Genomic DNA, 72,089 nt, shown 5'->3' with positions numbered 1-72,089 from the left:
AAGAGCACAACACACACACACGCCGACATTGTCTGATCAAGCTAGAGAGACAGGATCATGGGTTTTCATCTGGAGTATGCACATACTTGTCGTCAAAGCATTACAAATAGTCATTCTACTAGCTAGCGACGTCTCGCAAGCTGGATCGCGACGTTGTGAGATCACAAGGCCTACTCACGTAGCTAGAGAAAGCGTCAGAAGTAGGTAGATGACCTCGTTGTCCAGCTTCCAAACACTATCGCATCACCTTTGATCTCCATCGATGGGAGTGGTAGAGATGTTTGAGAGAGGGTTACACCGGGGAAGACTACAATAAAAACACTTGTTAGTATGCAAAAACAGAAAAATCTAATAAGATACGTTGGATCTTGGATGGATGTCTTAGATGAATCCCAAGGGGGGTGGTCGTGAAATGATCATGAAGGTCCACCTATTCCGTGAGATACATTATGAGAAATCCATCTAGGATCTGATGGCTCTCATGAGATTTTTGTTTTCCTATTTTTGCACACTAAGTGCTTTGATTGCAGTTTGGCCGTGTTACACCGCCATTGCAGCCACCTCACATCCGCCGACCACATCCTTGGGACGCCACCTAGTGTACACCACTCTATTGCCTTCGCAGACAACTGTCATGTCGCCCGTGGCCTGCACGGTCCACGTGTTGGATCCACGCTTGTAGACGGATGACAAACCGCGTATGTACCCTTGCCATTGCCGACGAAGACGACATTCGTGTTGTCGCAACCATCTATCTCCACGGTGCCCTCCTGGACGCGCTTTGGTTGTCGATGCAGTGTTCGACAGTCCACACCGTTGAAGTCAGCCAAGACAGAGGCCCCACCACCGATCCTCAACCCCCCCCCCCCCCCCCCCCCCCACATGATGGCCAGCGGGCTGATGGAAGCACTCGGCGTGGATTGACACATGGGCGAACCATTTTCTTCGGACCGGACGGTTCGCCCATCACCGGTCCGTCTTCATCCGAACACGTCCATGGTATCACAGCGGTCAAACAAACCGCAACAACCTCGAAGATTAATCGTCTCTCGACACGTCAAAAATAAGTTGCATCTCACACCGATGGTGTCGTCTCGACGCTCCGCGTGTCCTCCTGTCCTTTACGACAAGCTTAACGGCCAATGGAGTGGTCGGCCGAGCCAAGCGTGTGCGGGAGAAAAGCAGTGTCGTCGTGTGAGGTAGAAGAAAGACAGAAAAGGTGGCGCCCGCCAGGTCGATTGATCCATCGGTCGGGAGGGGCCGGGGAAGAAGGAAGGCTGCCTGCTTTGGGTGGGTGCCTTTTTCACGTTGCACGCTACCATTCCGCAACGTGACACGGACACAACCCCGCCCACCAACGAATAAAACTGACGCTCACTGCTCCCTCCCCACCTCCACCTCCACCCCGCCATTGCCCGCACCTCTGCCCTCCTCCTCCTCCTCCCAATGGCCCCCCGCCGCTCCCGTTAAGCCGTCTTACCTTAGCGCTGCAAGAGAAGCAGATCACTCGGAGCTCTTCTTCTTCTTCCTCCTGCTGCTGCTGTGGCGCGGCGATGAGGTGAGTGAGCAGAGCTTGCCCGGGAGGGGGATCGATGCCCACGCAGCAGCTCACGACATTCCAGCTGCTCCCGCCCGCCCACGCGCACGGCGACCGGCGACAGTACCAGTTCCAGGACCAGCAGCAGCTCGCCTGCGGCAGCGGAGGAGGAGGCCTGTGGGACCCCGCGTCGGTGCTCGACCGCCGGGCCAGCCCCGCCGCGCATCCCACGCTGTCTTCCCCCTCGCCCCTGCCCGCCGGCGTGGCGGCCCTCGCCAAGAACGTCTCCGCGGCCCCGCCGGCGCAGGCATGGCCGCCCCCGCCGGGCCCCGGGGCGAACGACGACGACGCCAAGGACGACTGGGTCCACCACCTGCCGCCCCTCGACATGGCCGGCTGGGGCGACCCGCACGCCGCCGCGATGCAGGAGCCGCACCCGCCGCCCTCCTCGCAGGACAGCACCTTCCTCCGCTGGATCATCGGCGGCGGGGACGACGACGACGACGACGACTCCGGGGCCGCCATGGACGGCGCTGACCCCCCGGATCTTGACCTCGACCGCATCACCATGCTCCCCCGCCACCCGCCTTCGCTCATGGGGGGCACGGGCCACGGCCTCCCGTTCACGCTCGCCGGCGAGGACACCAAGCAGCAGTTCCGCCCCTCGCCGGGCGCCGCCCTGCATCAGCAGCAGCACCACCTGCCGCACGCGTTCCACGGCGGCGCGTTCCCTTCCTTCGACCCGGCGAAGCGGCAGCAGCAGCAGCAGCACCCGATGGCCGGCGCGGCGCCGCCCAAGCTGCCCCCCTTCGCCGGCCACGGCGCTGCGGCCGCCCTGAAGCCCAAGGCGGAGGCGCCGGCCGACGACGGCGCGGCCGCGGCGGCGGTGGACCAGCTCACCGAGGCGGCCAGGCTCGTCGAGGCCGGCGACGCCTACGGCGCGCGCGAGATATTGGCACGGCTCAATCACCGGCTCCCCGCCGCCCCCGCGGCCGGGACGCCACTGCTCCGCTCCGCCTTCTACTTCAAGGAGGCTCTCAGCGTTGCCCTGGACACCACCGGCGCCCACGCCTCCTCGGCGGCCGTGGCGTCCACCCCCGTCGACGTCCTCCTCAAGCTCGGCGCCTACAAGGCCTTCTCCGAGCTCTCCCCAGTGCTCCAGTTCGCGCACTTCACCTGCGTCCAGGCCGTGCTCGACGAGCTCGGCGGCGCCGGCTGCATCCACGTGCTCGACTTCGACATCGGGGTCGGCGAGCAGTGGGCGTCGCTGATGCAGGAGCTGGCGCAGCGCCGCCCCGGCGCCGCGCTCAAGGTCACCGCATTGGTGCTGCCGTCGACGCACCACCCGCTCGAGCTGCAGCTCATCCACGAGAACCTCGCCAACTTCGCCGCCGAGCTCGGGGTCCCCTTCCAGTTCGTCGTGTTCAACCTCGACTCCGTCGACCCCACGGAGCTCCTCGCCATTGCCGGCGGCGACGCCATCGCCGTGCACCTTCCCGTCGGCTCAGTTCACGCCGCCGCGGTGCCATCGGTCCTTCACCTGGTCAGGCGGCTCGGCGCCAAGCTTGTCATCTCGGTCGACCGCAGTGGTGACCGCGGTGAGCTGCCGTTCGCGGCGCACTTGCTCCAGGCATTCCAGTCCTGCGCGTTCCTGCTCGAGTCCCTGGACGCCGTGGGCACCGAACCCGATGTCGCGAGCAAGATCGAGCGCTTCCTGATCCAGCCAAAGATCGAGAGCTGCGTGATCAGGAGGCACCAGGCCGCGGCCGCCGGCGACAAGCTGCTGCCATGGCGGACAATGTTCACCTCGGCCGGGTTCGTGCCGGTGCACATAAGCAACTTCGCCGAGGCGCAGGCCGATTCACTCCTGAAGAAGGTGCCGGTGAGGGGCTTCCACGTGGAGAAGCGCGCCGGATCGCTGGTCCTGCATTGGCAGCGCGCCGAGCTGGTGTCGGTGTCGGCATGGAGATGCTGAAGGAGCTGCCATGATGAACACAAGTCGGTAGGTTAGTTAGGACTAATGATCCTAACAAATATTTCTGCTGCGACGATCAAATTACTCGTTAAGCATTTCGCCGCCACCTTGATGGATGTTCTGCTGATCATGTCACTTGTTTTGAGTAGATTGTTTGGCAGACTGCAAGGTCTGGTACAGTATCAATGTATTTTAGTACTCATGTTACTATTTTCATGTGGAATCAATATGGTTATGGTGTTTCAAATGTTCCATCAAAGCCGCTATTCGGCCATTTATCTTGCTATTGGTTCTCTGTTAACTTTTTTTTTTTTTTTGCGAATATGGTTCTCTGTTAACTAGCCTACAAAAACGTCTTATATCTTGAGACGGAGGTAGAACTATATAATAAAGCTCCGAAAACATAACACTCATAACCTTGCATCCTTCAGTTCAAATAAGAAAAACTTGCCTGCTTTAGAGGATTATGGTGGCCATTATTGATTGTCCATAATCTTCATGTTCTCGAAATACTTGCATATACTTCTGTGAAAGGAGGCATTATAGAGTAAAATAAAATTTGCGAGGAAATAATAATATCAGCTCTGTTGGTGGTGGTCGACTGGGAAAACAATATGCATTTAGTCAAGAAGACCAAGGCATTCAAATCTTCCAGGATCCGCCAAATTGACATCTAATATGATCAAAAATTTCTTGAACTTGAATCAAAGAGTTCTTGAAAAGGTTACAAATAATTTAGAAGTTGTCTCTACATACGGGCGGATTATAAATGATTTGCGTATTGCACTACTTGTCCATTTTTTTTCACCTGGGACTATTTTTTTCATTGAATTACAAGCTAGCAGGCCACATATACTCTGTAATACCATATTTGCTCTGTTCGACTAAATGTAGCTCATCGTACTAGCAACGAAGGTATTTTCTATAAGTAAATTTATGCTAGGCATCATACATGGTCAGAAGCTTTGGCTTTGCAGTGTATCATTTTCTCTGAAAGTTCTGAAATTGTTAGGAACACTGGCTTTTAGACAAACTTTGGCTTTGGTCCAGATCAATGCAGATCTTTGATTTGACACTTTCGTACATTTCAGTTAAAAGAAATCGATAGTACATATGCGGTATAAATTTGGAAAGCTTTCTCGGAAAAATTGCTGCCGGACCGTTGTATCTCCAGTTATTAGTTAACTTTTTATCTAGTCCAACTTCCATAATATTAGCAAAAAGAAATTGTTATATTTATTCTTAAAACTAGACAAGAAGATGCTAATGCATGATTGGTGAGGTGAGGTACAGTGAAAACAAAATAGAATATCATAATTTTAGATCTCGGTAATCCGATGCCTTGAGAAAGCTCTCTCCTTCAGGAACCTCCGGACACCTGGAAAGTAGAATTGCATGAGAAATGCATGTTTAAGAACAATAATCGCCTTTTTGATATTGTACTTGGGAGAACATTTACAAGTTGACAATTGTGGAATGCAGCAACACTGAGAATAAAGCGGCCATGGATGTTAGTGGCACAACATAAAGCAGCAGACATATTTTTGTTTGTTTGTTTGTGAGATTTTGGTTTGCATTGTATCATCTCCAAAGTTAGCTGAGCGAAGGATCTTTCATGAGCGTTGATGGTTTCATCTACACAATTTGTTATGCATTGCTTGATTAGATTTGCGTGGTATACCTCGTATCCATATGCTGTCATTCTTATTCTGAAGTCTCAACTTAGCAATTGGGTATATGTTACTCATTTCATACTTGAAGTTGCAGGTTGCAGCATCTTGACATTGTTAACTCCGGTACCGCCGATTTCTCGGCTGCTTCCTTCTCTCAGGTGAAAATAAATAAAATAAAAATATGTCTACCCATTTAATACTTGCAGCATCTTAACATTGTTAACTGTTGACCCTAATGCCAGCAATTTCCTTGTTGCTTCCTTCTGTCAGATGAAAAGGGAAACAAATCATCAGTCTTGTAGGCATCTTGTTCAAATGTAATCACAAGAAGATTAGCAATGAGGATTGACCCCTACTTGTCAATGTATAGTTGATCATTATCCTGCTGCTTCACCTATTTTTCAGGTCTGAAGTCCTGGGTATGTACTTGGGCAGATATGAACCGCACATGTATCATCCATGCTCAAATAATGAATGCTTCATTACTCATCATATTTATCTATTTATTCCTCAGGATGGAGAAAAAACAAGTCTCGTCTGCGAATCTTCTTTGGAGCAGATAAGTGAGCCCCAACCGTTGTTTGCGCAACAGCCCGGGTGATCGACAGGCATTAGTTGCTTATCAAGATGGAATTTCTCGCTGCAACATGAACCGAATCGTGTGTTTTGTTCTGATGGCAATCGCAGCGTAAAGCTGGCGTGCTTTACCTCAATGGCACCAAGCATCTCCTGTCATCAGCACCTGTGCTGCTGATTGCAGTCCCAAATTCGTCCACGTTGGGACAATGTTGTGAGGGTACAGTTCAATATGCTTATGCTGCTGCCGCCCCCCTGATGCTATCTGCAGGATTGATTGAATACACAGATAAGGTTATAGCTGTCCCTAAGGTGCTGAGTTCTCTCATTCAGGCTTTGTCTTATTGTCAGATTCACGCAATTTCGCATCGTCTCAAGAAGAAGAACAGTCGACACGTTATCGGATATGAGGAGATGAAATGTGGAGTTGTTCTGTTCAAGATGTCACCCAAAATGAGGATGAAAAGATTATACATGGTCCATGGTTATGCTTGTGGAGGATTGATCCATGAGCATTATGGGAAATTTAACACTTCATGCGAAGCTGAAATATATGGCTTGAAGATTCAGATACTGTTTCTCAAGTTGAGGCCTCCACTCTGCACAGATGATGAATCTGCGGTAATTCCGACTGAATGCATCATTAGTTTTCATGATGAAAACTCATTCCTCAGGCACCCAACAAAATTGCAGTTCTGCAACCACTAATTAAACAGCCTAACCAGTAACCCCATGGTTAGGCTGTTCTAAACCAATCCATCAGTTGCAAAGACTACGACCTGCTTTATTTATTCCCCATGCAAATATGCAATGCACCCATCTCCTACCATTATTAAAAACCCATAGGCGCGAACTTTTGTTCGGCGCACGGGCGAAGCGATTAAAGCGCCATGAGTGAATGAATCGCTAAGATCACAAAGTAGAACTAACCCATTTTTATCAGCAACAGGACCTGAAAGCTCAAGACCCAGGGAATCGGATCCTGAAAGCCTCACCTACACAAGGAGTGAGCACTGAACAGAGCAGTAGCATCAAGCTTGTGGGCACCAACACAAGGAGTGCCGCCCCTGGAAAGAGCTAAAGACCAGCACCTTTCTGAGAGAGAGGCTAAACTAAAGGAAAAATCTAAAGAGGAGGCTGTGTCATGGTGAAGCCTCCTCGGAGAGTGGGATTCGGTTCAGACTGTGAGACTTTTCTTCCTCCCCCTTTCTCTAATATAGTGTTCTTTTATGTTCAAGAGTTATGAAGTTAATGGACACACACACTTGCATGTTACCTAACAAAAAGACACTTTCATCGCAATGTTCGCAACATAAGTTTCAAATTTTGCAGGATTTTTACAGGAAAGAGTTGAGTTCTCAACATGAAGGGGTCTCTGGTTTCGAAGAAGAGGAAGCGGAAGGGAGGGATGCCGGCGAGATATTTGAATGTGTGGAATGTATTTTTCTCCAGTCTTGAGATGGTAGTGGTAGCTAGAGAAGACTTTGCTAGGTCTTCATGTTCCAGCATTTGAATCCGAACAAGCGAAATGTTCGATGACCGAAAGTAGGAGAACCAAAAGACTCACCTACGCCTGGAGTCAACTGCAGATTCACATTTTCTAGGGTTAAGCTGCGCATGTGTGAGTATGCGCCGCAAGTCTAGCAAGAGTCATGCCTACTTGCTGCTTGACACATACATGTCCATTATTGATTCCATCGTAACCCTGAAGCTGCACAGTTACAAACACAGATAGACAGACAGACAGACAGACAGCACTCGTGTTAGTCTTTCAGTCTTATACACAAGAGCAGAAAAGTAGATGTGCATGCATGCATGTATTCTGCTGCTTGGTAGGAGACTTGTGGAAGACTCACTCACTTACCAGGACAAAGGAAGTTGTTCAGTTGGTCTGAATTGCCAGGCGGCACTTGAGATGGAATCTCGGCTCCTGCTGCTTACTCCGCTGACAAAAAAGAATAAATTGGATGCATTCATCATAGTACTTGAGAAGAAATAGAGTTTAATTAAGATGGGTTAATCAACGAAAATCAGCTAGAACCTTCCCTAACAGTCACTATTACTATTATATCTTGTGATCACTGATCAGATCATCGACTGCAATAAGGACCGTTATTAATTACCAGCATTCGACATGCAGCAGTTAGCATGGTAGAGCAAAATAACCAGAAAGTGCAGTGTACAAAGGAATAATCAGAGATATTGTCCTATTGGAGTGCGTGCTCAAGATGATTCTGTAAAAATATATCGTCAACAAACAAGAAACAAGAAACAACTATCGTCATATTTCTAAGCATGGCCATGCTTGCCGAAGGAAATTGACATGCTCGAGACAACTTAATTTGCCATCCTGGCCGTCAGATTTACCATGCTTAAAAGCCTGACGCCAGATTTATAGCGAATTCCTTTAGTTAAGGTGGGTTGATTTGGTTGAATATACCTGGAAAAGAAAGTTAGTTAAGCGACGTCGAAAACCAGAACCTCCCCTAACTTTCATGCCAGGAAACAAGAATAAAAGTATTATTTTGTGATAGCCGATCAGATCAACTCCAAAGGGCCATCATTACCCACATCGGAAATACACTGATTGCATGAAAAAACATATAGTTTTACTTTTTTAACTTTTTGCGGAGGTGAAAAAACATATAGCCAGCAAGTGCAGTGCAGCGCACAAGGGAATGAATAATCACAGATATTGTCCTCCTGGAGTGTGTAAGATGATTGTGTAAAACACCGCGCGACGCCGGTTAAACAAACTCTTTTTGGCACCGCAACTCAACTCAATCAATAAAGCAAAGCAAAGCAAGGCATGCGGGAAGGAATATATCCCTCTGAAGGAGAGGAGAGGAGGACGGCCGCTAATGCGTCTACACCAGTCTGTCTTCCGTGAGGCATCTAGCAAATAGAAAAGGGGCCGCCGGCGCAATGACAGGAAGAGGAGAGGAGAGGAGATGCCCCTCTAATAACTTCGAGGGCAAGGCTCCTCCTCCATGGTCTCTTAAGAGTTCACCATATATGTGTGTCATGTGTCATGTGTTGTGGCCATCGAATCTCAGGCTAAAAGACTTTACACAATGCGCAAAGTGAAGAGCACAGCAACATATAATGATGATATATAGTAAAAGTAGTGTAATAATGTGACTGGAATGTTTATCTTGCTGATTGATGATGGGCCGGATTTGCTGAGAGAGACAGGCCATAGCTGGACAATGGGGCGAATGCGCGTCAACGGATGGTCGCATTATGCTGAGGAAGATAACGGTTATCTGCCAGATGCAGCGACGGAGGAAATAAGAAGCAGTTGCATCCATGATTGGCAAGAAGCCAAGAAGAAGTTTTCAGGCTGCAGCCCAAGAGAGATCATGGACAGACCAACAAGAAGGTTTCACAAGATGTCTATGGGCCTGGATGCCTTTTTAGATGACTATGTATCCTCCTTTGTACTGAAAGTGGAATACCAGCTTACTTCCTCAAAATGTAAGACGTTTTTGTAGGCTAGTTTAGCCTAAAAAAACATCTCAAAATGTAAGACTTCTGTAGCCTAAAAACGTCTTATATTTTAGCCTAAAAACGTCTAGTATTTTGGGACAAAAGTAGTATAAGATTATGGAGCCTAGGCTAAATCTTTGGGTTTGCTAAATATCTTTGTAAGAAGCAGCTGCTTCTTCAATATCTTTGGGTTTGCTAAATGTGCGTGCCGCACATGCCACCGCCACAACACAAGCCTGGCCTGATCCGGCTCGTGCCTCGTCGGATGTGCCTCCATTTGGGCACAATATTTACAAACATTGCCCAACCCAATGTTTGCATTACTTTGATGTTCTACTCTCATCATAGGTGTTAGGTCCGAGCAGATACATCAGGTCTGCAGCCCTGCATTGCTTCACCCAACTGTTTCAACGAGATTTCATCAATTTCTGCAAAGCCCTGACTTCAGATTTCCAGCCAGGCCAATACTATCCAAGACACACACCCACAATATGAAACAAGCCACATATTATTGTATTTAGTTAATTTCTGATGAGGCAACCAAGCATAACGATCCACATACCAGAATAAGTTAACAGCAACCAGAAAAGTTTGCTAGGGACGACAGTTTCACACCAAACGAGAAAACAACGAGGTCACTGGGGATATTTGGAGATATAGCAGACTTTTGGTATGTGGCACATATCGGAGCTCGACATGTACTAGCACTACCATTTTACTTCAGGAGGGTCTTCACAATGGATTTCACGTTCAGCTTCTTCAGGTCAGTGTAGGACTGCCCGCATCCGACGAACATGACCGGAGATCCAGATATGTAAACCATGGACAGCGCAGCTCCGACCTGCATATATTTTTCATAAACTCGTCATCAGAATGCTGTAAAAGAGGGGTTGTTGGTTGTAGTGATTATTAATCAAGCATATGTTCGGCACAAGTTCCCCCTACCTTGTCGTCGATAGTGTCAAACTTGGTGAGCAGGATACCATCAATCAGCCTCGCTGTGGGAACAGTGGAAAGATCTGCCAATTTCTGTGCAAGAAAGAAAAGTTCAAAGCAGTCAGTAACGAAAGAAAATACAGCATGTGTTGGTTGCTTCAATCTGTTATTGCAAAACCAGTACCTGATTGAACTTGTTGAGTTGATCGACTGCATCATTTCCAACCAATGCTTCTCCCACAAACAAGACCAGATCTGGCTTGTTGAGATTGATGAGCTTGGAGAGTGCTCTCATCAGTGGCTCATTATCCTGGCAAAATCAATTCACCACACAGAATGTATCAGAATGGTGTGAGAGTGGGGTGGTTAAGAACGACACAGTTCAAGAAGAACAACAGAAAAAGATACGAGTACATTGCAGTTAAGCCACTAGACTAACCTGCATACGGCCAGCCGTATCAACAAGAACAACATCTGATTTGTTTCGAGTGGCTTCCTGGATAGCTTCTTTCGCCACAACTGCTGGATCCTTCTCATATCCCTTCTCAAATATAGGTATCTGTACACAATGTCATCATGTAAGGATCAAGTTACAAGTCGGTGGTTTCGTTCTAGAAGGTACAACAAGTTGTGCATTTAAGGTCCCAATGAAAAAAAATACAACATACTAAGCAAAACAGCAGGACACATATTTTGCCACCAGGAGAAGTTAAGAAAAAGATGTGTTATATACAGATGAGCCAATGAGGCCACATTTACAGACACTCATACTAATGACAAGGAAAGGCTAAGCCCACTGAAGAGGTTAGAGATTCAGCAAGTGCATTACACCTTATTCTTTTACCTATATTTATCATGAAGTCATGCAGTAGGATTCTTCCCAATTGGTTTTCCACAAATGTAAGTGCATTATATTGCTTGAGCAGAATAGATTCACAATACGCACACAAACTATGATTATAACATTACTCTTATATGATTAATTGATTACAAAACAAAACAGTGACCTACAAAGTTCAATGTGAGCTGTCGTATGTACCCAGTTTTGCAACAGCTCACATTGAACTAAGTGACATACAACTGTTGTGTTACTCAAGAGGAGATGGTCAGTACCTGAAGCCTGCGAGCATGAGTCCGCAGCTGCTCAACAGCACCAGATCTGAAGGTATCGCATGCTGCCATCATGACACTGAGGTTATGCTGAAGAAGCCAATAAGCGACCTGTAAAGATGCAAGACAGGATGACGTCAGCAAATTCTTCAAACGAAGTATGTTTTCTCATGGACAGCATTTGAAATATATTAAACCTTTGCAAGATTGGTAGATTTTCCAACTCCATTCACTCCAACAAAAACAACGACATATGGCTTGCCACGCTCCTTGGCAGCTTGTACATCCCTTAATATGTCAATGGATCGCCTTGGAGTTAAAATGCGAAGAAGAGCCTCCTCCATAGCTGTCTGAAGATGCGACAATCAAATGAAGTGTATGAGGAAGCTGTACAGAATGTCTGCTTGAATGTAAATGTGAAGTGATTCAGAGTGGTGTGTGCTGCAAACCTGAACAGTAGAAGAAATTCTTGTGAAGGAACCTAGCTTCTTGCCCTCAAGGCTAGCTGCTACTGATTCACAAAGCTTTTCTGCTATTTCTTCAGCCTGCGCAAACAAGGCCAATTTCATTACCCAGACAGATGAAGAACCAAACTACAAAGAGCTGGTTTAGTAAGGTCATTAAATATGAAGCAAGTCGCCTAGTAATATGAAGAAATGCATACCACATTCTTTGTCATCAGTCTATCTTTAAGAGCTTTGAGTGCAGGTTGCAGATCAGACTTCTCAAGTACATTGTTACCTGCAATGCTGAGCACAGAAAAAATACAAATGTTGCAATTAAGTGATATGTTCATAGATTGCAAAATTGTGAGAGAAAGCTAAACAGCTGGTAAACACTACTTGAATGCAGGATTTTAGAAGAAAACAAGAATTCTAGTTAATATATTACAGGCAGTGAAAGACTAACCACCACCTCAGATATGTACCCTGTCTCATGGTTAACATGCTTATATTCAAGGTTTCAAACTCAACTTGCTGTTCTATATCAGATTTTCTCGATGTTTTCTTTGGAATACAACTATACTATGTACTGTGCGCCACCATACCAGGTATGTGTGTATCAAGTGTGCAAACTGAGGTGGCAGGTGCAATGGCATTACTCCACCTATGCAGTTAGCTAATGGTTTAGCTAGCAAATTTGGGAATAAATCTTGTTTCACATATCTGCATCTCTTTCCTCAACGAAAATGTAACTTGTTATTTCAGATAATGACCAATGATTATAGAGACATCAAAGTCATATAGTGCTTCTGAAGACTAAACTATCTACTATCTTATTTCCATGCCACGGGTTTGAGCTATAGAATTAGTATGGCAAAACATTATGTAAACGCTCACATCACCTGAGTGCAAAATAGGTTAAATTGACACTACGCAACTTGTTAAGCCAATGCAACTAAAGAGAGATTATTAATTATAGGCTACTAATGATAAGAGCAAACAAATGCAGCAGAACACAATTCTTATATACCTCTTGAACATGGAGGAGAACCAGCCCTTCTTCTTCTGGCCAGCCCCAGCATTCTCCTCTTCCTCTTCCTCTTCGTCCTCACTATCGCTGCTCAGATCTTCATCCTTATCCATCATGCTGTCCCCCTGGTTGGTAAGCACCTTCTCAATCACCTCCTCCCCTCTCTCGTCAGCCGGGTCCGTGAAGTCCAGCTTCTCGTTCTTCGGCGGTTTGTCGTCCCAGACCCTCATCTGCTTGACAACCTTCTTGGGCTCGGTCTTGGCCGGCTTCTTCACATCGTTCTTCTTGCCGCCGCCGCCACCGCCGCCCTTCTTTCCTCCTGTCTTCCTACGCAAGGTATTTACATCGAAGGCCCCGTCGTTGGGGTCCCCGTTCTCCTTGCCGTCATTGTCAACAACAACAGCCCGGGCGGCGCGAGAAGTGTCCTTGACAGCACCATTCTCCTGCCCGCCCTTGGCGACGCTACCACCGTTAGCAGTGAAACCACCGTTCTGCTCCTTCCCCGAGTCGCCGCCGTCGGAGTCATCCTTCCCAGAGCCAGAGTTCTTCTTCCCACCAGCACCACCACCAGGGCGGCCATTGGGGCCGAGCTTCTTGCCGGCGGGACCACGGGCAGCACCGCCGGAGGAGGGGTTGGCGGGCTGCTGCCTGGACTTCTTCATGGCCTCGGCGCGCGCCTCGGCCTCGAGGTGCAGCTGCCGGAACGTCTCGGTGAACAAATCGTCATATGAAACCCTTTTGGGGTTGTAGATCTGGGAGAAGTCCCTGCGGACGGCGGCGAGCAGGTCGTCGACGTAGAGGAGGTGGAGCATGCGCTGGTAGACGGCGACGAAGACGAGGCCGAGGTCGTTGTTGAAGGTCCACTTGAGCGCGTAGGCGTCCTTGGTGAAGCCGGCGTCGCCGGACCGCTCCTCGAGCAGGCAGGAGCGGATGAGCGCGTCGATGGGGGAGCCCTTGAGGAGCGCGGCGCCGCCGGCCAGGGCCCGGCAGGACGACCACAGGATCAGGCCGCCCCGCGTGAAGATGAGCAGCTCCTCCAGCATCGTCGCCGGCGACCTGGATGGATCGAACGCTGATTAGCCGGGGGGAAATCGGCGGATCGGGATCCGGGGGCGGGCGGATCGGGCGATTTTGCCCCGATCCGGAGGCGAGATCGATCGATCGGGTGAGGGATTGGGGAATTCGTACCTTGGATGACGAGCGATGGATTTTGCTTCCTTCCTCGCGGAGGGGAAAAAAAGTGGGAATTAGTTTTTGTGGTGTGTCAGCGGGTGGGATATATGCGTTGGCTGGTGGGGCGGCGGTGGGCGTCCAACTCCGACCCGGCTCTGCCTGTGTGTTCAGCCCGGCGGTTGACTGCGTCCGTCTCGGCGTCCGCGACTCCGCGTTGGAGGGAACATTGTGCACGTGATGGCGCGGCACGCGATGGGATGAACGATTGCGAAGGTTTTTCAAACAAACTTTGGAGTCTCATGGCGCCCACTGCCCAGCCAGAACCAAGGAGAAACTTGGTGGACATGGAGGAACCCTAGGGCGCGTAAACCCGTTTGGTTGCCTGCATACAGCCCTACCAGGTTCGCGTGGGAAGAAAAAGACAGACGATTTGTTGGCTGACGAAGACTGTGAAACCAACCATAATCTTGGTTTCCTAAAAAAACATAGACCCGATATGGACTCAGTTGATGTTTATTTTATTTTCACAACAAAATTTACGGCGCCAGCCAAGATGCTCAGTTATCGGCTGACTCCATCTCGCCGGCTTACATGCAGGCCGAAGGGTGGCCTTCTTATTTCTTCCTCCCGGCCAAAGAGCCTAAAGGGAGGCAACTCATCTAGTTATCTTCTCCATGGCGTCTATGGCGTGGTACCATGAAAGCTTCTCCGTCTCGAGAGGCGCTACCTCTAACAACGTCGTGGCTACAATCAATATCAATGTAGTGTACCGTTGTTTCAATATCAATGCATGGCCAATTTGCTATTAGGGTTAGTTTTGGGTCTTTTTGCTTTCTGCAGTGTACCATTGTTTCAATATCAATGCAGTTTCGGGGTTCTTCTGGACCCCTCTCTCATTCAAACAAAAATCAACATGAAATATCCGATATGCTAAAAGAACTTGCCCACAAATATATGTTTGCTCCTCGAAAGATTTTTCCTTTTCCACATAGTAAGTTCTATTGCATCATATATTTGCCACATCCTCTTTTTTTAATATGAAGGCTCACTTTTTTAGCTCGAAGGTGTTGCGCTTTATTCTATCATCTTGGCGAGATCTGAGTTCAAAACCAAACAGAACCAATCCAACCAAATACAAAACCAAGTTTTATCAATAGCTTGCTATCTCGGGCTACAACATTTGGAGGGAATCATGCCGATAGCATCATGTACAATTTAGCGGCTTTAGCATGGTACTAGAGGCTCGTGTCGGTCTTCACTCGTGAAATTAACTTTTGTATATCTATAGATTATTCTAATCAGTTGTTTTGTTTTGATTTTATCTGTGTTGGCTTTGTATATTTATAGATTATTGTGATCAGTTGGTTTATCTCGGGCTACAACATTTGGAGGGGAATCACGCCAATAGCATCATGTGCAATTTAGCGGCTTTAGCATGCTATTGAGACCAGTGGCGGTGATTAGCGATGTGTTTCACCCTAAAGTTTATTGGCGTCATCGTCTTGCGCCTCCTTGCCTTCCCGACAGTGGCATTTCCTATTTTGGCGCACACACACACCCTCATGCTGAGTCGGCCCATTTGCGCCTTTTTTGCGTTAAACCGCAAAAAAGGATGCGTCCCCGTGAATCGAACTTGTGATCTACTCCGACAAGCATTTTCGGAAGGAGGGACTATTCAGTAAGTCCAACCCGCATTAACCACTAGGGACAACTAACATATCTGCCTTCATACTTCTTCATTTCTTTTTATTCCATCTTAGTTTGCGGAAAGCCCCCAGTTTTACCGGTTTTTCCGGTTCACTAGACATTTTTTCTAACTGTTTTTTCATTGTTATTTTCCTTCTGTATCTTGTTCCTTTTTCTTATTTCTTGTTCTTTTTCCTTTTCTTTTTGTCCTGTTTTGGTTTTCTTAAATGCTAAAAAAAAACATGAACTTTTTCAAAATTGATCAACTTTTTTCAAATTCATGAACTTTTTCTTCAAAATCGATGAACTTTTCTCTGGTTTTTGAAAAAAAATATCAATATTGATGAACGTTTTTTTTCAAAATCGATTAACTTTCTTTCAAATTCCTGAACTTTTTTTCAAATTGATGTTTTTTTTCAAATTAATGATTTTTTTTATAAAATTAATGAACTTTTTTTTTCAAATTTATGAACTTTTTCCAAAGTCGATGAACTTTTATCAAAACCATGAACATTTTTGAATCATGATTTTTTTGACTTTTTGTGAATTGTTTTAGGATTTTTTATTTTTTCCTAAAGTCAACCGTGATCAGTCAGCAGCGAACCCAGCGCCCAGTCAACAACGAACCAGCGAAGGAAGTGGCCAGCCAAAACAAGGTGCAGGACGAGCGAGCGAGCACGCTGGGCCGGCCCAAGTGTGTGGCTGCACGCTAGTTGCCCTCTATCGGATGCAGATAAGAGACGCCGCGCATCTCCGTTTCTCATTTCAACTTGGCACTTGAAGATGCTCCAATGGCCCCTGCTGATTGCCGTTGGTGGTTTACTTATACATGTATCACGATCTAGTGAGCTTATCACTGATCAATTTCCGAAGGCATGTACATTCCAGTAATGTTTTGTCAAATGTGGTGATACCTTAAAAATTAATAGTAGTTGCGTGTCATTGAATGAGAAATACAAATTTAATACATATTTTGTTTTTATACTAGCTATACTTTCTATGGAAAAGTGAAGATAAAGAATAGAATAAATTTAGAGAAGTGCTATTTTATACCTACGACAAAGCACATATAATTTTAGTACGACACTAGAGTTAGCGTCGTATCTGAAGCAATCATCATCAGTTCTCAACCAGCTCCGAGCATTTCTTGGAATAAAATCGCAATCTTGATTAATTCATCTCTTCTCAGCTCATACTTGTCTATTCTCATTCTAGAATCAAGATCATCACATCCCAAACATATAGAAACAATGCTGACTGAACCGGCTCAATCAGTGTAGCAACACAATCTAATCATCCAACAATATTACATTTGGGGCACATGTGTTCGTTTCAACCAAATATACTTTACTTTCATTCATCTTGGGTTTCAGCGAAAGACACACAGAGTACCTACTCTCACAAGTAACACTGTGTGGGAATAAAGATAAGGTTTTCCATTGCACATCTTAATTAACCCCACTTCCAAATTCTTTCTCCGAAAATTTAAAATTGCAGCCCAAAGATCCATGATCTTTTGCATCACAAAACCAGATTATACAGGTATCACCACCATGCATGTACATATAAGGAAAAAAAAGGGGATAAATCATACTGATTCACCGGGTTGATGAGTGTAGCGAAGCAATAGACGAGCTGGATTTCGGTGCCTTCAAGGACATGATCATCCTTAACCTTCTCATACACAACAAGATGGTCACTCCATCGAACATGTCCACATTCCTCACCTGCAACCAACCACACCAAGAGTCCTTATTTCCGGTGGCCACTCAGCCATGTTGACAGACAAACATTGAGCTTGTCCACGAAGCAGCATCTCCTGTAAAACTGGTGTTGCCACTGTCAGTGAGAATTGGTGTATTGATTTCTTTCACCTACATGCTGCTATTTGTACAAGAGTATGTACCTCAATCAGATATCTCTGGTGCATAACATTCTCTTGTTATCTGTCTGCTTCAGCTGCTTTGTCGGCCATCTTGAATGGAAAAGGGGACGTGCTTATTTCTGAGTTCCAGGCCATGTTCAAACTGAACCCAGCCGGGAGATGATAGCAGAATTCAAGAAAAAAAAAAGTTCACATACAGGAACAAATAGATCGTACAAGCTTTCACTTGGCAAGATTCTCCCCAAAAGTAAAAAATAAAATAAAACTGAGAACAGAGATCCACTTTCAGGCTTGAAGAATTGTATCAGTTCCCGTCCAATTCCAGTTTATGCACACAGGTTTAAAACGTTAGCTACGTAACCTACAAATTTTAATACCTACGGGTTTATAATGAGGTTAAGTAAGCAAGCAGGATACTCCCTCCATCCCAAAATAAGTGCATCTGATTTAGTACAAAGTTGTACTAAATCAAAGACACAGCCTGAATCTTAGCATTCCTTCCTGAACTTCCGGTCATGATCGAGATAATCAGAACCTGGCAAACACGACATTAATCATCAGGATTACAGCCATACCAGACAGGCAGTTTATAAGAAAATCTACACGCTCTTGATCCATACTAAACACCATTGGCTATAAAAAAACTTGTTTTGCACAGAGATCAGAAGCCTGCCATATCTGCACCTTCCCTTTCATATCGACCTACTAAGCAAGTTTATGAAACAAGAAACTCCCGACAGCAGCCAACTGACAACTCTAGTTTAGTTGAAAACAAACGATATTTTTCTGCCATACTACTATTTTCTCAAGGCAGCTGCGTGGTACCTGGAGTGTGCCATGTTCTTCCCAGGCACCTGAAAAGAGGTGCCCATCTGCCTTTTTTGTTGCCGCGTGCAAAAAGTTGACATATATATGACGAGCAGTTTTCCCAGCTTCCATTCTGTAGCTACCACTCTTGTTGAATCTTTGCTGCCATTTGATGTAGGGAAGGTCTCCGGAAAGACACCTTCTGTTCTTGGTTAATTAATTCACCGATGCTATCTGTAAAGAGAAGGATACGGGACTTCACTTTGGATCCAATCCAAGGAACTGAAGATATACAGGTAAACAAAAATCTCTAGTCCAAGATTATGTATGATCTATACAGGTAGAGATAAAACAAAAATCGCTAGACCAAGATTATGTATGATCTATACAGGTAGGGATAAAATAAAAATCACTAGACCAAGATTATGAATGATCTATACAGGTAGGGACAAAACAAAAATCACTAGACCAAGATTATGTATGATACTAGTTGGGATTCAAGCCGGCTCTTTATATGAATATAAAACTGTTACACGCGTGACACGTCTGACTCATTCCATGCCAATTTTAAAATAAATACATCATCAGTTCTGGAGCAGCTCGGAGGTTTTCTTGGAATAAAATGGATTCCAGAGTCCTAAAAAGAACATTCAAGAATCAGGAATCGCCACATCACAAACATACACAGAAACAACGCTGGTTGAGCCGACTCAAACAGGGTAGCAACACAGCCAAAGCAATCAACCACACCAAGAGATCTTATTTATGGTGGCCATCAGTCGTGTTCACAAACTAATATCGTGTATGAAGCTAAATCTATATAAAATTGTTGTTACCACCGTCAGTAAAACTCTGGTGTACTCATTTCTTTCACCTGCACGCTGCTATTTGTACAAGAGTACGCACTATAATTTGATTTCATTGACATAGATGCAATTTCTCTGTGATTAACAGATCCAAAGCTCCACTGAATTCATTAGCTACAGCGAACATACATAAAAAGAACTTGCTCAAAGGCAGTGTTTTATCAAAATACTGAATGAATAATGTCAACTAGACATTTGCACTAGTAACCACTCTGATTGACCCTTTCACTACACTACCAGGTTCAAAATCTGCAATAGGATTTAGGATAACCATAATAACTGATTGTTATGGAAAGGAAGAGCGATTAAAGTATAATTTAGCCACATGGAACTAATACATGTCCAGAACAACAACCTGTTAAACAAGAACAGGGGTAACAACCTGTGCTAGGTTTACCAGGCATTGCTCTGAACTGAAAATCAACCAAGCAGGAGTGTAAGCACCAGCAAATTGAGCGGCATGATTCAAGCAGATTCAGAGGTACACAAACAAGTACTTCAGCAGGCAGAAGAGCCAATTATTGGAGGAAGCACAAGCGTGGTTTGAAGGTAACACTACCGCCCATCTCCATCTGCTAATGACTCCGAGAACAGAGGAACATAAGGTAGAAATCGTTGAGTATTCTTCTCAAGATTAATGATACAACCAACTTTCTGATGTTGCATATCGTACGCTACCAAGGTATCACCTCCATGTGAAACCAGGAAAATGGTGTCGCAATCTGGATGAATCCCAACCACCCTGTACTTCTCCCCAGTCATGCTCATAAGCTCATCGATGCTGGCAGTATGCTTCAGAACCATTTCTTTACTGTCACAATCCTTGAGGCACCAGAGTTCTATCTCAGAAACTAGGATTTTATTGTTATCATCGACGGAAGATACAGCATAGAGTAAGCACCCCTGCGACGATCCAATCGTACCAAATCTTCGACCGTACGGCATAGGGATAGTCTTCCGCACTTTACCTTGCATGTCAATCCCCAAGAGCACATGCTCGTTGCTGATGCCCTTCGGGTTGCCAATCACGTACATCATACCGCCGAGAAAGACACCCTTACTATAGAAGAACAGCGCCACTTTCTCAACAATCCCACCATCTCTGCGACTCCAGGCCCCTGTTCGTGACGAGTAGATGTTCACTCCTGTCATGTACGTTTCCACGGTGGTCTCCTCGAAACAAAAAACGTGGAAATGGGATGAGACTGCCGGATCAAAAGCCAGGCCTGCCATACAGTTATATCTAAATCTGTCTGCCGGCGCCTGCGGTTGAGGGGGCAGCTCCACCCACCTCCCAGTGGCCGGATTGCACACAACAAAACGGAAATCATCCTCTTCCAAAGCCCAAGGGTTCACCATGTTCTTGCTGGAGCTTAGGTAGAGAAGGAGGCCATTGCAGGAGTCCACCTGAGCCATGTCCTTGTACTTGCTAGGCTGCAGGTAAGGGAGGGAAGGGTCGAACGGGGCTGCGCCGCAGGAGACGCTGGCGAAGTGGTGGCGATTCCGGCCGGCGGTGGTCGTGTAGAGGAAGCCGGCGAGGGTCTGGGGCAGCTTCTTGCGGTTGGCGGGGTCGGCGATGAGGTCGCGCCAGCGCACGGAGACGCACTTGAAGCGGTGGAGGGATCTGGCGGGGATGCGGGAGAGGATCTCCAGGATGAGGTCGTCGGTGAGCCGGCAGGCCGTGGCCGTCCCCGCCGGCGTCCCCGGATGGCTGTCCAGCCTCGACTTGTTGTTCCTCTCGAAGACCTCCCCTTTATCCGCCTCCTCCATGGATCGGAAGCGGGAGAGCCTAGGCAGGGGACAGGTAAGGTCTGGTGGATCTGCAATTGGAGAGAGGATATCATCGATCTGGCTTAGGAAAATCGACCCGGGTAGCAGCCGGCGGTGGTGACCTCGCCGTGGTGGTACCTTGGTTTAGGCGGCGACGGCCGACGGAGATGCAGCCGGCGGCGCCTAGCTTCTCGGAGGACAGCGGCTCAGGAAAATCAACTCTTGCGAATGTGAATGCTGAACTCTTTTTTTCCCCGAGGAAATTGAAGCTCTTTGTTTGTTGTAGAAGAGTTACCGAATTTTGAGAATTCATAACTTTTGGAGTTTATCATTTTTCAAACATGTGTTTTCAAAGTCAAAGAAGAAAATAACACCAACCGAAGATGACACAATTTGAGGCAACAATTCCCGATCAAATGGTACCTCGTATGATCTTATTCGCCGCTTATCTTCATGGCAAAGAAATGTTGAATCGATACTCCAAAAGACCCCACATATTTTCGCATGAAATTGAAATGATCACTTTACAAGGAAAATTGGTTGAAAATTAATACATATTCACACACATGCCAGCCCCGAAGCTGCCCCAAGTGAGCCGATGACTTTGTCATTCAAGTGGCCACAGATGACACCCTACTATAGGACACTGAGCCGCTGCTCCAACTTTACAAGCCACACCAACACACACACCGACCTTGTGGTCGAGTTTTCGAACAAGCCGACGACCCCTACCGCCCAACCAACCAAAGAGACACCCTACAACATGATCTGGTGGCATCGCTCGGGCTCACAAATCGCACCAATGCACACACCAAACCAGAGCCCACGTACCGGATGAGCTGAAGACCTTGTACCGAAGCAACCTTAGACGACATATCGCAAGGTGAACTAGGGAGCCGTCGCTCGAAACTTAGGATGTGAAGTATGCCCCCATGTGGACCCCATGGTTCTAAGGCCTAATCTGGTGCTCCACCATGTAGAAGTGCTAAAATCGGATCGACGGGAAGATGGAAAGGTGGGGAGATGAATGGGATTACCTGTTGGTCCAGATCGCCGACGTCGTCCTGCCCTCCTCTGCTCAACAACATGACAAACAGTGGAAGGCCTGATCCCCGTCATCGTGGTGGCGCACTACCTCGCAGGTGGCGGCATCATCCAGTTTCTCCGCGCCCACGATGGCCGTGATGCTCGTCGCCCCGTGCGGCACGTAAATGTTCGAGTGGGGATCAAGGGGGAGTTCGATCTGGCGACCACGGGAATTACGTCCACACTTGGCGTTGGCGGCGGCGCGTGTAGATTCCACGGCTGGCCTTGACGGCATTGCGTCAAAAGTTGGAGGACCGAGGTGACGATAATGCCTGGAGGGAGGTTGAGGATCAAGGGAGAGGGAGGCGCCATCGGTGGCGGCCATCTAGGGTTACACATGGCGGGAGGTCGGTTCGCTCGTGTGAGGGGAGAGGTGAGACAGAGGCTCCCGACTAAAGGATGTAAAAGAAACCGTGGGAGAGAGAAAATCAGTGGGACGAGAGGAAAATCGGTGGGGATCGATGATGAGGAAGGGGTCGATGACGGGGTACCGACGAACGACGTACGGACTCCCTCTTTAGATTTAGATAAATTCGAAGGCATGGAGCATCACCGGGCAGCTCATGCATGGCGTGTTAATTGGAGTATAAACGAGGCTAGACAGCGTGCAGTTGGCAGCAGCGCGTGCAGTGCATCCTCCTCGCAGTAATTACATATGGGGTTCAGATGTAATAGTGACTAATCCAAAATTAGTTTTGAGACACCTGTCAGTCCTTTTTTTCAAGTTCTTTTCTCGCTTTAGTGAATGTCCCTGTGCCGAACATTGATATCAGACAAATATAAATGAAATTGGAGCGGGTGTTCTATCTTTCTGAAGCTAGCATCCATCCAAATGGGGTTCAGATGTTTCAGGAACGCCAAAGGAAAAACCTACAATTGGTGTACCAACTTGAGATCATCGTCCCTCGCCGCGGGCGCTCAGCTGGGAGAACACCTCGCCGCGGGCGCTCAATTGGTGTACCAACTTCAAGGCCTTATAAAAATGAACAAAGGAAATAAAACAAAAAATCCCATCCGTCAATAACTGGTAGTACTAATTTTAACTGGACACACATCATTGGAGCCCAACTAAAAAACACATGTTCGATAATAGCACTGCAGATCTGTAAAATAGAACGTGATGTTTTTATTTGATGATTTTCCAAAGCATAAAATAAATGCTTCCTCCAATGTTTTGCATCATGGAAGAAAACTAAAAAATCATCACATTAAACTTACAAACTACAGCCCACAATGCAAAATTGAACCTACTTGATCGCTCAAGATAACTGTTCGTCTTTCCTGTGATGTGGTGCACACATACACCTCACAGCCATGAAAAAATAACCGGGTGCGGCTAAACCAAGTGACCGGTTCAAGCATGGGGAAAACGCCAAGAGGAATCTGATGGCAGAGATTTAGCTGGCAGATCGCTCTCAAAAGAATTACTGGGGTAAAAACTGGCAAAACTTTTGCTAAATGGGGTAATCTGGAGAAAATTTATTAAATGAGGTAATTAGTGTAAAAAATGTTAAAGTAAGGGGCAAAAACTGGAATTCACTCTTAAATAAAACATGTATGTAAGAATAGCATTGCTCTGAAGTTTTTTATATTGATTTCAGACAAATGAAATTTGGAGAGAGTGTTCTATATTTCTGAAGCTTACATCGTCCATCATATGGGGTTTCAGATGACTCACGGAACGCCAAAGGAGAAATGTACAATTGGTGCACCAACTTCAGATCATCGTCCCTCGCTGCGGGCGCTCAGCTGGGAGAACACCTTGCTGTCGCCAAGCTTTTTCCAACCGGGCTCACAACCCCTTTTCATTAATTTTGCAATCAACGGAAATACATCAGTCTGGTCTCAAGTTATGTATCAAGCATCCACTTGCTAAAGATAGCTAGACCGAAAGATAAGACTAACCGCAAGCAAAATGAGACTGAAAGGGGGGATCGGGAAACCCACCGCAGGACGACCCTGGAACGGACCATCCGCCATGGGGCGAAAACCTGATGACACTTACAAGTCACTGCCCAACAAAATAAAAGGTTCCCAGGATGAAACTGCCAACAAACCTCTACGACTAGGCGAACCACTACCAGGAAGCACAATTCCAGCGGGCATCAAACCATGGTGGACAACAGAACGCAAAAGGAAAGACCCAAGCGCAGATCTCATCTAACCAATCTAGATCCCATCTCTGTCTCCCAAGAGAGGTCTGCCACGAGGGAAGGACCTGTCCGCCAGTGCAGCAGCCGCGTGAGCTAACCTCTTCACTCCAGCATGGAACTTCACCTTTTCTTCCTGAAGCAAATATGCCCTAGAGGCAATAATAAAGTTATTATTTATTTCCTCATATCATGATAAATGTTTATTATTCATGCTAGAATTGTATTAACCGGAAACATAATACATGTGTGAATACATAGACAAACATAGTGTCACTAGTATGCCTCTACTTGACTAGCTCGTTGATCAAAGATGGTTGAGTTTCCTAGCCATAGACATGAGTTGTCATTTGATTAACGGGATCACATCATTAGGAGAATGATGTGATTGACATGACCCATTCCGTTAGCTTAGCACTTGATCGTTTAGTATATTGCTATTGCTTTCTTCATGACTTATACATGTTCCTATGACTATGAGATTATGCAACTCCCGTTTACCGCAGGGACACTTTGTGTGCTACCAAACGTCACAACGTAACTAGGTGATTATAAAGGTGCTCTACAGGTGTCTCCAAAGGTACTTGTTGAGTTGGCGTATTTCGAGATTAGGATTTGTCACTCCGATTGTCGGAGAGGTATCTCTGGGCCCTCTCGGTAATGCACATCACTATAAGCCTTGCAAGCAATGTGACTAATGAGTTAGTTGCGGGATGATGCATTACGTAACGAGTAAAGAGACTTGCCGGTAACAAGATTGAACTAGGTATTGAGATACCGACGATCGAATCTCGGGCAAGTAACATACCCATGACAAAGGGAACAACGTATGTTGTTATGCGGTTTGACCGATAAAGATCTTCGTAGAATATGTGGGAGCCAATATGAGCATCTAGGTTCCGCTATTGGTTATTGACCGGAGACGTGTCTCGGTCATGTCTACATAGTTCTCGAAACCGCAGGGTCCGCACGCTTAAAGTTCGGTGACGACCGGTATTATGAGTTTATGTGTTTTGATGTACCGAAGGTAGTTCGGAGTCCCAGATGAGCATGACGAGGAGTCTCGAAATGGTCGAGACGTAAAGATCGATATATTGGACGACTATATTCGGACATCGGAAAGGTTCCGAGTGATTCGGGTATTTTTCGGAGTAGCGGAGAGTTACGGGAATTCGCCGGGGAGTATATGGGCCTTATTGGGCTTTAGGGGAAAGAGAGAGGGGAGGCTGCGCGCCCCCCCAAGGCTTAGTCCTAATTGGACTAGGGGGAGGGGCGGCGCCCCCTCCTTCCTTCTCTTCTCTTTTCCCTTTCCTTCTCTCCTACTCCTACTACTTGGAAGGGCTCCTAGTTCTACTAGGAAAGGGGGAATCCTACTCCCGGTGGGAGTAGGACTCCCCTAGGGCGCGCCATAGAGAGGGCCGGCCCTCCCCCTCCTCCACTCCTTTATATACGGGGGAGGGGGCACCCCATAGACACAACAATTGATCATTGATCTCTTAGCCGTGTGCGGTGCCCCTCTCCACCATACTCCACCTCGATCATATCGTAGTGGTGCTTAGGCGAAGCTCTGCGTCGGTAGCAACATCATCACCGTCATCACGCCGTCGTGCTGACGGAACTCTCCCGTGAAGCTCTGCTGGATCGGAGTTCGCGGGACGTCATCGAGCTGAACGTGTGCTGAACTCGGAGGTGCCGTACGTTCGGTACTTGGATCCGTCGGATCGTGAAGACATACGACTACATCAACTGCGTTGTGCTAACGCTTCCGCTTCGGTCTACGAGGGTACGTGGACAACACTCTCCCCTCTCATTGCTATGCATCACCATGATCTTGCGTGTGCGTAGGAATTTTTTTGAAATTACTACGTTCTTCAATAATGGCATCCGAGCCTGGTTTTATGCGTAGATGTTATATGCACGAGTAGAACACAAGTGAGTTGTGGGCGATACAAGTCATACTGCTTACCATCATGTCACACTTTGGTTCGGCGGTATTGTTGGATGAAGCGGCCCGGACCGACATTACGCGTACGCTTACGCGAGACTGGTTCTACCGACGTGCTTTGCACACAGGTGGATGGCGGGTGTCGGTTTCTCCAACTTTAGTTGAACCGAGTGTGGCTACGCCCGGTCCTTGAGAAGGTTAAAACAACACTAACTTGACAAACTATCGTTGTGGTTTTGATGCATAGGTAAGAACGGTTCTTGCTCAGCCCATAGCAACCACGTAAAACTTGCAACAACAAAGTAGAGGACGTCTAACTTGTTTTTGCAGGGCATGTTGTGATGTGATATGGTCAAGGCATGATGCTATATTTTATTGTATGAGATGATCATGTTTTGTAACCGAGTTATCGGCAACTGGCAGGAGCCATATGGTTGTCGCTTTATTGTATGCAATGCAATCGCCCTGTAATTGCTTTACTTTATCACTAAGCGGTAGTGATCGTCGTAGAAGCAATAGTTGGCGAGACGACAACGATGCTATGATGGAGATCAAGGTGTCGCGCCGGTGACGATGGTGATCATGACGGTGCTTCGGAGATGGAGATCACAAGCACAAGATGATGATGGCCATATCATATCACTTATATTGATTGCATGTGATGTTTATCCTTTATGCATCTTATTTTGCTTTGATTGACGGTAGCATTATAAGATGATCTCTCACTAAATTTCAAGATAAAAGTGTTCTCCCTGAGTATGCACCGTTGCCAAAGTTCGTCGTGCCGAGACACCACGTGATGATCGGGTGTGATAAGCTCTACGTTCATCTACAACGGGTGCAAGCCAGTTTTGCACAAGCAGAATACTCGGGTTAAACTTGACGAGCCTAGCATATGCAGATATGGCCTCGGAACACTGAGACCGAAAGGTCGAGCGTGAATCATATAGTAGATATGATCAACATAGTGATGTTCACCATTGAAAACTACTCCATCTGACGTGATGGTCGGACATGGTTTAGTTGATTTGGATCACGTGATCACTTAGATGATTAGAGGGATGTCTATCTAAGTGGGAGTTCTTAAGTAATATGATTAATTGAACTTAAATTTATCATGAACTTAGTACCTGATAGTATTTTGCTTGTCTATGTTAATTGTAGATAGATGGCCCGTGCTGTTGTTCCGTTGAATTTTAATGCGTTCCTTGAGAAAGCAAAGTTGAAAGATGATGGTAGCAATTACACGGACTGCGTCCGTAACTTGAGGATTATCCTCATTGCTGCACAGAAGAATTACGTCATGGAAGCACCGCTGGGTGCCAGGCCTGCTGCTGATGCAACTAACGACGTTAAGAACGTTTGGCAGAGCAAAACTGATGACTACTCGTTAGTTCACTGCGCCATGCTTTACGGCTTAGAACCGGGACTTCAACGATGTTTTGAACGCCATGGAGCATATGAGATGTTCCAGGAGTTGAAGTTAATATTTCAAGCAAATGCCCGGATTGAGAGATATGAAGTCTCCAATAAGTTCTATAGCTGTAAGATGGAGGAGAATAGTTCTGTCAGTGAACATATACTCAAAAATGTCTGGGTATAACAATCACTTGATTCAACTGGGAGTTAATCTTCCGGATGATAGTGTCATTGACAGAATTCTTCAATCACTGCCACCAAGCTACAAGAGCTTCGTGATGAACTATAATATGCAAGGGATGGATAAGACAATAGAGTACTCAGTACTCACTCTCTACATGGTATCCCAGTCTTGGTACTCTTGTGGTTTCTTTTGTTTGCTCTGGCTAGCAGGTGTATCTGTGTTATCTAACCTTGTTTACTCAGGTTCATTTCTTCCTAAGCCAACTCAAGACCACAAGGTAAGTATATGCATCACAGTCATGTGTATGAGGATCTCTTGCTGTTGTACATACTGTTTGCAAGAAGGACTCATGAGCATGAAGGTACATTTCCTATATTCACATCATTTGCTCTCATGCATATAGCCAAGATACATGTAACACATGGCTTACTCTGTCATGCTTATGCATTCACATGCTCCTATCTTCCATATTTATATGATTGCATACATGTAGGGGGAGACTATGCATGTTATATGTCTTTCCAAAGCTTTACTTGTTATTCTCTATATCCTTATCTAAAGCTTTGATGTATGTTGTCATCAATTACCAAAAAGGGGGAGATTGAAAGCACAAGTGCTCCCTGGGTGATTTTGGTAATTAATGTCAACATATCTCTTGTTGGACTAATACTTCTACCTAGTATGTTTCAGATAAGTTCAACAATGGAGTGGCATGGACTAGAGGATGTGGAACCTCTTCAAGATGCTGAGGACAAAGGATTGGCTCAAGCTCAAAGCTCAGGACTCTACATTTTCTATTTTAGTGGTCCAAGATCACATTGAGTCCATAGGAAAGCCAATACTATTAAGAGGGGATGAGGTGTTGCTTAATGTCCTGCTTGCTCAAAGTGCTTAGTGATATGCTCCAAAGCCCTCAACCACTTTCTCACATCCACATATGTCCTAAACCAAAAGTCAAACTCGGACCCACCGAAACTTTCTATCCGGCGCCACCGAGTTCAATTGACATAGCCACTGCCAGAAACCCTAATCAATTCGGTCTCACCGATGGGATCTCGGTCTCACCGAGATGGGCTTGCAAACTCTCTATTGCCTATTGCAATAATTTCGGTCACACCGAGATATACAATAGGCCCCACCGAGTTTGCTTGGCCAACTCTCTGTTTCGCTTATTACCCAAATCGGTCCCACCGAGTTTGAGTAATCGGTCAAACCGAGATGAGGATTTACCCTAACCCTAGCACATCGGTCCCACCGAGTTGATCCATTCGGTCCCACCAAAATGCCTAACGGTCACATTATGAACCAAATCGGTCTGACCGAGTTCTCTGAATCGGTCCCACTGAGTTTGGTGATTTGTGTGTAACGGTTAGATTTTGTGTGGAGGCTATATATACCCCTCCACCCACTCTTCATTCGTGGAGAGAGCCATCAGAACATGCCTACACTTCCAACATACATTTTCTGAGAAAGAACTACCTACACTTGTGTTGAGGTCAAGATATCCCATTCCAACCACATAAATCTTGATCTCTAGCCTTCCCCAAGTTGCTTTCCACTCAAATCTTCTTTCCACCAAATCCAATCCTATGAGAGAGAGTTGAGTGTTGGGGAGACTATCATTTGAAGCACAAGAGCAAGGAGTTCATCATCAACACACCATTTGTTACTTCTTGGAGAGTGGTGTCTCCTAGATTAGCTAGGTGTTACTTGGGAGCCTCCGTCAAGACTATGGAGTTGAACCAAGGAGTTTGTAAGGGCAAGGAGATCGCCTACTTCGTGAAGATCTACCCGAGTGAGGCAAGTTCTTCGTGGGCGACGGCCATGGTGGGATAGACAAGGTTGCTTCTTCATGGACCCTTCGTGGGTGGATCCCTCCATGGACTCGCGCAACCGTTACCCTTCATGGGTTGAAGTCTCCATCAACGTGGATGTACGATAGCACCACCTATCAGAACCACGGATAAAAAATCTTCGTGTCTCCAAATTGCGTTTGCACACTCCAATCCCATCCCTTTACATTCTTGCAACTACCATGCTTTACTTTCTGCTGCTCATACACTCTTGTCATGCTTGCTTGATATGTATTGTGAATGTTTAAACTTGTGCCAAAACTCCACATCAACTTAAAGAGGAAATTAAAAACTGCAACTTTTCTTGGTTAGAGTCTATTCACCCCCCTCTAGACACCACTTCTCGATCCTTTCAACAGCATTAGTAGGTTAGAAATAAAAATAAAAGGAGTGCATGCAATGCAACAATCCGCTACAAACACTACCGACACTCAACTTTTACTCTAACTAACGTCAAGTTAACACGTCGGTAGTCTAGCGTGTCCTACAGTTAGCGCGGCTCTGATACCAATCGTTGTGGCACCCCGGCTCAGAGCAACCGATTTACCTTGCATTGCCAGCCAGAGATCATGTCTTCTGGCAACACACAACATCTTGGTACAGAAAACAACCCCTTTATTGAGACTAGCGGAACATAGTTCACATTACATCAGGTTGCGAGGCCAAGCAGCACACACAGGGCGGATGAACAATATGTACATTATTTAGTGAACATAAGGGGCCTCGATCACGACAACTACGCGGCAGCGGAACAACGACGAAGCGGGACTCCATAGCACAGGGACACCGATGTGGACACGATCTAGACTCGGACAGCACTCCGTTCCAACGAGACTTTCCTGAAATCTGGCATGACACGCCAGGTCAGTACATTGAATGTACTTGCAAGCTCACAACAAGCATAAACATAATGACAAACAATATCATGATATGAACCAAATTGTCATCAATGCAAAATCATACTAGGGATGCAGTGAACAAGATCTCGTGCCTCAAGTCCCTCGGACTTGCTTACCAAACGGGTTACCTCGTAACCAAACGGTGATCTTTCTCGGATCACAAACGGACCAACACTTTGGTCTCCAAACGGGTTACCTCGTAACCAAACAGTGATCTTTCTCGGATCACAAACGGAACAACACTTTGGTCTCCAAACGGGTTACCTCGTAACCAAACGGTGATCTTTCTCGGATCACAAATGGACCAACACTTTGGTCTCCATCATCAACATGGTTTGTCAACCATCATCTTTCCAACAGTGCCATGTTATTAACATTAGTGTGCATGATTATTTAAACGTTGACCCATGGTGTGACCTACTTCCGAGTTGTGTTTGTAACCATGGACACGGCTATCGATAGATTAAATACACTATGCAGAGGTAGCGCACTGTACCCACACCACAGAACCCATGGCCTCGCACTCCCATTCGGGTGGACCAACGGCATTCCGACGAACCCCCCCCCATTGCCATGACCCTCTTCCGGCCACTCCGACTTACTCCCCACTGGGCTAAGTCCTGGGTGGCCCCGTGCCTACCAAAGGCATCACGGCCACCGTCGTGGCAAAACGGCAACCATCGTGGCAAAACATAAACGGTCGCAAACGAGGACAAGGTACCATAACAACTAAGGGCACACAAGGTTATGCCTGCTTAACTGGCCAGGGTAACGCACGCCCATAACCTTCCCTCATTGGAGGCACCGACCAGAGGCATGACAACGCGCCGAATAAAGGCCTTCCCATAAAGACAAATGTGGTTGCACTGGAAAAAACTCGATTCAGTGGCACCATGACCCGATCAACGATATGTTCAAGTTGAGTTATTATCAGGTTTAACTCAAAGTAAAACTAACCGGTGTCATGATATGCCATGAAAATGCAACCTTACAATATGCATCACATATCATCGGAAATAAATGGGTCAACCACATCACGCACTAAACCTAATCATCAATAACTCATACCACTTCTCTGGTTATTATTATTCATCAAACTAAACCATGATGTTAGCTTAATATAATTCATTTTCTCACTTAAGAAAATATTAACCAAAATAATTCTTTTTCATAGTCATTTTATTTCTTCATAACCAAATATTACTTCTGCTGACTTAAACTAACTTAGTGAGTTTCAAACTACTGTAAACTAAACATACCAACCAAATCAAGCATTCAACAGAATTAAATATTTAATTGAGTGATTTAAATGCATGAACTAATTCATTTATTCAAGTGGAAAATCACAAATATTGCAATGGCACCATGAAAATGTTGTTGTGGCTTGCCTTAGTGCAGATGAGGTTCACACTCCTCCTAGTGATCCTCAAGACAAGCTTCACCTTCTGAAAATAACTAAAAACAGAGAAAGAAAATATCAAGAAACACTCTGAAAATCACTAGAAAATCTAGGCAGCAGATAAAAACCTCTTTTTTGGTGAGCTGCTAGATCTTTTCATTAAGAACACAATGCAAAAGGAATCACTTCATTTGGACTTATGGTTAAAGAGTTGTGGCTGTTTGAAGTTCTCTGGATAATTTGGATTAAATTTAAATAAAACAGAAACTAGGGAAGAGGTGACGTCGAAGACGTAAACCCGCGGGGCGCCACCACTCATACCGCTTTGGGCGCGGCCTGAGTGGCTGACAGCGGGCCCTAGTGGTCAGGTCGGAGGGGGGAGAGAGAAGCAGAGACGGGGTGGTGACGCGCCGACGTTTCTCCGGCGAGGAGAGGTCGGCGGCCAGATCCAGAAGGGTAGGAAACAAGAGGAGGTCGAGGCGCACCTGCTCGTACCCGTAGCGTGGCTAGGGGTGGTCGGATGGCGTCGGAACGAGCTTCTCCAGTGGCGGCAGGAAGCAGAGGTCGCCGGAGTTGGAGACGACGGCAAGGTGGGGCTGCGCCAGAGGCTCCAACCGGGTCGGACAACACCAGTGAAGAACTACGAAGGCTATGGAAGAGTGGCTCGAGCTCGGGAGGGGCTGGAACGGTGGGGGCGAACCGCGGGGATCGCCGGCGAGCTCGAGCTCGGGGACGACGGCCCGAGGCCTGCCCGGCTGGGCTGTGGCTGTCTACTGCGTTGTGGAGTGTGTGTGGTGAGTTGGTGATGCTCGAGAGGGCTGGGGGTGGCCGTATTTATAGGCGAGCGAGGTGAGGGGATCGGGCTCCGCCGAAGAGCTTCTGGACACGGCGCCCAACGACGAACGGCGTCAGTGACAGGGGGAGAAAGGCGACGTAGCTCACACGGGCACTATGGGAGAGCGGAAACGAGCACAGGAACGGGGGTGGCGACGAGCACAGTGGCGCGACGCACTGTTCGGTTGGCCGGGTTGTGCCCGTGCTCGCTGCGGTGAGCTCCGGCGCTCGACGGCATCTAGAGCGCGTCGACTAGCACGTTGGCATCGTGCACACGCGTGGTCACCGCGCGAACTCTGGCATAGAGCCACGACTTGCCATAAATTCGTGTCTGGCGTGTAGTCCTTAGTGGTTTGGGTCGTTCCAATGCTTTGAGTCGAGCCCAGGTGCTGTAAGTTAGTGTTTTACTTCCTGGTAAGTTTCTGGGCAATAACTTTGGGAGTTAACTATGGTCAAACCAGTAAGAGTTGAGGGCTGAGCTTTGGGGTTTAGCAATCACTTAGGAAGGTAGTGATGCTCAAGAAAATTCAGCAACATTGGATAAAGGAAAATGGTACTCGTTGTAGAAACTGCCTTTTCTGGCTAGAACAGAAAAGATTTTCTGCAGCAAAAATATTCCAAAAAGTGATGCAATATTTTTGCTCAGGGAAGTGCCCTAGGGTTCAAAGAATATTTGGGAATTTTCTTAAATTTTTGTGGGCAAATAAAATGGAGGTTGCTTTGGAGCACATGCTGCTGATTAGGGTTTTAGAGGAGGAAATGGATATTTTTCATTTAAGAAAAATATTCCTAAGATTATTTTGGGAATAACCAGAGAAGAAATGATGGCTTGGGGAGAGGTGTGCCACTTGGGGTGAAAATCAAGGTTATGCCCAAGTGTTTAAGTCCAACTGAAATGATTCAAAAACCCAAGTTCAAATAAAAGGCAAATAAAAATCAGAAAAAGAAGAGAGGGCAAAAACCAGGCTGTCACAAACCTCCCCCACTTAGGATGAATCTCGTCCTCGAGATTCGGTTGCTCAGGAAAACAATTCTAGATAGGTTGCCTTTAGAAATTCCTCTCGTTCCCAAGTTCCCTCTTCCTCTGTGTGATGCTCCCACTAAACCTTATAAAATTTCCTTGCTTTACTACGAGTGACTCTTTCCATCTCATCCAAGATTCTGAACGGTTTCTCCTCATATGTTAAATCCTTAGCCAGCTACAATTCCGACATATCAGTCTTTTTCTCGGGAGGCGATATACATCGTCTTAGCTGTGAGACATGGAACACATTGTGCACTTCTGACAATTCCGGGGGCAATTCCAATTGATATGCAACAGTACCCACTCTGGACATAACTGGGAACGGACCAATATACCTGGGTGCCAATTTTCCGTGAGTCTGAAATCTCTTGACTCCTTTCATAGGAGTGACTCGGAGGTATACATGCTCTCCGGGTTCAAAACTGATCTGTCATGGATGAAGGATGGCGTGGATGGCCATTCAGGCAGTGGAGTTGTGCTGGTGCTGTGAGCAAAGTGAGGATGCCGATGATCACTGGGATGAAGGTGCATGCACAAAAATTCGTTCCGGCGACCAGTTCACTTGGAAGGTGGACTTCTTTTTCTGGATAAGTTATTGAAGGTGGACTTGACTAAACTTGGAAGCTAGGGTTGCCCGTGCGTGCTGCTTGGGTGAGCATGGTGGACTAGCCAAAATGGTAAATCTAGGAAGAGTATATGCAAGGTTACCAACGTCCAAACTAATCTAAACAGGACCGGCTAGAGATCACAACTGGAGTATATAGCAAAAAACTACCACATTACAGGCTATTGCTACAAAAATCTACCACTTTTTTTAATTTTTTAAAAATCTGCCACAAAATTGGTTGGCTGTTCCAAAAAACACTAATGACTCGGTGATTAAAATTTGATCCGGATTATGACATGGTGGGCCCACATGTTTGTTTGACCGTTAAGTCTGACATTATGACAAGTGGGCCCACATGTCAGCTTCTTCCTTCCCCAGCTTCCCTAGCACAGGTGACCTTATTTTCTTCTGTCAATTGCCGTCGTCGAGGGGAGCCGCGTCTGAGGCCATCGGGAGGGGAGCCAGGGTGGGGGAGCAGGTGCACTTTAGGCCGTCGGGAGGGGAGGATGAGCTCGCCGGCTCGGACCTCGACCATATCAGGCTTCCCACGACCGCAATACGCATTCATGGCTGACCATGGCGAGGCTGCCAACGAAGCAGTGAGCCCGGAGCGGCGGCTGCGAAACCAGCGACGGCTAAGACAGGCAGCAACGGAGAGCAGCAGCGGCGGTGGGCAGCAGTGGAGAGCAGCAGCAGCGGTGGCGGGCGGCAGTGGAGGGCAGTAGCTGCGGCGGGCGGCAGCGGAGAGCAGTAGCAACGGTCGAAGCTTCGGTCCGCAACCTGTGCGCGGCTCTAGATTCCAGTGAGACGCGGCCGCGCGACGACTTTTAGGCAGCGGCCAAGCGGATCCGAGCGGCCGCAGCAGTAGGTGCTGGATGGGAGACCCACGGGCGGTTTCCAGATGCGAGCAGCTGCTTCTTGCTACCGGCCATGGCCGCCACAGCCACGGCTAGAGCAACGCCGGCAGACCAGCACCTCGGCTCCGGCGACGAGCTCGTTGGCAAGGACCCGATTGCTTTTTGTATTTTTTACAGGGACCTGATTGCTTTTTGTAAAATATAACAGGGACCTGATTGCTTCTTTAAAAATATTTGGACCCCACGTGTCATAACCTGTCAAACAGTCAATGTAACGGTCAACCTGACGAGTGGGTCCAAGCTGTCATAATCTAGCTTAAAATTTAACTGCTCAGCCATTAGGGCTTTTTGGAACAGCGAAGCAATTTTATGGTTGATTTTTGAAAAATTAAGAAAAGCAGTAGTTTTTTGTAGCAGTAGCCTATAATGTGATAGTTTTTTGCTATATACTCTCACAACTAAAGACGAAATTTGGGTCAGTCAGACCCACCCAAATTTCTTTCAGTCCATTTGCTCCAAATGGGAATGGAGGGATAGAGAGCTGTATGGGTCGATCTTGAGAGTCCAACAATACATGATCTGTAGTGCTGCTCAGGTGTGGCTCGCGCGGAGCTGGGTTCACTTCCATGCACACAACTGCACAATCTCATGAGCAATATTTTGTTCATTAAGCACTGGTCATTAGCATTTAATTAATCACAAGGAAAACCAGCCATCACAGCCATTATTCGAACGGCAATACAATGTGTTGTATGCAATCATTAGTGACAATATGTGCAATGAAAAAGAAAAGGCTTTCAAAACGCACACAATTTGCACTGAAATTGCACTTTCTGAAATATGCAAAGAATAATACAATAGTGCATTTGTCGTATTCTACTAATAATTTACACATAGTGTAGATGAGAATAATGTATTTCCTTTCAGAAGAAAGAAAACTAAAAACAACTTGTGCCCAATTTTGCACCAAAATTGCACTAAATCATAATATGCAAAACTAATCATGTAATCATGAAATTTTGGCACATAATATATAGTATTTGTCTGTATATAATTACACTAAGCCAAAAACCCACAAAAACAAAAAAGTAACCAATGAAGCAAAAAACAGGAAAAAGAAAAACACATAGAAACAGAAAACAGAAATAGAAAAATAAAGCATAACTGAGTATATTATAGTGAGGTTTCCGCAAAAGAAGTGTGACATCGGTATTACCCTTACAAAAGAAAAGAGATGAAAACTAAAAAATAAAAAAAATGAAATAAGAACAAAAACAAATTTTAAAAAAAGTTGTTTTCTATGTAAGAATTATTCGTGGCACTGGTATTACTGTTCCAAAAAATTAAACAAAATCAAATAATGAAGTTTTCTAAGAAAGAATGAAACCCTTTTAAGAAGAAACAAAACTAAAAAGAAAAAAACTTGCACACAATTTGCACTGAAATTACTCTTTTTGAAATATGCCAAGAATAAGCATATAGTAGTGCATTTATCTCATTCTACTATAATATACACATAGTGTAAGTGAAATAATTTATTTTCCTTTAAGAAGAAAGAAAAAAACTTGCACCAAAAACCAAAAAAGGAAAGAAAAAACACATAGAAAAATAAAACAGAAAAAAGCAAAAATACCCACGAAAGAAAGAATCAAACTTCCTAAGAAAGAATGCATTAGTGGCATTGATATTACCATTTACGCTTTTAAAAAATGTGCAAGAATAAGCATTGGCAAAATTTGCAGGAAATATACATAAAAATTATGCTTTTTGGAAATATGCAAGAATAAGTATATAAAAGTGAAACTTCTGCAAAACCAAAATCTAAGAACAAATGAATAGTGGAATTGGTATTAACCTTAAAGTAGAATGAAAATGAAGTAAACACTAAAACAATATTAAAATAATGATTTTCCTAAAAAAGAATGAATTAGTGGCGTTGGTATTTCCTTTAAGAAGAGAGAAAATAAAAAAACTTGCGCACAACTTTGCATCGAAATTGCACTTTATCATAATATGAAAATAATAATCATATAATCATGAAATTTTGGCACATATTATATAGTATTTGTATGTAGATAATTACACTCATCCATAAACCCACAAAACAAAAATAACCAATAAATGAAAGAAAAAATAAAAAATAAAAACGCGACTCAGAAGAGCAAAAACGAGCCCAAGAAGCAATTTGACTGACCAAAATAGGGATCAATCGATTCCACACAGCCCAACTCACCACCAAAATGACACTGAAGAAAAACATGACACATCTCAAAGCAGAATCGGATGGCCACAAAATCGATTGACCCAATTTTTTTCAGCTGACTGATATATAGCTAAAGTGAATCTAGACATCACCCTCCTAATTCTCAAGGGGTTGGGCCCCTCCTCCCCTAAACACCAATCCAATTCTTCGATGTTGGCTAGTAAGTAAACATAAGAGTATCTCCAATAGAAGATGCAAATTTAGAGATGTAAAACAGGAGATGTAAAATTTTACATCTTCAAAAAGTTTGTGTCGTACCAAATGCATAGCAAGCGTGGGTGGGTGTCCCTTTCAAAGCGATGGAGGGTGATACAACAAGAGTGCAACAAGTTTTGTGCCACCCTTGAGAGCATCGAGGCACGCCCTGTGAGCGGCATCGGCATGCAAGATATGGTATACATGCGCCCCTCTTCGTTGTCATTCCCGTTATGCTTGCATGTCCATTTGCATATCCATTTCCCCATATGCTTGCATGCTATTCATTTGTAAGCATTCCATGTTTTGGAGGCATTCAAGGTCCAACATGACGGCAAGTCCTTCAACCTCTCCCATTGTTGGATGGTCATCAACGGGGAGGAGAAGTTCAAGGCGCAATATGTCATCCTCATGGTGCGTGGGGGGAAGGTAGCCGTGTAGGAGGTTGGGGAGGGCGAAAAGCCACGGCCGCGGGGGAAGACCAACTCCAAGAAGGAGGACAAGCGGGATGCTGCGTCGATCGCCTTGCTTGCAACCGTGGAGGGCATGATGAGCAAAAAAGACTCAAGGTGGGAGAAGCGCCGGCAAGACAAGGAAAAAACAAATAAACACCTTCATGGAGATCCAAAGGAGGAGGCTTCAGATGGAGGCGGAGAAGCAAGTCGGGATGCTTGAGATGGAGGCGGAGAACCAAGCCAAGATGCTCAAGATCGAGGCCGCCAATCCCAAGACCAAGGTGAAAGAAATGGCGCTCGCTAGCATGATGATGGGTGTGGAGATCATGAAGGTGAACCTGAACACCGTGTCGCCGAGGAAGAGGCCATGGTTCGCGAAGATGTAGGCCGACATGCTGAAGTACGACGACGAGTGATCTACGGCGGAGAGTGCCATCCCTTTTTTGTATGCCGGCAAGTGTGCTGGCATGACCACGGTCGAGATGGCGTGGTTGAATTCCCGCCCCTTTTGTGTGTTGGCATGTGTGTCGGCCGCTGGCAAATGCGCCAACATGAACTGTGTGGTGATTTTTTTGGAGGCTGACATTGTATGCCGACCGCAGGCATGAACTTTGGGCAACGGCATGGCCGCTGGCACGATCTATGGCCGTAAACCTTTTAAATTTATGCGCGGACATATAGTGAGTGGTCAACCCAAAACAAAAACAAGGACAAACGAAAAATGAACGGAACATGATTTTTTTTCTTCTCGTCAGGCTTAATGAGGTTAAGCAGCCACAACAGTTTCCTTGTTTTTGTTGGCAGTCTCATCACATGTATAAAGTGAAGCATTGAGAGGGGTCTTGGTGAGCACGAGCTTTACGAGGCTCGTATAGTCCACTGACGTGACAACTTTTCTTGCGGGGCCGAAGCTGCAACCGAGATTCCACGAAGCCCCAATGTGGTTGTGAGAAAAACGCGTTTGTTGATTTTTGGCGACCCAATCAGCTCCAGTCTCCAGTCCACCATGCTCCCTCTGCCACGCAGCTACTTCCAACTCTAGTCAAGCCCACCTTCCAACCACATTCACATGAAGCTGCTGGTAGCGGGAGCGAATTTTCCTCCACCTCCGAATGGAACTGTCCGTCCGAATCTACACACCACTCCGACCGTGTTCCGTTACGTACGTCCACCGCCCGCACTTGCTCCGTTCCGCTGGGATCGGTTGCACAGCACCAGCTCGACTCCATTGCATGAATGGCCGTCCAGGCCATGCTCCTCCTCCTCCTCGCCACGGTTCTCCCGTGCACCGCCCTCGCCGCCTTCTCTCCGGACTTTCATTTTTTCCTCGCATGCGGCGCCACCTCCGCCGTCTCCTTCCCGTCCGACTCCCCCGTGCGCACCTTCGTCTCGGACGCCGACTACCTCTCTCCCATGGACGCCCCGGCAGTGTCCGCCAGCTCCACCCCGGCCTCCCCGCCAGCTCTGTACGCTGCCGCGCGCGCGGACATCTCGGCCTTCTCGTACCGCCTCCCCTACCCCGCCTCTTCGGACGCGTCGTCATTCCTCGTCCTGCGCCTCCACTTCTTCCCTTTCTTACCCGCCAACTCCTCCCAGTCTCTCGTCAACATCTCCTCCTCTCGCTTCACCGTCTCGATCCTCGACACCCACGCCGAGATGCCTTCCTTCAGGCCGCCGGCCACCGGAGGCGTCAAGGAGTTCTTCATCCCACGTGGCGCGTTGGGCGGCCACTTCACCGTCACGTTTGTCCTGGACGCCGGCTCATCTGCGTTCGTCAACGCCGTCGAGCTGTTCCCAGCGCCGCCGGAGCTGCTGTGGAGCAAGAGCAACGCGGCGACGCCGGTGGACCCCGTGGGAAGCAATGACCTGCCCCAGTGGCAGCAGGACGCGCTGGAGACGGTGTACCGCCTCAACGTCGGCGGGCCCAAGGTGACCAAGGCGGACGTGGCTCCCGACGGCCCCTACCTCTTGGGCGCCCCAGGGAAGTCAGTGGTGAACACCACCTCCAGCACGATCATCTACGACCCATCCAAGGGATGCACAAGGGAGGTGGCGCCCGACGTCGTGTACCAGACCCAGCGCGCGGCGAACTTGACGGCCACCACGCCGGGCCAGAACCTCAACCTCACGTGGACGTTCCCGGCGGAGCCAGGGTCCGGCTACCTCGTCCGCCTCCACTTCTGCGACTACGAGGTGGTCAGTTCCCTCATCTTTGCTGGCATCGTCTTCAACGTCTACGTCGCGCAAGCCATTGGCACTCTAGACCTCTCGCCAAAGGATCGGTCGACACAGTCGAACGAGGCCTTTTACTTGGACTACGTGGCTAGGGCGCCCAGCGCCGGGAACCTCACCGTGAGCATCGGCTGGTCGCGGAAAAGCAGCGGAGGCGGCATACTGAACGGGCTGGAGATCATGAGGCTGCGGCCCGTCGATTTGAGATCGAGGGGGTCACTGGCGGCAACCCTAATCATTGTCATTACGTTGTCGGCAATGGTCGGCGCCACCGTTCTGGCTGGCGTGGTGCTCGGCTTTTTTGCCGTGCCATGCGCGAAGGACGGCGCCTCTGACTGGGCTGTGCAGTTGAAGAACCGGTCCAGAGAGGGCAAGACCGGCGGGATGGAGAGGGTGAGCACGAAGCTGCACATCTCGCTGGCGAACATCAAGGCCGCGACGGACAACTTTCACGAGCGCAACCTCATCGGAGTTGGCGGGTTCGGGAACGTGTACAAGGGCGTGCTCGATGACGGCACGCCCGTGGCGGTGAAGCGCGCCACGCGCGCCTCGCAGCAGGGGCTGCCGGAGTTCCAGGCGGAGATCGCGGTGCTGTCCGGCATCCGGCACCGGCACCTGGTGTCGCTCATCGGGTACTGCAGGCAGCAGGCGGAGATGATCCTGGTCTACGAGTACATGGAGAAGGGCACGCTGCGGAGCCACCTGTACGGCTCCGACGAGCCGGCGCTGTCATGGAGGCAGCGGCTGGAGATCTGCATCGGCGCGGCGAGGGGCCTGCACTACCTCCACAGGGGCTACGCGGAGAACATCATCCACCGCGACGTCAAGTCGACCAACATCCTCCTCGGCAGCGACGACGACGGCGGCGTGATCGTTGCCAAGGTGGCGGACTTCGGGCTGTCGCGCATCGGGCCGTCGTTCGGGGAGACGCACGTGAGCACGGCGGTGAAGGGCAGCTTCGGGTACCTGGACCCGGGCTACTTCAAGACGCAGCAGCTGACGGATCGGTCGGACGTCTACTCCTTCCGTCCTTCGGCGTGGTGCTGCTGGTGGTGCTCTGCGCGCGGCCGGTGATCGACCAGAGCCTGGACCGTGGCCAGATCAATATCGCCGAGTGGGCCGTGAGGATGCGCGGGGAAGCAGGGGGGCTCGACAAGATCGCTGACCCGCGGATTGCCGGCGAGGCGGACGAGGAGTCGCTGCGCAAGTTCGCCGAGAGCGCGGAGAAGTGCCTGGCGGACTGCTGTGTGGACCGGCCGTCCATGGGCGACGTGCTGTGGAACCTAGAGTACTGCCTCCAGCTGCAGGAGGCGAACGTCGCCGGGGATGAACTCGAAAACAGCGACGCCGTCGCCACGCAGCTCCCAGAGGACGTGGTAGTGAGCTTGTTGATGGACGGCGCGGAAGAGAACGGCTTGAGCATGCCGGAGGTGGACGACAGCAAGGCGTTCTCGCAGCTGAGCGCCCGCGGCCAGGGACGATGATCCGAAGGTGGTACACCAATTGTAGATTTTTCCTTTGGCGTTCCCTGAAACATCTGAACCCCATTTTTGGATTCAGAAATATAGAACGCCCTCTCCAATTTCATTTGTCTGAAAAGAACTTAAGAAATGCACTTTACCTATATGTCAGGGGACTGATTTTTTCATTTTGGGTCAGTCAAATTTGTAGCCCTTGATTTAAGGTGCTTTGTGACACGTGTAGAAACTCAGCATGGATGTGACGGACCCGTTGTTTGTCCAGTCGATTTCTTGTCTTTTCTTGCTAACGCTACATGTACAAAAGAGTTACAAGGTTTTACAAAAAGGGTTAATTTGATTGGTCAATAGGTGAGGAACATGGCCCACCCCCTGAAAATCAGGAGGGGCAAGTTTATGATTGGTTACTAGATGAAGAGATCCTGTAAAATCCTGTATTCTTTTCAACGTCTACCATTTTTGAAGCATGATGCCCTCTTCATGCATGCATGTCTCCAGCTCACGGCTCTACCAATGGATGGAATGCATGTCAATTTTAGTCTGTGTGTGTATGCTTCATTTATTTAGTCAGTTTTTTTATGTGTATTTTTGGATGTTGAGTGTGTGTAAATATGTACGCGCACAAATATGGGTATAAATTATACTGGAGTGTGGAAATGTCATTGTTATATGTCTATTTTTATGTATTATAAAAAATGCATTTTTGTGCTAATTGTGTGGACGTTTTTTTAAGTTTTTTTATTTTCTTTCATCTTTAATGGTAATACCAAGACAACTAATTTATTTTTTATTAGAAAATGTCATTATTTATTATTATTATTTTTGTGTGTAAGTATGCACACATGTAGTAAAATAATCACTACTAGGGAAAACCCTAGTAGTAGCGCGGGTTTTGAGGCTATCAGCAGCGCGGGTGGCCGCGCTACTACTATGGCGCTACAGCTAACTATTAGTAGTAGCGATGTCCGTACCCACGCTACTACTATTGACCATATCAGCGGCGCTTTTCAGGAAATCGCTACTATTAGTTAGCTGTAACGCTTTCGTATCCCCGCACTACTGCTATATCTTTCGTCATTTTTCCCCTGCTTCCTACCCCGTTTCAGTTTCAATAAACTGCAATTTCCAGATACTAGATACTACTAGATATCAATTTCATAAAGCATTATAGGTACCAGGTAGTACTAGATAACAACTTCATATATAGTCAACATGCATCCTCAAGCAGTACTAGGTAGTCTTACAGCCACACATATATAGCAGTTCTACTAGCTATATATAGTCATATAGCCACAAACACAAATGTAGTTCTTGATGATATCGACGACGATCATCATCCTCAAGCCTGGACGGTGGGTGTTCCTGACAGTAATTAGGATGGCCTGTTCAACACAAAGATTCTTGTCAACGAGGAAGCTCTTCCACCCAACCGAGCTTAAGTGTGTGCGACCGTCCGTGTCCATGCGGTAAGTACAGGTGGTGACGGAGCCCCTTGCGATAACGCGTAGTCCAGCTGAGCCTTCTTCATCAGGCTTGATACCACAACTCATAGATAGGCTCTTTGGCAATTTCTGAATAAGAAAAACATATCAATTAATAAATAACCCCGCACATACTCTTGCAAATATATTTCTATTAAGTATAGATTTCTATACTATCAAAAGACACAGTACTACACATTTGTACTAAGCATGAATTCTACTAGTAAGTATATATGGATTATCTACATTATTAATAGTTCCTTGGATTCTATACTAATAAGCATGTGATTGGACTCTACACTAAAGCATATCATCGACTAGATTCCACACATCATATCATTGGACTCTACACTAAGCATATCATCGGATAATTTGCATTTGTAAGTATAATAATAAAGCATATATATATATATCATCAAATTACTACAGTTAGTATAACATACCATATCATGCCGATCGACCATGGTACTTGTCAGGCGGGTCACGAATGGCACCCCGACAAAGTCATCACGTGACGGAATTATGTCCCATAGGTTGCACACCTCCTCCTCGCTCAGCCTCATTCTTTGAGTTACGATGGCTTCATGAAGTGGGTCATCATCATCTTCGTCGAGTGGGTCCTCATCATCTTCATCATCTTCCACCAGGTTGATATAAATGACAGCCAGCTTGGATCTTTCTGCTCTGAAGGAGAAGCTGATCAACTCACCACCAGTAAGACGCATGCGGGCGAGGAAACGGGCCCATCCATCTCCTCCAATCTGCGACATATTGCGTCCTTTCTCGACCTCCATAGTGTAGGGCCCCCCAGGAGCCTCAAAGATCACAGTGTCTCCTGTCAGCTTGTTGAATTTCAACCTCACATTGCATGGGACGATCTGTGTAAAAAAAGCAAAATGGCACAATGCATTAATGCCAACACTAAAAACAAAATAGTTGTTACATTTCATATAATTTCTTACCGCCGCATGACGAAAACTCGGCTGGAAGTAGATGCCGAACAGCTTGCCAGTTGCAAGGCTGCTGGCGCACCTTGACTTGCACAGTCGACATGGTGGTGGTGGTGGTCGCGCCATTTTCCTAAAGCAATATGAGCAAAGAAAACAATAACTTAGTATGGGATGATCACCAAGCTCAACATGCAAACCAACATAGCAAACTAGCATCGACTATTCTAAACCCTAGAAAACTATCCTATATCAAAGTGTTATATATGACCAGAGGCTTATATCAACTAAAAACTATCAACTGTGTCTAAATTTTTACTAATCAGTTAATCATATCAACTAAAAACTATCAACTATCATATCTCTCTCTCTCTCTCTCTCTGTCTGTCTGTCTCTTTCTAAATGTTGCATATCAACTAGCCTACTAAATCAACTAAATCAAAATGTTCTACATCAACTAGCCTACTAAATCAACAAAATCAACTAGCCTACTAAATCAACTAAACCAAAATGTTCTAAATCAACTAGCCTACTAAATCATGTAAATCATATCAACTAAATTAAAATATTGCATATGAACTAGCCTACTAAATCAAGATGTAGCAGGGAGTGGGGGTTGTGGATGGAGGAGGAAGGATGGAGAAGGAGGGGCGACTGGAGGAGGGAGGAGGAAGGAGGACGGCAGAGCGAGGAGGGGCCGGCCGGCGGCGAACGGAGGAGTGGAGGGAGGACGGAGGAGGAGGGGGTGAGGAGGAGGGAGGACGGAGGTGTTGGGGAACGTAGTATTTTCAAAAAATTCCTACGCACACGCAAGATCATGGTGGTGCATAGCAACGAGAGAGGAGAGTGTTGTCCACGTACCCTCGTAGACCGAAAGCGGAAGCGTTAGCACACCGCGGTTGATGTAGTCGTACGTCTTCACGATCCGACCGTTCCAAGTACCGAACGTACGGCACCTCCGAGTCCAGCACACGTTCAGCTCGATGACGTCCCGCGAACTCCGATCCAGCAGAGCTTCACGGGAGAGTTCCGTCAGCACGACGGCGTGATGACGGTGATGATGTTGCTACCGACGCAGGGCTTCGCCTAAGCACCGCTACGATATGACCGAGGTGGAATATGGTGGAGGGGGGCACCGCACACGGCTGGGAGAGATCAATAGATCAACTTGTGTGTCTAGAGGTGCCCCCTACCCCCGTATATAAAGGAGCAAGGGGGGAGAGGCGGCCGGCCAAGGAGGGCGCGCCAAGGGGGGAGTCCTACTCCCACCGGGAGTAGGACTCTTCCTTTTCCTTGTCAGAGTAGGAGAAGGGAAGGAAGGAGAGAGGAGAAGGAAAAAGGGGGGCGCCGCCCCCCTCCTTGTCCAATTCGGACTAGAGGGGGAGGGGGCGCGCGGCTGCCCTGGCCGCCCCTCGTCTTCTCCCACTAAGGCCCATTAGGCCCAATCTACTCCCCGGGGGGTTCCGGTAACCCCCCGGTACTCCCGTAAATGTCCAAAACCTCCCGAAACACTTCCGGTGTCCGAACATAGTCATCCAATATATCGATCTTTACGTCTCGACCATTTCGAGACTCCTCGTCATGTCCGTGGTCATATCCGGGACTCCGAACTACCTTCGGTACATCAAAACACAAAAACTCATAATACCGATCGTCACCGAACTTTAAGCATGCGGACCCTACGGGTTCCAGAACTTTGTAGACATGACCGAGACACGTCTCCGATCAATAACCAATAGCGGAACCTGGATGCTCATATTGGTTCCCACATATTCTACGAAGATCTTTATCGGTCAAACCGCATAACAACATACGTTGTTCCCTTTGTCATCGGTATGTTACTTGCCCGAGATTCGATCGTCGGTATCTCAATACCTAGCTCAATCTCGTTACCGGCAAGTCTCTTTACTCGTTATGTAATGCATCATCCCACAACTAACTCATTAGTCACATTGCTTGCAAGGCTTATAGTGATGTGCATTAGCGAGAGGGCCCAGAGATACCTCTCCGACAATCGGAGTGACAAATCCTAATCTCGAAATACGCCAACTCAACAAGTACCTTCGGAGACACCAGTAGAGCACCTTTATAATCACCCACTTACGTTGTGACGTTTGGTAGCACACAAAGTGTTCCTCCGGTAAACGGGAGTTGCATAATCTCATAGTCATAGGAACATGTATAAGCATGAAGAAAGCAATAGCAACATACTAAACGATCGTATGCTAAGCTAACGGAATGGGTCAAGTCAATCACATCATTCTCTAATAATGTGATCCCGTTAATCAAATGACAACTCATGTCTATTGCTAGGAAACTTAACCATCTTTGATTCAACGAGCTAGTCAAGTAGAGGCATACTAGTGACACTCTGTTTGTCTATGTATTCACACATGTATTATGTTTCCGGTTAATACAATTCTAGCATGAATAATAAACATTTATCATGAAATAAGGAAATAAATAATAACTTTATTATTGCCTCTAGGGCATATTTCCTTCAGTCTCCCACTTGCACTAGAGTCAATAATCTAGTTCACATCGCCATATGATTTAATACCAATAGTTCACATCACCATGTGATTAACACCGATAGTTCACATCGTCATGTGACCAACACCCAAAGGGTTTACTAGAGTCAATAATCTAGTTCACATCGCTATGTGATTAACACTCAAAGAGTACTAAGGTGTGATCATGTTTTGCTTGTGAGAGAAGTTTAGTCAACGGGTCTGCAACATTCAGATCCGTATGTATTTTGCAAATTCTATGTCAACAATGCTCTGCACGGAGCTACTCTAGCTAATTGCTCCCACTTTCAATATGTATCCAGATTGAGACTTAGAGTCATCTGGATCAGTCTCAAAACTCGCATTAACGTAACCCTTTACGACGAACCTTTTGTCACCTCCATAATCGAGAAACATATCCTTATTCCACTAAGGATAATTTTGACCGTTGTCCAGTGATCTACTCCTAGATCACTATTGTACTCCCTTGCTAAACTCAGTGTAGGGTATACAATAGATGTGGTACACATCATGTCATACTTTATAGAACCTATGGCCGAGGCACAGGGAATGGCTTTCATTCTCTTTCTATCTTTTGCCGTGGTTGGGCTTTGAGTCTTACTCAATTTCACACCTTGTAACACAGGCAAGGACTCTTTCTTTGACTGTTCCATTTTGAACTACTTCAAAATCTTGTCAAGGTATGTACTCATTGAAAAAACTTATCAAGCGTCTTGATCTATCTCTATAGATCTTGATGCTCAATATGTAAGCAACTTCATCGAGGTCTTTATTTGAAAAACTCCTTTCAAATACTCCTTTATGCTTTCCAGAAAATTCTACATTATTTCCGATCAACAATATGTCATCCACATATATTTATCAGAAATGTTGTAGTGCTCCCACTCACTTTCTTGTAAATACAGGCTTCACCGCAAGTCTGTATAAAACTATATGCTTTGATCAACTCATCAAAGCCTATATTCCAACTCCGAGATACTTGCACCAGTCCATAGATGGATCGCTGGAGCTTGTACATTTTGTTAGCACCTTTAGGATGGACAAAACCTTCTGGTTGCATCATATACAAGTCTTCTTTAAGAAATCCATTAAGGAATGTAGTTTTTGACATCCATTTGCCAGATTTCATAAAATGTGGCAATTTGCTAACATGATTCGGACAGACTTAAGCATCGCTACGAGTGAGAAAATCTCATCAGAGTCAACACCTTGAACTTGTCGAAAACCTTTTGCGACAATTCGAGCTTTGAAGATAGTAACACTACTATCAGCGTCCGTCTTCCTCTTGAAGATCCATTTATTTTCTATGGCTTGCCGATCATCGGGCAAGTCAAGCAAAGTCCACACTTTGTTCTCATACATGGATCCCATCTCAGATTTCATGGCCTCAAGCCATTTCGCGGAATCTGGGCTCATCATCGCTTCCTCATAGTTCATAGGTTCGTCATGGTCAAGTAACATGACCTCCAGAACAGGATTACCGTACCACTCTGGTGCGGATCTCACTCTGGTTGACCTACGAGGTTCAGTAGTAACTTCATCTGAAGTTACATGATCATCATCATTAGCTTCCTCACTAATTGGTGTAGGAGTCACAGAAACAGATTTCTGTGATGAACTACTTTCCAATAAGGTAGCAGGTACATTTACCTCATCAAGTTCTACTTTCCTCCAACTCACTTCTTTCGAGAGAAACTCCTTCTCTAGAAAGGATCCATTCTTAGCAACGAATATCTTGCCTTCGGATCTGTGATAGAAGGTGTACCGAACTATCTCCTTTGGGTATCCTATGAAGACACATTTCTCCGATTTGGGTTTGAGCTTTATCAGGATGAAACTTTTTCTTATAAGCATCGCAACCCCAAACTTGAAGAAACGACAACTTTAAACCACAGTTCATACGGTGTCGTCTCAACGGATTTAAATGGTGCCCTTTTTAACGTGAATGCAGCTGTCTCTAATGCATAACCCCAAAACGATAGTGGTAAATTGGTAAGAAACATCATAGATTGCACTATATCCAATAAAGTATGATTATGACGTTCGGACACACTATTATGCTGTGGTGTTCCAGGTGGCACGAATTTGTGAAACTATTCCACATTGTTTTAATTGAAGATCAAACTCGTAACTCAAATATTCGTCTCCGCGATCAGATCGTAGAAACTTTATTTTCTTGTCACGATGATTTTTCACTTCACTCTTCTTTGAACTTTTCAAATGTTTCAGACTTATGTTTCATCAAGAAGATATACCCATATCTGCTCAAATCATCTGTGAAGGTCAGAAAATAACGATACCTGCCGCGAGTCTCAACACTCACCGGACTGCATACATCAGTATATATTATTTCCAACAAGTCTGTTGCTCGCTCCATTGTTCTGGAGAACGGAGTCTTAGTCATCTTGCCCATAAGGCATGGTTCGTAAGCATCAACTGATTCATAATCAAGTGATTCTAAAAGCCCATCAGCATGGAGTTTCTTTATGCGTTTTACACCAATATGACCTAAACGGCAGTGCCACAAAAGCTGCACTATCATTATTAACTTTGCATCTTTTGGCTTCAATATTATGAATAGGTGTATCACTATGATCGAGATCCAACAAACCATTTTCATTAGGTGTATGACCATAAAAGATTTTATTCATGTAAACAGAACAACAATTATTCTCTAACTTAAATGAATAACCGTATTGCAATAAACATGATCAAATCATAATCATGCTCAACGCAAACACCAAATAACACTTATTTAGGTTCAACACTAATCCCGAAAGTATAGTGAGTGTGCGATGATTATCATATCAATCTTGGAACTACTTCCAACACACATCGTCACCTCGCCCTTAACTAGTTTCTGTTCATTCTGCAACTCCCGTTTCGAGTTACTAATCTTAGCAACTGAACTAGTATCAAATACTGAGGGGATGCTATAAACACTAGTAAAGTACACATTAATAACATGTATATCAAATATATCTTTGTTCACTTTGCCATCCTTCTTATCCGCCAAATACTTGGGGCAGTTCCGCTTCCAATGACCAGTACCTTTGCAGTAGAAGCACTCAGTTTCAGGCTTGGGTCTAGCTTTGGGCTTCTTCACGGGAGCAACAACTTGCTTGCCGTTCTTTTGAAGTTCCACTTCTTCCCTTTGCCCTTTTCTTGAAACTAGTGGTCTTCTCAACCATCAACACTTGATGTTTTTCTTGATTTCTACCTTCGTCGATTTCAGCATCACGAAGAGCTTGGGAATCGTTTTCGTTATCCCTTGCATATTATAGTTCATCATGAAGTTCTAGTAACTTGGTGATAGTGACTAGAGAACTCTGTCAATCACTATCTTATCTGGAAGATTAACTCCCACTTGATTCAAGTGATTGTAGTACTCAGACATTCTGAGCACATGCTCACTAGCTGAGCTATTCTCCTCCATCTTGTAGGCAAAGTACTTGTCAAAGGTCTCATACCTTTCGACACGGGCATGAGTCTGAAATACTAATTTCAACTCTTGGAACATCTCATATGTTCCGTGGCGTTTCAAAAACGTCTTTGCAGCCCCGATTCTAAGTGGTAAAGCATGCTGCACTAAACTATCAAGTAGTCATCATATCGAGCTTGCCAAACGGTCACAACGTCTGCATTTGCTCCTGCAATTGGTCTGTCACCTAGCGATGCATCAAGGACATAATTCTTCTGTGCAGCAATGAGGATAATCCTCAGATCACGGGTCCAATCCGCATCATTGCTACTAACACCTTTCAACTTAGTTTTCTCTAGGAACATAGCAAAAAATAAAACAGGGGAGCTAAACACGAGCTATTGATCTACAACATAGATATGCTAATACTACCAGGACTAAGTTCATGATAAATTAAAGTTCAGTTAATCAAATTATTAAAGAACTCCCACTTAGATAGACATCCCTCTAATCATCTAAGTGATCACGTGATCCATATCAACTAAACCATGTCCGATCATCACGTGAGATGGATTAGTTTTCAATGGTGAACATCACTATGTTGATCATATCTACTATATGATTCACGCTCGACCTTTCGGTCTCAGTGTTCCGAGGCCATATCTCCATATGCTAGGCTCGTCAAGTTTAACCCGAGTATTCTGCGTGTGTAAAACTGTCTTACACCCGTTGTAGATGAACGCAGTCCGTGTAATTGCTACCATCATCTTTCAACTTTGCTTTCTCAAGGAACGCATTAAAATTCAACGGAACAACAGCACGGGCCATCTATCTACAATTAACATAGACAAGCAAAATACTATCAGGTACTAAGTTCATGATAAATTTAAGTTCAATTAATCATATTACTTAAGAACTCCCACTTAGATAGACATCCCTCTAATCATCTAAGTGATCACGTGATCCAAATCAACTAAACCATGTCCGACCATCACGTCAGATGGAGTAGTTTTCAATGGTGAACATCACTATGTTGATCATATCTACTATATGATTCACGCTCGACCTTTCGGTCTCAGTGTTCCGAGGCCATATCTGCATATGCTAGGCTCATCAAGTTTAACCCGAGTATTCTGCTTGTGCAAAACTGGCTTGCACCCGTTGTAGATGAACGTAGAGCTTATCACACCCGATCATCACGTGGTGTCTCGGCACGACGAACTTTGGCAACGGTGCATACTCAGGGAGAACACTTTTATCTTGAAATTTAGTGAGAGATCATCTTATAATGCTACCGTCAATCAAAGCAAAATAAGATGCATAAAGGATAAACATCACATGCAATCAATATAAGTGATATGATATGGCCATCATCATCTTGTGCTTGTGATCTCCATCTCCGAAGCACCGTCATGATCACCATCGTCACCGGCGCGACACCTTGATCTCCATCGTAGCATCGCTGTCGTCTCGCCAACTATTGCTTCTACGACTATCGCTACCGCTTAGTGATAAAGTAAAGCAATTACAGGGCGATTGCATTGCATACAATAAAGCGACAACCATATGGCTCCTGCCAGTTACCGATAACTCTGTTGCAAAACATGATCATCTCATACAATAAAATATAGCATCATGCCTTGACCATATCACATCACAACATGCCCTGCAAAAACAAGTTAGACATCCTCTACTTTGTTGTTGCAGGTTTTACGTGGCTGCTACGGGCTGAGCAAGAACCGTTCTTACCTACGCATCAAAACCACAATGATAGTTCGTCAAGTTAGTGCTGTTTTAACCTTCTCAATGACCGGGCGTAGTCACACTCGGTTCAACTAAAGTTGGAGAAACTGACCCCCGCCAGCCACCTGTGTGCAAAGCACGTCGGTAGAACCAATCTCGCGTAAGCGTACGCGTAATGTCGGTTCAGGCCGCTTCATCCAACAATATCGCTGAACGAAAGTATGACATCCTGGTAAGCAGTATGACTTGTATCGCCCACAACTCACTTATGTTCTACTCGTGCATATAAAATCTACCCATAAACCTAGCTCTGATACCACTGTTGGGGAACGTAGTAATTTCAAAAAAATCCTACGCACACGCAAGATCATGGTGATGCATAGCAACGAGAGGGGAGAGTGTTGTCCATGTACCCTCGTAGACCGAAAGCGGAAGTGTTAGCACAACGCGGTTGATGTAGTCGTACATCTTCACGATCCGACCGATCCAAGTACCGAACGTATGGCACCTCCGAGTTCAGCACACGTTCAGCTCGATGACGTCCCGCGAACTCCGATCCAGCAGAGCTTCACGGGAGAGTTCCGTCAGCACGACGGCGTGATGACGGTGATGATGTTGCTACTGACGCAGGGCTTCGCCTAAGCACCGCTACGATATGACCGAGGTGGAATATGGTGGAGGGGGGCACCGCACACGGCTGGGAGAGATCAACAGATCAACTTGTGTGTCTAGAGGTGCCCCTGCCCCCGTATATAAAGGAGCAAGGAGGGAGAGGTAGCCGGCCAAGGAGGACGCGCCAAGGGGGGAGTCCTACTCCCACCGGGAGTAGGACTCCTCCTTTTCCTTGTCGGAGTAGGAGAAGGGAAGGAAGGGAGAGAGGAGAAGGAAAAAGGGGGCGCCGCCCCCCTCCTTGTCCAATTCGGACTAGAGAGGGAGGGGCGCGCGGCTGCCAAGGCCGCCCCTCGTCTTCTCCCACTAAGGCCCATTAGGCCCAATATACTCCCCCGGGGGTTCCGGTAACCCCCCGGTACTCCCGTAAATGTCCGAAACCTCCCGAAACACTTCCGGTGTCCGAACATAGTCATCCAATATATCTATCTTTACGTCTCGACCATTTCGAGACTCCTCGTCATGTCCGTGATCATATCCGGGACTCCTAACTACCTTTGGTACATCAAAACACAAGAACTCATAATACCGACCGTCACCGAACTTTAAGCGTGTGGACCCTACGGTTTCGAGAACTATGTAGACATGACCGAGACACGTCTCCGGTCAATAACCAATAGCTGAACCTGGATGCTCATATTGGTTCCCACATATTCTACGAAGATCTTTATCGGTCAAACCGCATAACAACATATGTTGTTCCCTTTGTCATCGGTATGTTACTTGCCCGAGATTCGATCGTCGGTATCTCAATACCTAGTTCAATCTCTTTACCGGCAAGTCTCTTTACTCGTTATGTAATGCATCATCCCGCAACTAACTCATTAGTCACATTGCTTGCAAGGCTTATAGTGATGTGCATTAGCGAGAGGGCCCAGAGATACCTCTCCGACAATCGGAGTGACAAATCCTAATCTCGAAATACGCCAACTCAACAAGTACCTTCGGAGACACCTGTAGAGCACCTTTATAATCACCCAGTTACGTTGTGACATTTGGTAGCACACAAAGTGTTCCTCCGGTAAACGGGAGTTGCATAATCTCATAGTCATAGGAACATGTATAAGTCATGAAGAAAGCAATAGCAACATACTAAACGATCGTATGAAAGTCAATCACATCATTCTCTAATAATGTGATCCCGTTAATCAAATGACAACTCATGTCTATGGCTAGGAAACTTAACCATCTTTGATTCAACGAGCTAGTCAAGTAGAGGCATACTAGTGACACTCTGTTTGTCTATGTATTCACACATGTATTATGTTTCCGGTAATACAATTCTAGCATGAATAATAAAAATTTATCATGAAATAAGGAAATTAATAATAACTTTATTATTGCCTCTAGGGCATATTTCCTTCAGGAGGAGGACACTACTAGAGAAAACCTTACTAGTGGCGCTGGTCTTTTACATACCAGTAGCGCGGACACCCACGCTACTGATTGGGCGCTTCAGCTATTATTTAATAGTAGCGCGTTTTTAAACAAGCGCTGCAGCTAAAATACTTAGTAGTAGCGCGTCTTTCTCTACCAACGCTACTACTATCATCACATAGTAGTAGCACCCTATTTTCTCCCCACGCTACAACTAGGTAAATAGAAATTAAAAATAATAAAAAGAAGTCAGATGCAATATTCATGGAAATCAAGACAAGTCCAGTGCAAATAAACTAAGTTCATAGAACCATCTCACAAACATTAACGACAGTACTACATTTAATAGAACCACACAATCTCACAAACTCATATGTAGTAGTCAACAATGCATGGATATATCATAGTTGATAAGTCTACTAGGTAGTCATACTAGCATACATATGGTTCAGCAGCCACACGCATGCATATGTAGTTCTAGATGATATCGATGACAATCATCATCCTCAAGCCTGGGCGGTGGGTGTTCCTGATAGTAATTAGGATAGCCTGTCCAACATGAAGATTCTTGCCGACGAGGAAGCTCTTCCACCCAACCGAGTTGAAGTGTGTGCGATCATCCGTGTCCACGCCGTACACATAGGTGGTGACGGAGCCCCTCGCGGTAAGGCATATTCCAGAAGAGCCTTCTTCATCAGGCTTGATACCACAACTCTCAGATAGGCTCTTTGGCAATTTCTGAATAAGAAAAAACATATGAATTAATAAGTAGCCTCACACATTCTACACTATCAAAAGATAGTACTACATTTCTACTAAGCATGAATTCTACTAATAAGTATATATTGATTCTACACTATTAACGGTTCTTTGGATTCTACCCGAAGCGTATGTATCATCGGATTCACTAAGCATATAGATCATCAGATTCACTAAGCATATAAGATTCACTAAGGATATATATCATCGGACTCTACACTAAGTATAACAATAAAGCATATATGTCATCGGATTCACTAAGCATATAGATCATCGGATTCACTAAGCATATAAGATTCACTAAGCATATATATCATCGGACTCTACACTAAGTATAACAATAAATCATATCATCAAATTACTACAGTAAATGCAACATACCATGATATGCCGATCAACCATGGTACTTGTCAGGCGGGTCACGAATGGCACCCCGACGAAGTCAGCACGTGGCGGAATGATGGCCCATAGGTTGCACACCTCCTCCTCGCTCAACCTCATTCTTTCAGCTATGATGGCTTCATCAAGTGGGTCGTCATCATCCTCATCATCTTCATCATCTTCTGCTTTGTTGACATAAACGACGGCCAACTTGGGTCTTTCTGCTCTAAAGGAGAAGCTGATCAACTCACCACCGGTGATACACATGTGGGTGATGAAACAGACCCATCCATCTCGTCCCACCTGCGTCATATTTCGTCCTTTCTCGAGCTCCATAGTGTAGGGGCCCCCAGGAGCCTCAAAGGTCACAGAGTCTCCGGTCAGCTTGTTGAATTCCGACCTCACATTGCATGGGACGATCTGTGTACAAAAAGCAAAATGATATGTACACGATGCATTAATGCCAATAACACTAAAAACAAAATAGTGGTTACTAGTTTCATATAATTTATTACCGCCGCATGAAGAAAACTAGACTCGAAGTAGATGTCGAACAACGTTCCAGTTGCAAGGCTGCTGGCGCATGTTGACTTGCACCGTTGACATGGTGGTGGTGGTGGTGGCGCCATTTCCCTAAAGCAATATGATTAAAGGATTAACGATCCAAAAAGTAAACATGAAGTTTTCAATACACATCAGGTTTTGAATAATATACACATCAGGTTCACATCATAGAGAATACACATCAGGTTCACATGGCAAGCAAAATAACAACTAAATTGTAGTTCAGTTCAGAGAATAACCTAATAGAGATCATGTAACCCAAACAGAGCCTAATAATAAGATAAATGTCATATCTACACCTACAGTGAGTGGACATAGATGGCACAAACCCATCAAATCCTAATGCTACTTAACTTAAACTTTGTGGATTTTGGCATGCTAGTACACTAATAATAATGATGAAAGTTGTCTCAATTTGATAAGACTGACGAATCAAACCAACACAACCAAAAACCAGAAGGGATCGTCGGAGCAAATCTTAAACATGTCAGGGAGTTCTCTGCAGAGCTTATGAGAGGGGGTCCTCCAGGTGCATCATGTAAGGTCACAAATTCAGCTTTTTGGTTCTCTGCTAGTGACTAGTGACTAATCCCGGGCCTTGTAGCGCAGGCAGGTGAGAACGAACACCTCACCTCCGATCCTAGAGACCATCTCTTGGAGTTTGAATCCAACGGCATACGCACTCCTCAATATGTGCTAAACAAAAACTCCAAGCGGTCTTCTAGTGCTAGGACCAGCACGGATTCTTTAGCACCCAATCCTGCGAAATTCTGCAAATTGAGCGCTCCTACTATGCATCCGCGAGCATTCTCAGCTATGCTATGATGGGCTTCTCCCCACTCAGCGTACACCAACCAACATACACAGAAACAAGAACCAACCTAGCTTCAGTTCACTCCCCCTCAAGCAAAATACACTAGCAGGCCTAGAGGCGGAGCCGTCGCAGCTACTTACGGCACACCAGCGGTGATAGGGATGGGCGGACGATAAGGGAGGGGAGGGGGGTGGGGGGAATGTACTGCTGTTCCGCGTCGGGCGCGGGGGCGGGCGGGGGTAGAGAGGAGCTCCTTGGCGGCGCGGAGGGCCTTGAGGTGCTCGCAGCGCCGTCGACGGGGGTGAGGCGGCCGGGGAGGAACCCTAACCGCGGCGGCGTCGTCGGGCGGAGGGGATCGATAATGTGAGAGTGAGGGGGTGCGGGGGGCGCTCGGGCCGCTTTTCTTTTCCTCTAGTAGTAGCGCTGGGTAGAGGCCGGCGGTACTGCTAAGCCCACCAGCTGTAGCGCCCGTTCAAAACAAAGGCTACAGGTAAGTGAGCTACCGTTTTTTGCCCTGCGGCCGAGGTAACAGCAGCGCGACCCAAGCTAACAAACGCTGCTGTTATTTAGTAGTAGTAGCGTGTTTTGTACCAGGCGCTACTGGTAAATACCAGTAGTGTGGGTGCTTAAATAGGCTCTACTGCTAAACTTCTATCTATAAGCATTTTTCTAGTAGTGGGAGGGGGCGGGGAGGAGGACGGCTAGCGAAGGATTACCGAGTCCAGGGAGGAGGAGGTGGTGACGGCGGTGCAGAGGGAGAAGGGGCAGGCGACGACGGCCGGCGGGGGCGAGGGCGGCCGGCGGGGGAGGACCGGCTCGGGGGGATTAAGGGGGGAGATCGAGTGAGTGTGAGTGGAGAGACGAGAGTGAATGGCGGGTTGGGGAAGATAGAATGGCTTAGCAGTAGCGCGCTATAGAGAAACTCACTACTGCTAAAGGACCTAGCGGTAGCGCCTTACAGCCAAAAAGCGCTACTGCTATGTGTAAACATGTAAAAATATACATCAAAAATACATTGATCATCAATGATCTTTTTGTGTACAATCTGAATTGTCAATATGAGTCCTCACCGGTTTTTAGAAACCGGAGAACACTCATATTGCGGCCACAAATTCTACACATAGAATTTAATGATGACCAAGTGGTTGTGATAGTTTGAGAAGTAACATATTTAAGGTGGTAAAAACCTGTTCGCGAAGCGAGGTGGGACTAAATGTTGTAGTAAACTTAGCAGTAGCGGTTATAGAGAGAATGCGCTACTACTATGATTTGTAGCAGTAGCGCTCTTTGTATTAAGGCGCTGCTGCTATAATTAGCTTCGCGGCGGGGTCGTGGCAATTATAGCAGTAGCGCAACTTATTATAGGCGCGCTACTGCTACATCTATGTCAGCAGCGCGTTTCGCCGGCACGCGCTACTGGTACGTAGCAGCAGCGCCTTATCTTAAAGCGCGCTACTGGTAAGATTCTGTGTATAGGCTTTTCCCTAGTAGTGAATTTGTGTGTAAATTATACTAGATTCTCAATTGCACTATTATATGTGTATCATTGCATATTACAAAAAGTGCAATTTTAGTGAAAAGTTGGGTGCAAGTTTTTTTGTTTTCTTTGTTCTTAAAGGGTAATACCAATGCACCTAATTTATTTTCTTTACATTTTTTTATTTTGTTTTAGTTTTTTTATTTTCTATCTTCTTAAAGGGTAGTACCAATGCAACTAACTCATTCTTTTATAGAAAAACTTCATTATTATTTTGATTTTGATTTAGTTTTTTATTTTGTTTCTTTTTAAGGGGTAAACCAGGGTCACTAATTCATTCCTTCTTAGTAAACTTCTATTTTTGCAAAAAGTCCACCATTTATATGCTTATTTTTGCATATTATAAACATGCATAATTTCTATGTAAATTTTGTGCAATTCTTGAAGCCCGTTATCCATTGCCTCTTTTCCTTATGTTTCTATTCATTTTTGCTTTGTTTTTCCTTTTTATTTTTTGGTTGTTTTTTTTCTTTATGGGTATTTGTGAGGTGTTGGATGAGTGTAAATGTATACACACAAGTACTATACAGTATGTGTGTAATTTTTTATATGCTTATTCTTTACATATTACAAAAAATATGTACTTTTCAATGTATAGATGTGCGCAAGTTTTTGAAAGATTTTGTTTCATTTTCTTTCTTCTGATAGGGTAATACCAATGCCACTAATACATTCTTGCTTAGGAAAATTAATGATTTTGATTTATTTTTAGTATTATTTCATTTTCTTGCTTCTTTAAAGGTAATATAAATGCTACTAATTTATTTCTTCTTTGAAAATTTCTTTTTTGCGAAAATTCCACTATTATATGCTTATTCTTTTTTTCTCGAATATGCACGAGTGTGCGTATCATATATTAAAGAAGAAAGGCAAAGAGTGCCTCCACCATAGGTTACAAGGTTATTGGTATATGCTAATCCTCACTGCTCACCCACCTCTCTACCCTATTAAAGAAGGAAGTTACATTCCCTTTCAGTAATCCAGTGGAGGACCAAACCAAACCCTCATATCTCACTCTTTGTAGTAACTGCTCGATCGAAGGACGCGCTCCCTCAAAGACAATGGCATTCCTGTGCTTTCACAACTCCCACCAAGTAAGCACGAAGATGGTGCGCGGATCCTTGGTACTCATGCTGTTCGATCCTCGCTTGTCGACGGCCCACTCAACCAGTGAGTCTTGGGGAGAGGGGGTCCAATCCGGTGTACCCAATGCATCACAAATTGCCGCCCATGCTGTCCTAGCAAACACACACGTGAGCAGTATATGGTTGATCGTTTCTTCCTCTTGATCGCAGAATGGGCATGCGGCCTGGTGAGGTAGACCTCTTCGCGCAAGACGATCTGAGGTCCAGCATCTGTCTTTCATGGCCAGCCAAGTGAAGAATCTGCACTGCAAAGGGGCACGCGACTTCCATTCAGATCCGCCGATGGGATTACCTCCCGTCCCCAAAATCCAGCCGCATACGCTGATCTCATCGAGAACTGCCCATTTGCCTCCCACGACCAGGCTATCTCATCCGGCGCATCCTCATATGCCTCCCAAGCATTAACCGCCTGCCAAAGTGAGAGAAATTCATGCAAAGTGTGTGACCCAAAGTTGGGATTGAAGTCCATTGCCCAAGATCCGTTCTCCATAGCTTTGCACGTTCATAGCAATGTTATAAACTAGTAAGTGGCATGTGCTTTGCACGTTCATAGCAATGCATGTCAGCGATTCATGTTGGCATTTCATAAAGTGCAAAATATGCATGATAAATCTGTAAAAATTGATTAAAAATAACGCGTATGCTTATATGGACTTTCTTATGTTGCATTTCTTTTTTTCGGGTGTATAATGTGAAAACTATTATGTCATTTTCACAAAAAAGACAAAAACTATTATGTCATGTGTTCCAATTATGTCGTGATTTATATTAGAGCTAATTATGTCACGTTTTCCGAGGCTGTAAAATTTCTTTTAGGAATTTTGAGACCGTGATTTAGCCTACTGTGAGATGAGATTTCCTTTTAGTGGTAGACCACTCATTCAGGCCAATATTGCACCACGTCATGATTTTTGGAAGAGGCAACATTTAGTGGTCTACCACTCATTAACGAGCTAGCCGCCCAACTTGCTACGTGTCGAGAATACACGTAGCTACCTTGAAATGTTGATGACTTAGAAAACAACTAATTGTCAATTAGGAAAGTATTGTTCTATCAATTTTTTCAGTTAACTGACACATAGGTGCTCTGATAGTGCTACATTCTTTGTACATTCAACCTCCTGCTGCCCAAGCGTAGTGTGTGTGAGGCGAAACAGTTGAAGGAACGGACCTGGAACTGCACAGACTCGAGTCATGCATGACCGACAACAATTAACAGCTTTCATGCTACAGTGCATCATATTCAGTCTAGAGCGATATGTTTGTTCGGGTGTGAATTAGGTTCATTGCCCTTTACGTATTTGGGTATACCAATTCACCATCGCAAGCTTTCCAACAAAGAATGAAAGTGCATTGAGGATCGATTTAAAAAGAAACTAAGCTGCTGAAAGGGCAAGCTTATGTCATATGGAGGCCGACTAATTCTCATTAATTCGGTACTCACGAGTATGCCAATGTTTCTCTTGTCCTTTTTTGAGGCATCAGTTGGAGTTCGGAAAAGACTGGACTTCTATCGATCGCGCTTCTTCTGGCAGAGCGCCGAGTTAAAATAAAAGTACAGATACGCTAAATGGGATATAATCTGTAGGCCAAAAGACCAAGGGGGTCTTGGTATTGAAAATTTAAAGGTGAAGAACAGATGTCTTCTCAGCAAGTGGTTGTATAAGCTATCTGTAGAGACCGATGCCACATGGGCCTAGATTCTGCGTAATAAGTACCTACATTCTAAAACCTTATCCGAGTTGATGGCCAAACCGACTGATTCACCATTTTGGAAGGGACTGATGAGAGTGAAATCAGTCTTTTTCAACATGACAAAATTTGTCGTTGGAAATGGTACTACCACGAGATTCTGTAAGGATACATGGTTAGGGGAGACGCCCCTTGCAATCCAATATCTTTCTCTTTATAATATTGTTCAGCGAAGAGACGCTTACGTTGCGTCAGTATTATAGTCCAACCCTCTCAATATTCAATTCAGGAGGACTTTAGCGGGAAACCGTTGGGACGTTTGACTCCATCTTGTGAGAAGATTGATGGATGTTCACCTTTCTTAACAGCCAGACCAGTTGCACTAGAAACTAACCAAGAATGGAGAGTTTTCGGTTAAATCCATGTATTTGGATATTATCAACACTGGCTCTATACCTCGATCAAAGTGAAGGAAATATGCCCTAGAGGCAATAATAAAGTTGTTATTTATATATTCCTTATATCATGATAAATGTTTATTATTCATGCTAGAATTGTATTAACCGGAAACTAATATGTTTCGGCAAGGCCAAATAGTAGTGGCTTTATATCCAGGCCATGTCATGGGCCATAGAGCTTTATTTTTGAGTTATGGTATTTTAATTCGGTTGGGCCTGTCCAATCCATATGTTTGTTTTGTTTTAGGGTTTACCTATATAAGTTAGCCGCCGGCTATTGTAATAGGGAGTTGAATTTTCGAGTTAAGACTAGACAGGAAAAAGGTCCCATGTTGGGGACACCAATATCGCTTGTTTTGCTTGCTGATTTGCAAGAATCTATTTTGTTGTTTGTGGAGTAGATCTAATTTGTTCAACAATCAAAATTATCTGCTGGTTCTATCGTTCGCCGTGAAAGATTGTGCCAAAAACCTTACGATCTCTACTTGAACCTTATCATCTTGGTATCAGATTCGTCGGGTTTCTCACGGCGTTTTCTTTGCTAAGATTTATCTGCTGGAGTTTTGCTGCCGGAGGCATCAAGCCAAGACACCGGTGTTGATCTATTGTTTTTGTTCTACTGGAGGCGTGTAATCCTGCCGCCGCCGTGATATCTAGTTACTGCAGCGCTAGTTACTTCGAGGTCGAATCAGATCAGTACAGTTTTCGATTGCGTACGGGAAGCACATCAAACCAGGAAAGAGAAAACGTGATTTGGTTGGAGACTACTTGGAGTCCTACCGTGAGTACACTTCAATTCTGTTTTGGCATCACTAAGATTTGTTTATTGGGGACGTGAGCATCCTTGTCTTGTTCCGAGTCGTGAGCAGCTTGGAGACCTGCTACAAAGGAATCCGTGTTTGGTTGTCTCGCGTCAATTTCTTGCCGTGATTGTCACCCCGAGGCTCTTGTCCTCCTGCTGATTGCCGTCTGTGTTCTGTCGTTGTAGCGACCCGACCTCAAACGGTCAAGTCTCTGTGCTTCAGTGTCATCCCTGGATCGGTAATGCTGACACACAGAGTACTCGAAGGATTTATAACAGAGTAGCAATCACACACTTATTACATCGAATGTCTCAAAAGAGAACTTGTTACAATAAATATGGCATAAGGCCATCTAATACGATAACAACGGAAGGCTTGGAAGATAAAGTGAGTCCATCAACTCCAACGGCATAGCTGAGCTGCACGGCAACGACCTAACGAACCTTACTCCTCGTCTGAAAAGTCTGCAACATAATACGTTGCAGCCCGAAAACGGGTCAGCACATGGAATATGCTGGCAATATAACACAGTAGAGTAAGAACAGAATAATGCTATCACTACATGCATATTTGGCTGGTGGAATAGATCTATGGTTATAGTTTTGCGAAAATCCAATTTTTCCCTACAACAAAGGAATATGTTTTATTTTAACTATCATGGTAGTTGAAACATCATTGATAAGGTTCCTCCAACTCAATCCCAATTAAAGTAATTATCAGCCCAAGAATATTAAATTAGAGTGATGAGATACTTATGATAATCCAAGTACTAGATACTCAAGATGTCCATAACCGGGGACACGGCTAATCATGATTAGTTTGTACACTCTGCAGAGGTTTGCGCACTTTTCCCCACAAGACTAGATCTCCTCCGTTGGATTTCTCGCACTACATGGTGTTTGAGAAACGGATACCGAGACACAGTCTTTCAGAAGCATTAACTCTAACCCCGGGTAGACAGTACCAACCTACATCCCTCTACATCTGCTAGCCTACCACTGAAAGAGGTCATGCAACTTACTCAACTATGCTAGAGCCCATAATAGCTTGTGGCTGCACACGGAAGTTTCTAGCATGAAATATCTCAGTTCCCTTGGAGCCTGGGTGGCGGCCCTTAGGATTATCACACGGGTACTCCGGGATATCCTAGGACTACACTGGATTCTCCAGGTGCCCAAACAAGCAATCCACCCAGATGTGTATTAAAGTTGCCACCTTAAGTTGAACCATTAATTAACAATCTCACATCTGTCATGGATTCACTCACCCAAACCACGTCTATGAGCATAGCATAGCAATATAAGCAATACGTAGAAATAACTCCCAAGGTTTGATAGTAACAGGGCAATAGGTTCTACCTCATCAACTACTTCCCAATACCCATATGTTAATCACATCCTAATCATGCAGTGTTTGAGGATTGAAGCTAATGCATAAAAACTGGGTATGAAAAGAGTATGATCAATGTGTTACTTGCCTTGTTGATGATCCGCAAAACCTAGAGACTCGTAGTAGCACGCTTCGCACTCCAGGAATTCTATCGCAAACAAACAATAGTATACATAAGCAATCAAGCAAAGATGCACGAGTAAAACTCAAGTAAGAAGATCTAACCAGAAAGTTCAACTTAAGAACTCCGGTTTCCAAAAAGAATCAAATCAAACGGAGGAAGGGAACTCAAACTGCGAAAAAACAAGATTCGTTTACTAATCTAGACTAAAGTCAAATTTTACGGTACCAAACTCTTGTTCAAGTTGGTTAAACAGAAAGAGGGTTCCGAGACGAAGATCTAGGCGCTTGAATCGCCTGATTCCGATAAGCGAGCGAAAAGTTAAACTAAAACGAAAATCGGATCAGAAATCACGATCGAGAATAATCGCGAAAAACCCGAGAAAAAGAAAAACTGATGAACGGGATAACGAACGAACGTTCGTTGTCCGTGACTAACGAGCGAAAACCGTTCGTTAAAACGAACGTACGGACGAACGTCCGCTAAATACTCTAAACCGAGAAAACCAGCGAACTGATCTAAAAAAACGTAACTAGGGTTTTAAAAAAAAAATCGACGGTTTTTACCTAAACCGAAAGAAAAAAACCGGCGGCTCCGGATCGGATCGGGTCGGCGGCGGCGGCTCCGGCTGCTTCTGCGGCGGTGCGGCGTGGCAGGGGCAGCGCGGGGCGGCGGAGGGCGGCGCGGGGCGGCTTGGCGGCGACGCAGCGGCAACAGCGGCGGGGCGGGCGGCTTGCGGGCGGCGGCGGCTGCGGCTTGGGGCTCCAGGGGTGCCCCGGGTCGGCTTTTAAGGGGGGAGGGAGGTGGCTTGCGGGAGGGGGCGGGGAGGCGTGGCCGACTCGGCCACAGCGAGCGGCGTCGTGGCGGTCGCGGTCTCTGCGAGGGAGACGACGGCGCGGGGAGGCTGGGCAAGCTGGGCCTCGGCCCAGTTCGGTCCGGCGGGCTTCTTTTTTTTAAGAAAATAGATTCCGCCGAAAAGAAATCCTAGAAAAATAAATAAAAATCTAAAAATACCAAAACAAATTTTCATCGTCTAAATAAAATATTTAGAACATGGTGAACATTTTCTTGGCCCTAAAATGCAATTTTGGAAACATGCATATTTTTCTGATGCAAATAAAATAGCAATAAAATCGGAATAAAACAAATATTTGATTTTAATATTTTTCCTCCAATATTTCGTTTATTTTGAAGAAGTCATATTATCTCCTCTCATATATTTTAATATGAAATATTTTTGGAGAGAAAAATAATTAAAACAAATAATCCTCGTTTCATTATTTGATAAAATTCAAATATGAAAACAGTGAAATCCCCAACTCTCTCCGAGGGTCCTTTAGTTGCTTAGAATTTCGAGGATCGCGAAACGAAATGCAAATAAAATATGCTATGCATGAATGACCTATGTATAACATTCCAAATTGAAAATTTGGGATGTTACAAACCTACCCCCTTATGAATCTCGCCCTCGAGATTCGGGTTGGCTAGAAAATAGGTGCGGGTGGTCTTTGCGAAGATCATCCTCTCGTTCCCAGGTGGCTTCATCCTCGGTATGGTGGCTCCACTGAACTTTGCAAAACTTGATAACCTTGCTGCGAGTAACTCGGCTAGCAAACTCTAGAATCTTGACTGGCTTCTCCTCATAGGTCAGATCACTGTCCAACTGAATCGCTTCCAAGGGCACTGTGTCTCTTAGCGGTGTATCGGCCATCTCAGCATGACACTTCTTCAACTGTGAAACATGAAACACATCATGAACTCCTGACAGTCCTTTAGGTAACTCCAACTTGTAGGCAACCTCTCCCATACGTTCCAAAATTCGGTACGGTCCTACAAATCTTGGGGCTAACTTTCCCTTAACTCCAAAACGTTTCACTCCTCGCAGAGGTGACACTCGCAGATATGTTCTGTCTCCAATTTCATAGGTTACTTCCTTGCGTTTCGAATCTGCATAACTCTTTTGCCTGGACTGAGCTACCTTCAGTCTATCTCAAATCAACTTAACCTTCTCTTCAGACTCCTTGATCAAATCTGGTCCAAACAACTGTCGGTCTCCAACTTCATCCCACATCAACGGTGTTCTGCACCTTCGTCCATACAGGGCTTCGAACGGTGCCATCTTCAAACTGGCTTGATAGCTATTGTTGTATGAGAACTCCGCGTAGGGCAAATTGTCATCCCAACTAGATCCATAATCTAGTGCACAAGCTCTCAACATATCCTCCAGAATCTGGTTGACTCTCTCGGTCTGTCCATCTGTCTGCGGATGGAATGCTGTACTGAACTCTAGCCTTGTACCCAAAGTCTGGTGCAGCTGATGCCAAAACTTTGAGGTAAACTGTGTTCCTCTATTTGATACGATGGTCCTAGGAACTCCATGCAGACATACGATCCTGGTCATGTATATCTTGGCCAACTTGGCACTTGTATAGGTGGTTTTCATTGGGATAAAGTGAGCCACTTTGGTCAAGCGATCAACTACTACCCATATAGAATCATATCCTGATTTGGTCCTGGGCAATCCGGTGATGAAATCCATGCCAAGCTTATCCCACTTCCATTCGGGTATCGGCATAGGCTGTAACAATCCTGCTGGCTTTTGATGTTCCGCCTTCACTCTCTGACATACATCACATACGGCTACATACTCGGCAGTATCCTTCTTCATACCAGTCCACCAGAAACGTTCCTTCAAATCCAAATACATCGTGGTGTTTCCGGGGTGTATGGAGTATGGTGAGTCATGAGCCTCCTGAAGTATTAACTTCCTGATCTCTGTGTTATTGGGCACATAAACACGGTCCTCAAACCATAAGGTGTCGTGCTCATCCTCACGAAAACCTTTGGCCTTTCCTTTGCTCATTCTCTCTTTTATCTCGGCAACCTCTTTGTCATCCTTCTAAGCTTCTCGAATCTTTCCTAACAATGTAGACTGAACTTCCATTGTTGCAACAAAACCTCTAGGAACAATCTCCAATCGAAGTTCCCTGAGATCCTCTGCTAACTCCTTTGGCAATCCTGTACTTACGAGGGTGTTAGCATAACTCTTCCAGCTCAAAGCGTCTTCTACGACATTGGCCTTGCCTGGATGATAGTGAAGCTTCATGTCATAATCCTTTATAAGCTGCAACCATCTCCTCTGCCTAAGGTTCAGCTCCTTCTGTGTGAATATGTACTTCAAACTCTTATGATTAGTGTACACATCACAACGGTTTCCAATAAGGTAATGTCTCCAAGTCTTGAGCGCATGCACTACAGCTGCTAACTCCAAATCATGTGTGGCATAATTCAATTCATGCGGTTTTAGTTGTCGTGAGGCATACGAAACAACTCTTCCGTCCTGCATAAGCACACTTCCAAGTCCTAAGCGAGAGGCGTCGCAATACACTTGGAAATCCTTGCGTATATCCGGCAGAATCAGCACTGGGGCTGTAGTCAGACGTTTCTTTAACTCCTGAAAACTCGCCTCACATTCCTCCGTCCATTTAAATTTGGTATCCTTCTTCAATAACTCCGTCATTGGCTTCGCAATCTTGGAAAAATTCTCAATGAATCTCCGATAGTATCCTGCAAGTCCAAGAAAACTGCGGATCTCGCTGACTGAAGTGGGTGCCAACCATTCAGTGACTGATTGAACCTTGGTGGGGTCTACTGCTATACCTTCTCCTGATATAACATGTCCAAGGAATCCAACTTCCTTCAACCAAAACTCACATTTGCTGAACTTGGCATACAACTCACATATACTTCCTGTGTAGCCTCAATATCCCAGCCGGGATCATTAAGCAACTGGACAGGATCTTCAGGCAATGCCTTTGGAGGGGTAATAGTGATGCTCCAAAACAGTCCCTGGCTGCTTGGGAGCTCGTTTTCAGGCCAAGAGATAAGGGTGGTTTGGGCATTATTAATCTGAACATCCAGAACAAAGGACTGCTTCTCAAGCATCTACACAAATTCTTTAACAAGGTTGATGTTCCTTGGGTGACCCTGATATGGAATAGCTACTATGATCATGGGGCCCCACAGGCAACAGCTACTGCTGGATCTTTCTGGTGGAGAGATATTCTGAATCTACATGAGGCTTACACTGCTATTGCTTCAGTTCACATCAACATGGGTGATTCTGCTCTTTTCTGGACTAATTCCTGGCACATTGGGGGCTCTGCTAGACCCCTATGTTGGAGATTGCCAAGGTTGTTTTCTTTTGTCAATAATGACAGGATCTCTGTGAGGGAATTTCTCCAATCCCAGGATCTCTTTTCCATGTTTTATCTACCTCTTTCTCAGGAAGCTGCTGCTGAGTTGCACATATTGGAAAATTGGATCATGCAGTTAGATAGAGACCCCACCATACCTGATGTTTGGATATGGCCTGGTCAATCAGGAGGGTATACTGCGAAAAGTTTTTACAGGATCATGCACTCCCACTTGCCTACAATACAACCCTGTAAATGGCTTTGGCAGAGTAAATGCACCATGAAGATCAAGGTGTTTGGCTGGCTTTTGTTCTTTGATAGACTTAACACAAAGGATATGCTGGTTAGGAGACACTGGCGCTCAAATCAGGATGACAATCTTTGCCTCATCTGCAGTGAGTTGGCGTATGAGAATAGGATACATCTATTTTTTAACTGCACCTTCAGCTGTAGAATCTGGAACTATTTGGGTATTGATTGGTCTGGAGGTTCAGATATCCTGCAATGTCTCCTGCACGCCAGGTCTAACTTCACACACCCGTTCTTCGTTGAAGTTATACTAACAGCAGCATGGAATATTTGGATTAGGCAAAATGGCAGAATTTTCAGAGCTGAGAGAGCTACTTTCAGTGCTTGGAAGTGTAATTTCATCCATGATATTTCTTTGCTTGCTCACAGGGTGAAGGACTGTAACAAGCCAATGCTTTTGGCTTGGATTGCTTCTTTGTTGTAAAGCTTGTACAATTAGTTAGCTAATAGGTAGACTCTTTCCCCTTTTGTTTTCCTTTTTTTTGTATATAGTGTTTTACTTGTACAGTGGTTCTTTATATAATAAAGGGCTGTGGGGCTTTGCCCCACAGTAAATATTCAAAAAAAAAAACTGATGTTCCCTGAGTTTCTCGAGAACTAAACGCAAATGCTCCTTGTGCTCCTCTGCATTCTTTGAGTATACCATTATATCATCAATGAACACCACAACAAACTTATCCAAATATTCCATGAACACCTTGTTCATCATGCTCATGAAATAGGCAGGGGCGTTAGTCAGTCCAAATGACATGACCGTATACTCATACAACCCGTACCTTGTGGTGAATGATGTTTTTGGTATATCCTTCTCTCGAATTTTCAGCTGGTGACATCCTGATCGTAGATCGATCTTCGAAAACACTTTAGCTCCTTGCAGCTGGTCAAACAAATCATTGATCATCGGCAAAGGGTATTTGTTCTTAATCGTCACCTCATTCAACGCCCGATAATCAACAACCATCCTCAACGATCCATCCTTCTTCTCAACCAAGAGCACTGGGGCTCCCCACGGTGATGAACTTCGTCGGATGTAACCTTTCTCCAATAACTCCTTGATCTGCTTCTTAATCTCCTCCAGATCATTTGCAGGCATCCGGTATGGTCTCTTTGATATTGGCCCAATGCCTGGCAACAGTTCTATCAAAAACTCGATGTCTCGATCTGGCGGCATGCCTGGTAACTCCTCTGGAAAAACATCTGGGAAATCCTTTACAACAGGCACTTCTTCTTGAACAACTCCTGAGAGGGAATTTACTTGGGTTCTCCTTGTCGTATGCTTGGATACATACTTGATCCTTTTTCCCTCTGGGGTGGTGAGATAAATCGACTTACTAGCATAGTCAATGCTTCCTCCATACTTTGACATCCAGTCCTTGCCTAATATCACATCCAATCCTTGTGACTCCAAAATTATTAGGTCAGACGGGAAAACATGGCTACCAATGGTTAAGGGTATCCGGTCACACCATCGGCTAGCCATATACTCTGCTCCAAGTGAACTTACTAACAGCGGGGTCCTAAGGGCTTGGGTTGGTAGTTTAAACTTATCCACGAATCCCTTTGATATATATGAATGTGATGCACCAGTATCAAAAAGAACAAGGGCGGTAAAAGACTTAACCCAAAACTTACCGATAACTGCGTCTGGCTGCCCTTCAACCTCCTCCACGTTCACGTGGTTCAGTTGTCCTTTGTTGAATGGATTGGGCCCCAGCGCTCCCATTACCATTTCCATTCTTCGCTTCAGGGCACTCCGTGGCATAGTGTCCAGTCTTCCCGCACTTGAAGCAAGTAATGTGACTTGGGTCTCCCTTGGCGGGTGTGGCTGGATTGGAGCGGTTCTGATTGTTGCTTGTTCCGCTCCCAGTCCCATTCTTGGAACCATTGTGGTTATGCGAACTTCCGCCGTTGTGGTTATGACCTCCATGGTTATGAACAAGTCCTCCCGAATTAGGAGTTAGACGAGGCTTCTACTGAGCTCCTGAATTGTATCTTCCTTGTCCATACTTCCTCTTACGGCTCTCAATCTGCTGCTGCTTCCCTTCAATCATAAGAGCCTTATCTACCAACTCCTGGTAGTTGTTGAATGTTGCCACCATGAACTGCATGTTCATCTCATCATTCAGCCCTTCCATAAATTTCTCCTGCTTCGCGGCATCTGTGGCCACATCATCAGGGGCATAGCGAGATAACTTGCTAAACTCATCCATGTACTGAGCTACAGTATGGTTCCCCTGGCATAAGTTGCGAAACTCATGCTTCTTCATGCTCATAGCTCCAGTTGAGATGTGGGTTGTGCGGAAAGCTTGCTGAAACTGATCCCAAGTGACGTTGGCTATGGGGAAAGTGGCCGTATAATTCTCCCACCATGAGGCTGCTGGTCCATCCAATTGATGTGCGGCAAAGCGCACCTTCTCAGCATCTGTGCAACCTGCGGTGGTCAACTCCCTTCCAATACGGCGCAGCCAATCATCGGCAACTATAGGCTCGGTGCTACTGGAAAACACCGGCGGTTGCAACCTCAGAAAGCGAGCTAAGTTGTCAACTGGAGGCGGGTTGTTGTTGTTGTTATTGTTGTTGTTGTTGTTGTTGTTGTTGTTGTTGTTGTTGTTGTTGTTGTTGTTGTTGTTGTTGTTGTTGTTGTTGTTGTTGTTGTTGTTGTTGTTGTTGTTACCTTGATTCTGGACTAACAATTGCATCAAGGCATTGTGCTGCTGGATCAACTGAGTGAGCTCAGGTGGGAACGCAAATCCGGTGTCACGTCTCGGAGGCATCTGATGGGTTTAGAGGGAAGAGATTAGAAATAGAAGGGAGGTCTAGTGAGAAAACACTACCCATATGCGCATGAGACAAACACAATCATATCACTCAATCAATCAAACAAGGGCATACAAACGGTCTAGAACTATCGTTAAAAGTGCTCAAACTACTACTATGTACATGGGGAAATACTACTAATCATTTGGTGGTCATCTAGAAATTTTGATCTGGACGACTCCATGATGTCTGCTCCAGCTTCTTCTTCAAAGTCATCCTCACTGGGGTCGGAGTCGGTGTCGTTGATGATGATGTAGTTCTCCGGGCAAGTGGAATCGTCGTCTTCTCCTCCTGGCGCGGGGTCTCCCATGAATACTCCGATCTTCTTTATCAGGTCGTCGTTCTTCTCCAACAGTGTTGTGATTTCTTCTTCATATCCATCGCGTGTAGACTTGAGTTCCTCTTCAAGCTCGGTGATCCTTGTCTTCGCCTTCTTCAAATCTATCATGTCTGCACACATCTGATTCTCCTGGCGTCGAATGTGCTGGTTTAACTCCTGGATGAAAGCTGCAATGGATCTGTCCTTCTTGGTGCTGATCATCTCTCGTTGCTCATCTCGGCGCCCACATATCTGGTAGATAGTGTCCTTGAGATCCTTGCTGTAGACTTCTCCAATACGTCCCATGGCAATGTGGGCTGCCATGCTCTTGCCTAGACTCCAGGTTGGTGCATCAAAGGAAAACTCTATGGGCTCAGTGATTGGCACGAACGTCCTTCCTCGAACTTGAACTCGAATCATCCAGTGCTCCTCTTCTAGTAAAGTGGCGTTGTATGTCCCGGTGAAGCTTGGTATTCTGATGTTCAGGTACCTAGTAACTTCCTTCAGGTGTCGTCCAAAGGGTGCATCTTCATTCGGTTGTGCAAAATTGTTCCTCGAATCCGCCATCCTAAGAGTAGAAAATGGAGAGAGTCAGAAATGAGTAGAGAAGAGTGACCTATGGCTTATCTTAGTGGTCGTGTCCTACACTCAGCGTGTGCTCTGATACCATCTTGTAGCGACCCGACCTCAAACGGTCAAGTCTCTGTGCTTCAGTGTCATCCCTGGATCGGTAATGCCGACACACACAGTACTCGAAGGATTTATAACAGAGTAGCAATC

The 72,089-nt window shown here is 45.7% G+C and overlaps 3 protein-coding genes and 1 pseudogene across 5 annotated transcripts; 2 read left to right on the top strand and 2 right to left on the bottom strand.

The window, feature by feature from the left end:
- The first annotated feature begins 974 nt into the window (after window positions 1–974).
- Window positions 975–3,771, top strand: LOC109780213 (scarecrow-like protein 6). Its single transcript, XM_020338796.4, has one exon. It carries the CDS (start codon window positions 1,593–1,595, stop codon window positions 3,510–3,512), a length of 1,920 nt encoding a protein of 639 aa, XP_020194385.3. The 5' UTR covers window positions 975–1,592; the 3' UTR covers window positions 3,513–3,771.
- Window positions 3,772–9,742: 5,971 nt separating this feature from the next.
- LOC109780214 (uncharacterized) lies at window positions 9,743–14,425 on the bottom strand. Of its 2 annotated transcripts, none has more exons than XM_073497209.1 (10): window positions 13,958–14,425; window positions 12,770–13,841; window positions 11,961–12,045; window positions 11,746–11,841; window positions 11,494–11,646; window positions 11,300–11,407; window positions 10,626–10,745; window positions 10,371–10,496; window positions 10,196–10,279; window positions 9,743–10,091 (listed from the first exon to the last, which is right to left on the bottom strand). In XM_073497209.1, the coding sequence occupies exons 2-10, from the start codon at window positions 13,810–13,812 to the stop codon at window positions 9,966–9,968; spliced, it is 1,941 nt and encodes a 646-aa protein (XP_073353310.1). In that variant the 5' UTR covers window positions 13,813–13,841; window positions 13,958–14,425; the 3' UTR covers window positions 9,743–9,965. The 2 variants fall into 2 exon arrangements, with proteins under 2 accessions (XP_073353310.1, XP_020194386.1); XM_020338797.3 differs by having other exon boundaries at window positions 12,770–13,825; window positions 13,958–14,176.
- Window positions 14,426–17,762: 3,337 nt separating this feature from the next.
- LOC109780215 (F-box protein At5g07610) lies at window positions 17,763–21,284 on the bottom strand. 2 transcript variants are annotated; one of them, XM_020338801.4, is made up of 4 exons: window positions 21,095–21,284; window positions 19,542–21,006; window positions 18,339–18,554; window positions 17,763–18,048 (listed from the first exon to the last, which is right to left on the bottom strand). In XM_020338801.4, exons 1-2 carry the CDS (start codon window positions 21,267–21,269, stop codon window positions 19,742–19,744), a joined length of 1,440 nt encoding a protein of 479 aa, XP_020194390.2. In that variant the 5' UTR covers window positions 21,270–21,284; the 3' UTR covers window positions 17,763–18,048; window positions 18,339–18,554; window positions 19,542–19,741. The 2 variants fall into 2 exon arrangements, with proteins under 2 accessions (XP_020194390.2, XP_020194388.2); XM_020338799.4 differs by having other exon boundaries at window positions 19,569–21,006.
- A 17,970-nt stretch (window positions 21,285–39,254) lies between these two features.
- Window positions 39,255–42,067, top strand: LOC109780212 (probable receptor-like protein kinase At5g59700; annotated as a pseudogene).
- Window positions 42,068–72,089: the final 30,022 nt, after the last annotated feature.

This window comes from Aegilops tauschii, chromosome 4 (genome assembly GCF_002575655.3).
Source record: "Aegilops tauschii subsp. strangulata cultivar AL8/78 chromosome 4, Aet v6.0, whole genome shotgun sequence".
NCBI classification, from domain to species: domain Eukaryota; kingdom Viridiplantae; phylum Streptophyta; class Magnoliopsida; order Poales; family Poaceae; genus Aegilops; species Aegilops tauschii.
The sequence above is the reverse complement of the archived record's forward strand: the minus strand, read 5'-3'. Positions and strand labels throughout refer to the sequence as shown.

Bases quoted from the DNA above. Each gene is read 5' to 3' on its own strand.
- LOC109780213 (XM_020338796.4), top strand. From the start codon at position 1,593: ATGCCCACGCAGCAGCTCACGACATTCCAGCTGCTCCCGCCCGCCCAC.
- LOC109780214 (XM_073497209.1), bottom strand. From the start codon at position 13,812: ATGCTGGAGGAGCTGCTCATCTTCACGCGGGGCGGCCTGATCCTGTGG. The intron at 12,046-12,769 runs GTATATAAGAAT...TTCTGTGCTCAG, and splicing joins TTCTCCTCCATGTTCAAGAG to CATTGCAGGTAACAATGTAC. The intron at 11,842-11,960 runs GTATGCATTTCT...TTGTTTGCGCAG, and splicing joins GACTGATGACAAAGAATGTG to GCTGAAGAAATAGCAGAAAA.
- LOC109780215 (XM_020338801.4), bottom strand. From the start codon at position 21,269: ATGAATTCTCAAAATTCGGTAACTCTTCTACAACAAACAAAGAGCTTC. The intron at 21,007-21,094 runs GTACCACCACGG...CTCCAATTGCAG, and splicing joins CCGTCGCCGCCTAAACCAAG to ATCCACCAGACCTTACCTGT.